This window comes from Mixophyes fleayi, chromosome 5 (genome assembly GCF_038048845.1).
Source record: "Mixophyes fleayi isolate aMixFle1 chromosome 5, aMixFle1.hap1, whole genome shotgun sequence".
Lineage (NCBI taxonomy): Eukaryota > Metazoa > Chordata > Amphibia > Anura > Limnodynastidae > Mixophyes > Mixophyes fleayi.
The window spans coordinates 266186349-266258437 of NC_134406.1; the positions used below are offsets into that span (position 1 = coordinate 266186349).

A 72089-nucleotide genomic window follows, 5' to 3' on the forward strand; every position below is an offset into this window, starting at 1 on the left:
TTCTCAATCACATTTTTTAAATAATAGGAATATGGGAGGGGGAGGGATTAGTACGGTGGGCCGAGGTGGGGGGGGGGCAAGGGAGTGAAGCTCAGCTTGGAGTAAGTTTTAGCTGTGTTAGAGATACCATAAGCAATATAATATTCACTATAGAACCCTTTTTTTTTTTTTCTTTTCCACAAGAAACAAATGAATGGGAGAAGTGTAATTTAAGCCTTAATACCATCTTTTACCCTCCAATTATTGTATTCCAATATTCACGTGATATAAAATTTTGTTCTCTGAGTTTGTCATCTTATACAAGTAAATATCTTGCTAAAGTCTACGTAATAAAGACCATGCAGTTGACTCAAAAATCTTCATAATTGTGTCTTGTATATTTTGAGGTAGGGATTCTATATAGAGTCCCCATTTGTGGTAAAAACGTGACACTCCCCTCTCAATATCTGGGATTGTTGCCCTTCTATCAAAATAAAGAGTTTCTAGTATTTTTGCCTTCACCTGAGCAACTGAGGGGGAGGAGGTCTTTATCCAATGTCTCAATATCACTTTTTTCGCTATTGTCACCAATACAATTAGAGTTGGTTTTATGTCAGTTTCTGGGAGACTGGGTATCCAGTTATGGAAATCTGCAAACATTAATGCATTAAAGTCTCTCTGCAGTTTAATGCGGAAACTGGTGTTTATAAACACCACAGTCTTGTTCCAGAATCTCTCTATTTTCCTACAACTCCACATATTGTGTAAGAAGGTGACATCTGCTTCTCCACATTTAGGGCAACATCCCAGTTCACCTGGTAACATGAGCCTTCTTTGATGTTGTGACACATATGCTCTATTAATTGTTTCATAATGAACCTCTTGGAGATCAGCTGAGGTAAGAGCTTTCATTATGTGATCCACATGTTTCAATAGTGGGTCAGAATCTGTTAGCTCAGGTGAGTCTTTCTGCCAAGAAGCTAAAGTTTTTGACCATAATTTAGGTATGCTGCCAGCAATGATGTCGCTATATACATATTTAATTCTATAGGTATTAGTGACTAAGAAATATATGAGAGATTCAAATTCATCAGAGATTGGAAGACAAAGTTTATGACCAGTGATATTCATGGTATAATGTCTGGCTTGTAAGTACATATAAAATTGTGTATTTGGTAGGTTATATTTCTCTCGGAGTTGTTGGAAGGTATACATTGTGCCTCCTGGGTCGAAAATGTCTTTTATGGCTGCAATTCCTTTTGCTTTCCATTTTAAAAAGTTTGTGTTGTCTATACCAGAAGGGAATTCAGGGTTACCCCAGAAAGTTATATATTTCGTATATGGTTTCTTTCGTTGATAAGTCTTTTTGATTGCTAACCATGCTTTGTAAGTATGTATGAATAATATATTATTCAGTGTATGTGGAGGAAGTTTTGCTTTAGGTAGATGGAGCAATGCTGCACTAGAATATGGCGTAAATATTTCCCTCTCTAAGTTTTTATTGGTGTATACATCACGATTAAGGAGCCAATCTAGTGCATATCGGAATAAGGCTGATCTAGAGAATGCTATCACATCAGGAAATCCAATGCCTCCATTTTTTCTATTTTGTTTAAGTTTGTTTCTAGCAATTCTCGGACGTTTGGATTGCCAAAGAAATCGCAAAAATATTTTTGTACAATTATGGGCATCTAATTTAGTAAGTCCCATTGGTAGCATCTGAAGTAAATAACTTAGTTTCGGAAATACAACACTTTTAAGAACTACATTCTGACCAAGCAGAGATAAGTGTAATTTTTCCCAGTTATTTAACATGGAAGTCAGTTGCGTTAGTATTGGGGTGAAATTTTTATTATATAAATTTTGTATACGAGGAGTAATATTTACCCCTAGATATTTAAGTTTATGATTGGCTACTGTAAATTGGGAAGTAATCAATGGGCTCGACAGGATAGATTGATTACCAGATATGGGTAAGACCTCTGATTTATTCAAATTAATTTTATATCCGGCAAATTTTCCATATTGTGTAATAGTGTCCAGTATGGCTGGTATTGAGGTCTCTGGGTTGGTTACTAATAAAAGCATATCGTCAGCAAATAATGCTAACTTACACTCTATTTTCCCCACTCTGATACCTTGATATGCTGTATTTTCTCTCAGTGCTACCGCCAGTGGTTCGAGAGCCAGAGCAAATAGTAACGGAGACAATGGACACCCTTGCCTAGTGCCTCTTTGGACTGCAAATGGGGACGAGATAAATCCATTTGTCATGACTCTCGTTAATGGGTTGGTATATAGTGCACGTAGGATTGTTATGTAATCCGAGGGAAAACCAAACTTATGCATGGATTCGAATAAGTGATCCCATATCACCATATCGAATGCTTTCTCAGCATCTAACGAAAGCACCAAATTTGGCTCTTGCGAGCCTGAGTATTCAATCTCTTGAATTACTGTTAATACCTTTCGTACATTAGTCACTGAGTGGCGGTTCCATACAAATCCTGTTTGATCACTATGTACAACAGATGGGATTACAAATTTAAGGCGTTCTGCCATGATTTTTGTAAAAAGTTTATAATCCACATCCAACAGTGAAATCGGGCGGTACGAACTGGGATTTTTGGGGTCTCTCCCTGGTTTCGGCAACACTTTTATAATAGCACTATTAAAGTGCATCGGGATAGACTGTTTTTGCAGGATGGAGTTGTAAAAATTTGTTAACGATTCCACAATTTGTGATTGTAGTAACCTGTAAAACTCCCCACTCAGTCCGTCTGGACCTGGGGCTTTAAAGGGTTTTAAATGTTTAATAGCTGAGGTTACCTCTTCTATTGTAATGGGTGCAAGTAGTGTTTCCCTTTGTTCCTCCGAAATTTGTGGTACAGTAATCTGTCCCCAAAAAGCACGTTTGGAGTTTTCGTTTATATGTGCTGATGTGTATAGTTTCTGATAGAAAGACTCCAATATACCAATAATCTTTTCCCCAGTATGTTGAAGGATACCCTGTTCGTCTGTTAGTGCCGGGATGTTAACCTTAGGCCTTTCACCTCTCAGGAGATTGGATAGAAGTTTCCCTGACTTGTTTCCATGTTTATAAAATTGAAATTTACCCCTGTTTGCATAATTGGTCCCCATTTGAGTTACTATTGTATTGAATGTCTCTTTTTTTTGGTAATATAATTGTTTGTTTTGGTTGCTAGGGTTTGCTTTCATTCTATGTAATGCAGTAGTTATCTCTTTCTGGGCTACACTGTATGTTCTGGATTGCTCTTTTTTAAATTTATTTGTAAAAGACATAATTTCGCCCCTCATTACTACTTTAGCTGTTTGCCAAAAGAGTGCGTGGTGTGATTGATGTTCTGCATTATTTTGAGCGTATGTGGCCCATGCAGCCTCTAGTCTGTTTCGAGAATTTAATAGATGTCATCAGGTAAGTGGGGAACCGCCAATGGACCTCTCATCTTTTAGGAAATTCTGCAACAACAAGTTTATTGTGTGTGCAAAGCATGGTACATGTTACAATTCACCAAGTCATGATGCACACACAATGTTTGTCCCACTATGGGAAATGAGGAATCCTGAAGAGAGTCTTAGGAGGATGAGCCATTTTACTATCACTTTCCTGAGTTCTTCTAAAAGATTAAGACCAGTATGTTCATTTGTGAAACCAATAATAGACAAAGTAGCTTGCCTGTGCCTGTGGATGACCTGGCATTGAGTGCTAGGTCTACTATGCAGAAAGAATGAGAAAGATGAGGGCAAAGCTTCAGCGCTACTGCTGATGGCGATAAACCTGCCCAGTGGGCTGTCACGGTCATATAGCCTTTATTTTAACTAGTACTGCTTGTCCACAGTAGTAGTTAAGTAGTTGAGTGGACTGTCTGTACCATAGCATTTTCTAAATACTGAACGACTTTTTGCTTAACCCCTCAGTACAGATGAGGAATTGATGTTCTGGAGAAATGGAATTGAGATGGAATTTGGTAACGTAGACACATGACCTTAGCTAATCTTCTAAAATCATGAAGTATTGATGGAGAAAATTGAACACACATTCAATGCTAGCATAGCTGTCGTGGTTTTAGGGATCTGCTGTTTCCTCTTGCAAATGCTTGCTTCACAGACAATTGTGTAAAATGCTTACCTGTCTTGCTGCCCTTCTGTATAAATTACTCCCCCTCATCATCATCAGCAGCTGTGGAATGCAAGGATGTGTTTTTTGAATCTTGGTTTGCATTAGGGGAGTTATGTGGAATTTGATAATTGGATGTTGGACTATGTACTAATAATGAGGAGGAGGATGATGAAGGTGTTGACACCGCTGAGGATTTAAAGTGTCTATTCATTCGACACAATTTGCCATGTTTGGAGACGCGAGTTGAATGAACTCACTGCAAATGTTGTAAAAGGGAGAAAGTGCCTAGATGTTCAACGTCTCTACCTCTACTCTATTTTGGCCTGACATAGTCTACAGATACCTTGAAAAATGTTGTCTGGGTTTGTATAAAATTATTTCAAAACACAAGATGTGTTGGTTTTTTTTGTCTCTTGCCAAGTCATGATAATGTTCTTATCACGGGAACCTGCTGGTTGTAACACTGGTGGCTGTCTTACTGCAACATAATCATTTTCATTCTCCTCATTATCTTGTCCATCTACAACAAATTAATTTTCAGATCCACAATAATCCTCCTCATCTTGTTGCACATTTGCAACTTCCATAGTAGCCTCCTCAATTTCTATTGGTAAATCCTCATCAACACTACTACTACCCATCCTCACATTTTCAAATGGTTGAGTACTTTTCGAAGGAGGCTGCTTTATGATTACAGAGTCTGAATCTGAAACCTCAGACTCACATATAGCACTCATGTATACCCTCCTTAGTCTCTTCTCAGGATTCTGTGTATGCCCAAGTTGTTCTTCAACCACAGTGTCATCTTCAGGCACTGATTTAGCTGTTTTGGAGGTGCCAGTAACAGTTGTACACTTTGAGCGACAGGGTGGTGCATGGGAAGTTGTGTAAGATGCATTACCGCATTCATCCCTCTGGTTTGAAATGTCCATTCCACATATATCAGTTCCAGCAGTAGCAGAACCTCTACTAACAAAAAGTGGACGTAGTCTGAGCCTTGTCTTGCCACTATGGGCGGTGTATAGTTTGCTAGCTATTTTCCTGTTTCTGGACAAATCATCACATTCATCATAAATTCCCTCTTAATCCTTCTCCTTACGCCAAGAGCTGATGTTTTCCTTGAGATTTAATTTGACCAATAGTGTTTGGATTTGAGGACGCTTTCGTCAACTTTCTTTCCGCATTACCTTTTGTGCTAGTAGATGTCGTAACTGTAGTACTACTGCCAGTACTGGTACAGGGCTGCTCCTGAGCTGTACAGTGATCTATAGTTGCCAAAAGGAGTAATACTACTTGAACAGATTGGAGCTAGTTGTAGATGCCTGCCACCACACCTGGGGAACACCCAATGAGACAGAGAAAGGAACTGATGATATCTTACAATTCTTATGACACTGCTCCACAATTTACTTCTAACAAACAACTTTTATATTTTATTGGGGGGGTTGTGCTGTTCTGAGTCAAAGACAAGAACACCCTCTGTAATATTTTGGGTTGTGTAGCTGCTGCTTACCATCACACGCAAACACCCTTTTTAAATATGGATGCCACTATATGAACCCTCAAAATTCGGCAAGTATTGAAAAATAGAAAATATTAGAACATATAGCATTTTTTTGGGGTGTGCAGCTGCGTGCTGACCCTCACACACACTATTTTTTAAATATAGATTTCACTGAATGACCCTTTGAAAACGGACAAGTATTGAAAAACAGAAAAGATTAGAACACATAGCAATTTTGGGGGGGTGCTGCTGCTCACGAACTTCACCTGCAAACACTCTTTTTTAATATGGATGAGACTTTCAAAAAATTGACAAGTATTAAAAAAAAAAATAGAAAAGATTACAATATAATAATACAGAGTATTTTTTGGGGTGTGCAGCTGCTGATGAACCTCACTGGCCAACAAGTCTTTTCAAAATTATTTCAATTGTCACTGCCCCCCCACAAGATTACTTTCGCTAGAAAAACTTTCAATTTTTAGAGAAATAAATTTATTTATTTTTTGGATTCTGCTGCCAATAGTCAGACAGCCAAAGCACACTCTTTTTCTCCAAGAAATAAAAATATACTACTACTCAGAATTTTATCTATCTAACTCAGTCTGTATGTATGGGCAGCACGAATGCTTAGTGGTTAGCAATCCCGCCTCTCAGCACTGGGGTCATGAGTTTGATTGCGTGGCTTTCCTCCGGGTGCTCTGTTTCCTCCCACACTCCAACAACATACTAGTAGTTAATTGGCTGCGATTAAAAATGACCTCAGTCTCTCTCAGACTGTGTGTGTATATCTAAGGGGATTTAGACTTTAAGCTCCAGTGAGGCAGAGACTGATGTGAGTATAGTGCTGCAGAATTTGTAGTGCTATATAAATAGCTGATGATGAGAATATACTGTCTAGTACTTTTATATATATATGCACAGCATTAACAACAACCAGTAGCCACTAGTCCATGTAAAGTGTATTTAAGATTGGAATTAAAAGCAATTGATCAGCAAACTGTTGTAGCTGACTAATCTTTACTGAACTCCTTTCCAATAATGACAGTATTCCACTTTTCTTTTGTCCCTCATTCACCCTGAATGCTATCTTCTGAGCAGAGGATTGCAGCTAACCTTCTCCCTACACACTGTCTGTTCTAAAATGGCATTTGAGAAAATGAGTGAGGACTATATATAAACAAATGATGGCGATCCAAAACTTGACAATACTACAAATTTCCCCCCCAGAAATGACGTTTCACTTTGTTTTGAGAACAGAGTTTGCCTTGAAAAAACAAGTTACAACTCAGATTCCCTCAGATCGCCAACGTTGGATTACTTCAGATATCATATGATCTGAACCATTCATCTATAGTGTTTACTTTTGTTGTTTACACCAGCCAGCCAATCATAAGTAGCAAGCACGGTAAAATGCTTCTAAGTAGCTTGATCGCTTAAATCAATTAGCTTTGCTTGTTGCTAGTGTAAATTTCCATGGGGGGGGAATTTTGTTATTTATTTTTTCATTTGGATTTGATAGGATCAAGAAAAAAGACAAAGCTGCAATTGTAAATTTAGCTCCAAGCTGCATTGGCTCCAGCCCCCAGCCCGCTGCTCCAAACATGACCTATTCTCTGTTTTGTTTTAAAGCAGAGAATAAGACTGACATGAACCCACAGACGTATACTTCAAGTGACCTCCTCTGTACAATTCAAGGAAGTCACGCAGCATACCAGAGGAAGAGGAGGGAGCGTAATGCAGTGTTTGCAGGTTCCAGCTATAAAGGTAAGCAGGGCAAGAGGCATGTGGGGTGGGGTTTGATGGGCATGTTGAAGAGGAGATCTATGCTTCATCTCCCTAATGTCCACCAGGCTCCCTTCTGTGCATCGCTATGGCATCGTTCCCTGCTATATTTATGCAGCGTATTAGCTGCCTATGTTCCCAGTCCCCTATGACATCCGAAGCTGCGTATGAATCAGCAGTGTGTCTAACCTGCGTAGGCAGACTGTATGATAGTATCGGCTGCTGTATGGATGTTCAGGTTACAAGTGCCGCATGTGTGTTTAGTACATAGTGCCTTAAGAGACAGACATATACTATATGGACAAAAGTATTTAGCCACACCTGTTAATAATTAAACTAAGATGTTTCACTCAGACCCGTTGCCAGAGGTCTATAAAACCAAGCACGTAGCCATGCAGTCTCCATTTGCAAACATTTGTGATACAAAATGGGTCATTCTGAAGAGCTCAGATACTTCCACCGTAGTACTGTGGTAGGATGCTACCTTTGAAATAAGATGGTTTGAGACTTTTCATGGCTGCTGGATATTTCACGGTCAACTGTAAAAGATATTATTAGAAAGAGAAAGCGTTTAGGAACAACAGCAACTCAGACACGAAACGGAAGACCACGTAAAAGCAAAGAGCGGGGTCAACGACTGCTAAAGTGGATGATTGTCACGATTACGTGGTATATGTAATGACTGACTTATTTTCTGTTGAATTTATGTATAACACTCTGAATATTTTATGTAACCTTTCAAAGTGTATTTTGTTAACTGAGCTGAGTCTGACCTAGGCAAGTGTCAATGGTCTTGTGAAAGTAGCCAGGTCGACATATAAACTCTGAGTAGTTTGTGTATGCAGAGGAGATAACCAGGCCGAACAACAGAGGTGAGCACTCAGGTCATGTGAAAATGACAGCTCTCGAACATCCATAATTTACTTCGAAAGCCCTGTGTCATTTTGGCCATAGATCAAACTTAGGTGAAAAATGAAATTCCTAAGGTGGGGGTGAAGAGCCAGCAAGAACGGTTTTAAAAATCCCTTGTATCAATAGTACAGTGCCCATCTATTTGAGGAGGGTCTGCCACAACTGATATGTGTCATTTTTCTCACAATGTACTCCTCACATGCCAATTACTGAACTTTTAAGTAGGGATTCTGGTTTTATTTCCTATTTTATTTTCTGAAACTCATTTGTGCAACCTATTGTATGTGTTTATTACCGTTTTGTAAATAAGCATTGGAAATATTTTTTCAGATTAAACATATTTTATCTAGCATATAACTTACAAAGCACAGGGAGGATCATGCCACATATATATGTGATTTAAGTGTGAAACAATAAGTGGTTCTGGTGAACATATCTCCAGTGAAGGGCAATCTTAATGCTTCAGCACACCAAGTCCTTTTGGACAATTTTGCCCCAGTGCACAAAGGACTACAAAGACACGGTTTGATGAGTTCAGTGTGGAAGAACTTGACTGGTCCGCACAGAGCCCTGACCTCAATCCCATGGAACACCTTTGAGATGAACTAGAACAGAAATTGCAAGCCAGATCTTGCTGTCCAACATCAGTGCCTGACTTCATAAATGTTCTACAGAATGAATGGGCACAAATTCCCACAAGAACACTCCAATATTTTTTGGAAAGCCTTCCAAGAAGAGTGGAAGTTGTTATTGCTACAAAAGAGGGACCAAATCCATCTTGAAGTATATGTATTTGAATACAATGTCATGTCATTACAATCCCTGTTGATGGAATCGTCAAGTGTCTGAATACTTTTGTTCATTTAGTGTATATCTGATATACCTGTGTTTCACAAGACTGTTGTTCACCAGCTGCAAGGCATATATCCTGCATACAATGTACTTCACTGTATCATCTGTTTCCAGTACTACAAATAAACCAAAGTTCCGGGCTAAATTTGCAAATGTGTAGCCTAACATCTTGCTCACATTACGCTAACACCTATTACAGACTTCAGCCCATAGGTTTTGGCCAATAGGTTATCCCCATAGATGTGGGTGAAGTCTGATGGCCATGTAAGTGCCTTTCTGGAGGTCTTATGTTAAGAGAGGAGATTTGATGGCATGTGTGGAGATCTGACATACATGAAAGGGGCATGTGTAGAGGTCTGATGTGATTGTAAAGGGCATGTAGGGAGAGTTCTGAGGGGCATGTGAGGGAGGGCTGAAGGACATGTGAAAAGGCATTTGTGGCATGGCTCTTTAGGCTATATATAGATATTGTTGGGTCTCTGGTTGGTCTCCCGTGTTTTAGGGTGTGCCAGCCATGGTGATAGGTATGTCCTTGTCCTCAAAGAGGTTCCATGCCCTCTGTACCTCTTTTTTTGGTTGGGGTGTTTTTCAAAGATAAATACCACATACTTTTAGATACAACAGTGGTTAACTACCTGTAAACACTAACATTAACTATTCAACCAATATTTTTTGTTTGAATTAATTGAAAAAAATTCCTATGAATTTGCCATGCAAACATCTATTGCAAATAAGACAACACAGGTATTATTCTGTTTTCCATGATAATTTGGCTAGTACTGTGAGATCGAGAAGAAACAGCCGATACCTCTGCTTTTTTAAAATGTGTGTAACAACTAATTGGCAACCTTTCAACCAGGTCTGTCCAATCTGCGGTCCTCCAGGTGTTGTGAAACTACAAGCCCCAGCATGCTTTGCCAGTAGTCAACCAGTTGATAGCTGGAAGCGCATGCTGGGACTTGTAGTTTCACAACACCTGGAGGGCCGCAGGTTGGATAGGTCTGCTTTAAAGTGTTCAGGTGCTGGCATGATAATTAGAATCAGAGAGGAAACCAGACTTGCTGCATATAACAAATAAATCATGCTACGTTCCATATTTAACATTGTGCAATATGTATGTTGTAATAACCTTATGAATTTTAGAAATTTTAAGCAAACACATTTGTGCCTACAGCAGTATGTTCTATTAATTAGAACAGTTTGCAAAATACAAAATTAGACAGATACTGCACCCGACATGATTCACAGAACACAATATATACATTATAATGTAACATACATTTTTATACAGTCTGTATAAGGTCACAGAAAAGATCTTGGGCTGCTGAGGGAGTGGCAGAAAAGGGTTTGCAACATTCAGCTTGGAGAGAAAACAAAAGCCAGTGCCCCAGTGCACCACCAATGGAAAAGTGGGCATGAAGCAAACTGGGTATGTGACTGTATAATGCGAGTTTGGTGTAATAAGGCCAAAAAAATACATGAAAATGTGTTCTATCAAAGCCATCAACAGCTACAACATCTACCATCCCTATGTGACTAGTATTGAAGCAGAGCTATTCTAGGGGGGCCTCAACCAATTTCCACTTCTTACTTTGGGTGTGAAGAGGGCAGCATTGGTGTCCTTAAGCGTATTCTAATGCCCATCATGCAATACAGAGGGCATCCTAGTGACCAATATATAATAGAGAGCATCCAAATGGTGTCATCCACTACAGAGTGCATCTTAGTCATCCCCATACAATACAGAGAGCATCATAGTGTCCCCCGTACAATACAGAGAGCATTCTAGTGACTGCAGTACACTACAAAGACGATCTTGGTAAATGCATACAATATAGAGAGCATCCTAGTGCCCATCATTAAATACATAGAGCATCGTTGGGACAACCATAGCATACAGATTACATACTATTGACCCACAGAGAACACCCTAGTGACCGCCATACAACCCAGAGAGCATCCAAGTGACTGCCATACAATACAAACAGCATTGTAATGATCCCATATAATAAAGAGAGCATTCTAGTGACCGCCATGCAATACAAAGAGCATCTTGTTGACTGCAATACAATGCAAAAAAAAAATAAAAAAATTGATGACCATCAAACAATATATATAGTATCCTAGAGAACATTATACATTACAGAGAGCATTGTAGTCACCAGTATACAATACAAAGAGCATCCTAGTGATCTCCATGAAACATAGTGATGCCCATACAGTACAGACAGCATTTTAGTGACCGCCATATAATACAGAGATAACCCTTTTGACTGCAATGCAATACAGAGATCATCTTGGTGATCTCCATACCATGCAGAGAGCAGCCTGGTGACAGCCACAATACAGAGAACATCATATAGGCCATAATGCAAGAGCATCCTAATGAGTGATAGTGACCATCCTATCATCCACCGTACAACACAGCATCCTTGTGACCATCAAACAATACAGAGAGCATCCTTGTGAAAGCTATGCAATACAGAGAGCATTTTAGTGACTCGTAATACAGAGAACATCTGATTACTGTCACTATATAAATAAGTGTTGATGATGATGATGATGAATTACAGCCAGTTACAACACAATACAGAGAAAAATTCTGTTGATCAACATACAATACAGTGAGCATTTTAGTGACTGCCATAAAATACAGAGAGCAGTCTAGTGGCCATCATGCAATACAGATAATGTTTTAGTGATTAAACAACAACACAGCAAGCATCCTAGTGTCTGTCATACAATAGAGATAGCATCACTGTTGAAGCCATAAAATACAGAGATCATCCTAGTGCCCACAATACAAAAAGAGTGCACCTTAGTGACCAATATACACTACAGGAGCATACTAAGAGACCCCCATACCTAACAGACAGCATCCTTGTGTTATTAATTCACTATAGAGAGCATCCTACTAATCTCCATTTTACCCCCATACAATACAGAAGGCATCCTAGTGGCCATCATACAATGTAGAGAGCATCCTAGTAGCTACAATAAATAACAGAGCATACTTGGGAGCACATTAAAATACAGAGACCATTGACTGCCAAACAATACAGAGAGCAATATTGTGATCTCCAAACAATACAGACAACACCCTAGCGAGCACTTATGACACAGAGAGCATCCTCGGGATTGCCATACAATACATAATATACACTAGTGACCACCATACAATACAGAAAACATCTGTGACCTCCCTTTCCATACAAAACAGAAAAGTTTCTAGTGACCCCATACAATACACAAATTGTTTCATGTGTTACCAAGATTGGGTACACACTACAGGTTTTCCAGCCAATTATCAGGCCAAAAACACCTGAAAAATGACCGTTTGGCCGTTACTGCATTAGTGTATATACTTGCACGATGAACGACAGTTGTTCCAAAGTACCAATCGTCCTTTCAATTGATTGTTCAGCAGAAATAAAAATCTTGTTCTGACCGCCTTCTGATCCTGCAGGGTGTATGCACTCACGACTGTCTACCCAGAGAAAGAGTAGCAACCAGTCACTGTGTGTGTGTTGCTAAATGTAGAGAGTGCTGTAGGTGGAATAATTTGTTCGTTCGAACTGAGACTGAATATTTAGTTTGAGTTACAGAAGCTAACAAAACGTATAATAATGACATTGTGGAAAAGTTTAAATTTATTGTGTGTGTACCCAGCCTTAATCAGTGCGATAGGAATGATCGACTACTCTGCTCTCGGACCGGATGAAGAACACAAATCTGAAGGTAAATAATGTATAGTGCGTACACATGAATTGGCAGACTGATTGTTATCAATAACCATTTTACAAATGACTGAAGTTCCAAATTGGTCAAAAGTTTCCGTAGTCTGTACCCAGCCTAAGCCTACATTTTCTATTACACAATTAATCAATTGTAATTCTTCCTATGTTGTCTACATGCTTCAATGTCACTGTCAACTCCAATATGATGCGAGAACGACGAGGACGCTGAAGGCAAGTTTTAGAGAGCTTAGGCCAAACCTACTGAAGAAACTTCATATACATTGGGCCTGTTTCAAGGTCAAATGCAACTTGGCTCTAATTTCCATAGTTAAAAATAGCATGCAACATGATTTTGTAAGAGCATGCAACATAGATCCGCCCGTATTCAAATCAAAGATATGTTGGGCCTGATTCATCAAAGCCCGTATCTGCCAATTTTGAGCGTATCGTATGCAAAATCACTCTGCGCATGCCTTAGAACTGGCAGATAACACAGCCCTTGCTACCCGTTTAAATTCGGGGAGTGACTTGGGTGGGGAAGGGCATTCTGCTGTAGTGAATGTACAGTAGGGGCATGACAAACTGAAGCACAGGCAGCCACGTCTGAATCCAGCTTTATGGCCATCAGAGTAACCCGATATTCTGCTGTATCTCTTGCAACAGCTCTCCAGCAAAATTCATCCGGGTCAGGTGGTATCCTGTTCTTTGACAAGCAATCAGCTCAATTCCTTCCCAGTGCCCTCTGGCACCCTCTTTTCATTTGATCTCACAAATAAAGATGCATTATCTACTCTCTTATCTTCCTAATCTACCTCCTGTCCTTGATCCTATTCTCTCACTAATTGGTAGATCCCTGTCTCGTGTGCTCATTCCACCTCCAACTAAAATCTATAATCTCTCGCTCTCTAGTGGTATCTTCCAGTCATTATAAAAGAACGCAGCGATTACTCCTATTCTGAAGAAGCAAAATTCTGACCCAAACTCTCTGCCAAATTACCATCCCATTTCTCAGTTCCCCTGCCCCTCCGAGCTTCTAGAGAGACTTGCCTACACTCATCTCACATGCTTCCTTTCCACAAACAAACTATTGGATCCTCTTCAGTCTGGCTTTCGTGCTCAACACTTCAAATAATTGACAACCTTAGTCAATGTATTTTTCTGTGCTCACTATTAAAACTAAAAGCCATTACTCTAATTCTCCTGGATCTCTCTGCTGCGTTTGACACAGTTGACCACTGTCTCCTCATACCAACACTACAATCTCTAGGTCTTCAAAACACTCTCCTATCCTGATTCTCATACTACCTTTCTAATTGCTCCACTTCCTTTATCAGTTGTAGTACCACAAGGCTCAGTACTAGGTCCTCTGCTGTTCTCCATCTATTCCACTTCTCTTGGAAAACTAATAAGCTCCTTTGGATTTCAGTATAATTGCTATGCAGATGATACCCAAATCTATCTATCCTCTCCTGATCTCTCGACCTCTGTTTGGACTGCATTGTTCCAGGCTGAGGATAAAACTCTAGGGCCCAAACAAGCCTCCACAAAGTGGCGCCAGCCCAATTATAGTTTGTAAGAAGCGGAGCTCATTGTAGATAATATGCACCACATTACCAAGCAGCTATTCGCAGGCGCGAAGCACTGCATCTGGGAAGAAATCAAACAATGTGTCAACAATGTGGCTCTCATTTACAAAACTGTATCCAAAATTAGAAAGGGGCGAGTAAACCAACATGCATAAAATAAATTGTATGTTCATTTGTCTACCCACAAATGTAGCCTAAGACAATGCGATTGTGACATTTTAATAGGATCTCATCCGAAATAAACAGCAATCACAAAACAACTCAAGAAGCTAAGAATATGTGTAGTTGTATAGACTGTTCTAGTTGGTTGTAAAAAGTGTATGTAAGTATGTGTAGCTGTCTCTAATTAATTTGTGAAGTTTATCAAATAAAGTCTGTGAGTGTTCACGACCTTACAATACAACCATTCCACTCTACAAGGAAACACTCCAATCTTAACGTCAACTGCCTGCTTTGGCCTCTAACCAGCAAGAAGATAAACAGTGAGAACCATGAAACCTCCTTAGAACAAAAAACAAAACAAAAACAAAAAAAAAAACTTAGTTATGTCGCAAGTGTGTACACAAAAACATAAAAGATACAAATATTGTTGAATCCTTTATTCATTAAAATTTTAAATTTTATAGTCAGGCACTTACATGTATTGCTCTCAAACAACAAGGGGGGGGCAAAGATTTTCAGATGGTTTAATACATTATAAATTGGATGATTATGTGAAGATTCCATCCCACTAATCTCACAAGGAAGTGGGCAGGATCTGGGAGAAAGGCCTGCTCTTCCGGAGGTCTGGGAGAACTGCACTAAATTCGAAAGCCTAGTCATTCCGGTAGGGTAGGCAAGTATGGGTAATGTGCATGCACATTATAACTCAGAATAGTAATCTGGGAGAGCACAGTGGATCCAGGCAGAAACGGGCAATTCCACTATTTGGCAGAGTTTGCAACTGTCAACTAGGAGGTTGTATTGTCTCCAATGTTCCAAACATCAATCAGCCCTGAATCAGCCAAATAATGGTATTGCTAGAACAAACCATGTATCCTTATCTTTTTATGGGGAGTACTCCTTTGTTATAAAAATGATGTATACATAAAAATCAATAATACCAGAAGACACCCAATAAGAAAAACATTATTTCTTGCTCCACAATGTGATGTAAAGACAATGATTGTAATCAGGGCAGTTTAGGATTTACATGCCAGGACGCAGAAGTATGTGAAGTGGACCTCAAGGTTTTCTTGAACACACTGTTCTCCTATGACGTCAGCCATCCTGTGGAAGAGAAACGACTTATCTTAACAACTCTCCTCCAATTACCAGTCAAACATATTATAGAAAATAAATACCACAGGATTTTCATGTAGAAACAATTCTGAGGTTACAATGTACAGCATTTCCTCCTTATACAACTATCTCCTTTATCACCAGGTACTGTATAATTTCTTATTTATGCTCCTCTTTATAACATCACCCTCTTTATAAGCCAATTTTAGCCAGTTTTCAGGCTGGTGATATAAAGATGGAGCATTGTAATTTGCAAACAATTTATGACCATCAGAAATCTGTCACAATCCAGTAGGAGGTGATCTGCAAATGGGAGAGGCCACCATCTACAAACATGTTTTCCCCACTATCACACTGTGGATGAAATAATAAATTGTGTCTGTGAATGAAACCTTTGTATTAGAAGTCTGTACCTAGATACCATGTAAATTTATGGCATCAAACTTAATCATGGGCATCGGATGTGAATGTCATCAACGGATGTCATGCACTACTTCACCTGTCTCAATCATTTACACTTGTTTATCTATATTACAACTGCATGTGTGGGGTAGTAGTACCTCAGCGGTAGATATATGTGTGCATGGCCCCTTTAAAGAATGTCTGTGCAAGCTCAGAAATCATAATACTCAGGAGTTTCTCTGCTCCTGCTACTCTTTGGTTCCTGCAGCCATCAGTCAAAGAGGGAAGAAAAAAAACCTTGCAAGATTTTGCTGAGAGTAAAGGAAGTGTGGTGCAAGGTGTTGTGTGAAGAAAACCGAAACAGAAAAACAGACACGCAAAAGGCTAGTTCGAGTTTACCAGCAGCTATTCTGACACATTTTCCCTGAAAGACGAGGCAGCAACAGAGACATCAGCAGCCCAGTGTGCTGGAGTGAGTCTACAAATTATACCCTATACGAATGGGACTTTGTACCGTTTGAGATATAACAGTAATGAAAAATAAGAATACAGCTCCAAGTATAAACCTTCAGACTATTTGGAACACTGGTATTATTAAATCAGAGGAACTGAGGGAGTAAGTCACAGTATGAGTCTGTGCAACAGCGTGGCACTACAAGTCACAGCCAGCTTCAGGATATAAAGGCACCTAGTAATTAAAGTTTTGGCAATACATAAGAAGGGTAACAATGACAGATCTAGAATAAAGATATCTTACTGCTAGTAGGGTGAAGGCTGCCCATCAATTAAAGGAATTGTGTATTGTGGGAGAGTATTGTACACTGGTGATGCAGGACTAGTAAATGCACCAAAATAAACATTTAAACTTTACCATTAGGCTCTGGGATTTATCTAGTTTGATCACTAGGCTGTTTATTGAAGTGACTGCTTACCTGTTATTAGAAGTGTCTATTGAATTGTCCATCACTGCTTAGATAATGGTCTATGCTAAATTCATGGTATAACCAATTTGTATCAAATGTATTATTTCCATGTTGCCTTTATCCATCTTAACCTCTTTGATCTAAAAATAAAATGTTAAAGGTTCTTGCTGTCTCTTATTGAATTGGGAGCGAGTAAGTCCTACCAGTATGCTTGCCCCTATGTCACCCATATTCATTCTCATACCAAACAAATCTAAATTGGGAGGAAGGAGGAAGAACAGCATTGAAGAGAAAGTAGTAAGTCCTTGCATTGTAGTTGGACTGCTTTCACCTACGTGACCCTGTGATGAGAGAAACTGAGCTACAGCCGACTGGTTGACCTAAGGGCTTTGCCAGGTAGGTATAATGTAGGACAAATGACTACAACAAATACATGGAAACAGGGGTTAGCTTTGCAATTAGACAGGGGAGCTTGGTAAATTGGCCAGCTTGGACGCAGAATTATTAGTGATCTTCTGTAAAAAGGTGGGTTGGACTTTCAGAATAGTAAAATCGCAGAGGTCCTAGGACGAGGACCCCACCAACACTGGTAACAATTGCTACAGTAAAAAGAAAAAGCTGGAGAAGCTTGAAAGTACATGAGCTGCATTATCTGTGGAGAATTGCAACTGGCTGGACAATGTTAAGTGCAGTCTGACTAATTTTCAAGCTACTTATACCTGCAAAAATTACAAGTGGATACCCAAACCGTGAGGTTGCCAAGTAATTTGAATTGTTACAGGGAAGAGTTTGTTAGAGGTTATTGAATAAGTTGTTTATTTGGCTGATTTGTCTAACACTTATAGTTACTTCTGTAATGAAGGCTTCAAGTCTATGGTGTCATTTTATGATGACCACTGCTGTCTCTAGCACAGGCAGTTGTGTGCGGTTTAGTAATGTGTTTTAAAATGAAAAATAAAAGGAATATTAAAGAAAACTGAACATCTAAATTCCTCCTATGATGCATTGCAGACCGCTGAATCCACATCTCTCATCCTTAAGACACTGAACAGTGCAAATCTGCACCAAAACCATAGAAAACCAGTAAGATAGTTGTTTAATTGTTAAACTTGCACTATACTGATAAATTGCTGTTTGGCTGCAGCAAGTTGCACATTTGCACCTTTCTGAATATTAATTAAATTAGACTTTCAGGTTTAATAAATCAGCAAAGCAAAAAACAAAAAGTACGATAGTTGTGACATCATTTACTTTGCCCCTGTGTATGAATCATACTTGCCTACTCTCCTGGAACATTCGGGAGACTCCCAAATTTCGGGTAGTTCTTCCGATGTCCCAGAAGAGCAGGCCAACCTTCCAAGTCCTACCCACTTTCTAGTGAAGTGAGCATGGTCCTCAGTAACAGTCACATTATACCCCCACTGCAGTTGTCACTTGACCTCCCCTCTAGTTAGAGAAGGTTGGCAAGTATGATATAAAACACCCACACACTGCATTTCTGTAGAAGAGCAAGTTTATCACTCACACTCGGCTGATTTAACTGGGGTCATTTAAAAAGAGCACAGTGCCTACAAATACGCACAGTTGCACATTTTTTGTTATGAGTGCTAAGGCTACACCAGTATCACCTGTGACACTTCTAGATTGTATCTTCTGTACTAAAATACACACCACAATTTTAGAGGTACAGAAAATGGCAAAACAAATATTTTGGGCCATTTATGCTGCCAACAGACACCTAAATACTAACCAACCTACTACTTACACACTCTGGAAAAACGCTGTACACATTAGCATGTCTACATTATAACATAATCACTCACATTTATATACATTCTCACATTATGCAAGAAAAAAAAAACCTAAAAAAACAAAACAAAAAAACACAGCGCTAAATATGGCTCAAAATATAAAGATATTACATGGCAGCAGGGTTTATTTTGTAAGCCACGCCTCTGTAGAGACTGAAGCCTTAATCCAGCGCCTTAGACTGCATGTCCATGCTACCACACAAAGAATGAAAAGTAGTAAGTTATATGAATACTGTGAGCTTACAATAAACACAGTATAATTTACTATAATATTAAAATCTATAAAAAAAAAAAATATCAGTATCAGTGGTCAGAGTTGAATGGCGGTATGGCTAATTTAAGAAAATGGAATTTGATCTCAAAACTATTGGGCTGCATGGTGGCTTGGTTTTTAATCACTTCTGCCTCACAGCACTGAGTTCAATTCCCTCCATGGCCTCATCTGTGAGGAGTTTGTATGCTCCAACAACATACTGATAGGTTAATTGGCTGCTAACAAATTGACCCTAGTCTGTGTGTGTGGGTGTTAGGGAATTTAGACTGTAAGCTCCAATGGGGTCGGGACTGATGTGAGTGAGTTCTCTGTACAGCGCTGTGGAATTAGTGGCGCTATATAATTAAATGGTGATGATGATGATGAAAGCAGTAGAAGTGGTGGTGTGGCGTACCTCTGTATATCAGTCCACTTTGGTCTCTGCACCACATCATGATCATTTAAATATATTGTCCGTCAAATGGCCATCTTGTTTTTGTAGATCTGGCTCCCAAAGTCCTGATTTTCACAGGGCTGTCAAGATATAGACCTGTAAAGGTGCAGCCAATCAATTAGTGGCCATGACCTTCAGTATATATGTGGTCTAGGGAGGAGATTAATGAATTGGGGTTGCTGCTTTATTTACAAATGTTAGGTATATCAATGCCCCTATGCTGCAGCAGTGTGGAATGATCCCATCTACCCAGGTCTGATCATCTGCACTGCTAAAATCTGTTCATCACAAAAAAGAAATACGCACATGGTCCACAAATACATGGTCCACAAATACATGGTCCACAAATACATGGTCCACAAATACATGGTCCACAAATACATGGTCCACAAATACATGGTCCACCACTGGTTCTTAAGATATCCTAAACTTTTCTTTCAAATTACTGAAAATAGGTGAGCTAAATGATTATGGACATAAGTACATAAACAGTTATTTTACTTTTCATTTCAGTAATACATACAGTAGCTTTTCCAACTGTTGGTTTTACTTACGTTCACTCATCTACCTGATTTACTTACTTTTTCTCCAAAGTTTGCAAGAAAGCAATGGCTCCATCCCTATCCTTTGTTAGAAATGTGTGGTACATAGGTAAGGCCTTAATAAAGCCCAAGAGTTCTGCCAACCTCATGTGAAACATTTCAGCGATGCCACTGATCCTGAAAGATAGAAAATACAGAAACCACCAACATAAGAGATCGGGAGATCACAGAATGTACAAGAAACTATATTATTTTATTGTATTAATGAAAAAGTAATAACAGTTGCATGAATACCAATAGCTTATCCATATGGTATACCTGACAAATTTTAGTCCAGCCAGTTGACATATTTTTAAATACATAAATCCAGGATTAAGGTAAAGAATTGCAGGGGCAACAGGCTTTAACTTCAGTCATGTTCTAATTATTTTTTCCTCACACAGACAGAAAGAACATACAGTGAATAAGATAACTGCAGATGTAAAATAGTCAACAATTCAATACATTATTATATTATGATACAGTACAGTACAGCACAGCCAATACCAAAAGATACATACATACCACTGCTATCGCATGCGCTCGCTGCGCTAACCACGGGACCCGATGGGCAGTATATCTGCTTAGAATACTGTGTCAGAGTTGACTGAGAGCCATGGGGAGTGCAGCGATGATTATATACAGTACAGTGTTACACAGTGAACAATAGAGATGACGTAGGTTGTTTCTATAGGTCCAGACGTTGGGTGGGTCCAGGGTAAACAGGTCATAGGCTGATTCAATCTAAGGAATCCAAAGGTGGGGGTCGTCTCTCCAGGGGGTCTGCTCCTTTCATAGCCAGCATCATACAAAGGGTTTATTCCCCAATATCAATAACTAAAGTATGCAATGTGCGATCTCTTCGCCGACTGCACCGGACAGCTGCTGATGAATAGGGGATCAATATGATATCAGGCATGACACCTTTCCTATAACCTAAACCTTTTAATAACACAAAAATATACATATAATCATATTATATAAGCTAATAATAAACCACATACTATCTGCTCATAAATTACAGTGTAACGGAACCAATATGAATAATATAGATAACTAAATGTTGTAATGTGAGGGTGTGCGTGCGTATTTTACCGTGCGATCGCACCACGCCACGTGTTACGTGGCGTACGGATCGCAGTCGCACGGCTAAACAATATTAAACCAATATACTTTCGTTCATCCAATTATACAACTTCGACAGTAGGAACCAGATGACTTGTATTAGCTGAATAATTTTTGTTGGAGGGCCGAGTGGTCGGCAGAATACAGCTCCATTTAAGTAAGAATTTAGCTAAGCAGCTAACGTCATGCAGAACTGCCAAGAGATGTTTTCCCACTACTTAAAAAAAAAAAAAAACAACGCAAAGAACACCATTGTCACGGTTCCTGTTGGAACCCCGGGCTCAGTGACTGGTTGATAGGAGCACTTGTAGTGCATCCATGATTGCAAACAACTGCTAGACAACAGTTGCATCCTGCAGCCTGTGACTGGTCTTTCAGAGAGGAAAGAAACAAGGAACCATCGCTGGTGGTGTGGATCAGGTTATTACAGCAAAAGCAGTAGAGAGGCAATCGAACAAAGGAGTGTAGAGGACAGGAGGGATTGAAGTGGTCAGCAGCAAATTGAGAGCTAAAAAGCCGACAGACAGGGAAGTGATTGAGGCAGCGACAAGGTAACAAGAGAACTGAGTGATATTGGGTTTTTCACATGACTGATGCTGAGAGTCATAGATAACAGTAGTGTTTACCAGGGCCGTAATTGGCGTGGTGTGGGCGGTGCCGTCGCCCAGGGCGCAAAGCCAAGTGGGCGCAGCAGCCGCCTGCTACCTGCCTCCATACCGAGAGAGAGATTAACTTACCAGAGTTTGATGATTGTCCTTAACTTCCGCCATGGAACGCATGTGTGTTCCACTGTCAGGAAGTTCGGCATTTGGAATGCAAACTTGCGTTCCAAATGCTGAACTTCCTGTCAGTGGAACGCACATGCGTTCCATGGCGGAAGTTAAGGACAATCAAACTCTGGTAAGTTAATCTCTCCCTCTCTTTCTCGCCTCCCCCTCCTTGGTTGGGGGGTGCCGGTGCTCTGTCAACCCCAGGGCACCAAAATGTATAGTTACGCCACTGGTGTTTACTCCTGCACCCTTAACAATGAGTCCTTACAGAAAAAGTGTGCAGAGGCACTATTTTAATAGTAAACTCTGTTGACAGAATTATATGTGTGGAGACATCATGGTAAAGTAGACACTGCTGAGAAAAACAGAGCAGAGACATAGAGTACAGGATATAAAGTTGGTGCAGCATTGCGACAGTGTACAAATTACCCTGCCATTTAAAGATTTAGACTGCACCGCTTCCATAGACACGTTTCACATCATCAGCTATTTATATAGTGCTACTAATTCCGCCGCGCTGTACAGAGCATTCATTCACATCAGTCCCTGCCCCATTGGAGTTTACAGTGTAAGTTTCCTAACATACACACAGTGACCCCACACACACAGTGACCCCACACACACAGTGACTCGGGTAAATTTGATAGCAGCCAATTAACTTACTAATATATTTTTGGAATGTGGGAGGAAACCACAGCACCTGGAGGAAACCCACGCAACCACGGGGAGAACATACAAACTCCACACAGATAAGGCCAAAGTCAGGAATCGAACTCATGAGCCCAGTGCTGTGAGGCCGAAGTGCTACCCATTAAGCCATCATGCTGCACCATCGTTGCTGGCAAGCCACTGCAAACCTATTTATATATTGGAACCTCAACACATCACATCAAGTAACCCAGGTTACCAACTCTACTGCACCTAAGACTGTTCAGACACTTATTTGTTGCAGTTATACATTGTCTAGAAAGGTTTATAGAGTTGTACGAGTGGGCACAGGGTGTATCCATGGTTTATTTTGTTTATGCATGTTAATTGACTGTATTCTGTGTATCATAATTAAAGCTTAACTAGTATTCCCATAAATTCTCTAGCCGTGATTCCTCCCAAATCCCTTACCCCCTCCCCTCCTTTGCCAGAAATCCCTACCTTATATTACATTGTATTAGTAGTTAGTAAATAACCCCCCCCCCCCCCCCCTCTCTTTCAAACTTGGGTAATTATGTAGTGAATATAGCGCATCTTGGAGATGCCATCCACTGTCTACAAGCTGAATCACAGTTTCAAGTTTATCACTCCCCAAATGTCTAAACATGTGTTACATGGCTACCTTATGCAAGGAGGAGATCCACCATTTTTAATGTGAGCAGAGGTGTGGAGTCTATCGAGCCTCCAGGTTTTAACCAGAAAGCCCTCTAAAAGGTGGTTTGGGCATCTCTGCTAGGAAACCACAGATTGCCTGCACAACCCTCTGGCATGAAGAGATGGTAGGAGGTGGGCACAAGATTCAAAAGGGAGAAAAGTCAAAAAAGCCAAGGGTCTGGTATATGTTCGTCCCAATGAAGTGCCACGTCAGAACTGAAGACAGTCACAATTCACACTGGGGGGGGGTTGGACGGGGACATCAGAGTCTCAAGTATCCAGAAAATCAGAAAAACCACTGTATGCAGGAACTGAATGCTAGAGACAGGAGACCTGATACTCTGGCACAAAATAGTGCTCAGATTCAGACAAAAGGGAAATAAAGAGAACAAACATCAAAATTAACCATGGCTAGATTGTTAGTATAAATGTAAAGCATAATCTGTGTCAAATGACTACGTTTTTAACTTGGGGTAGAATTTTAAAAATCTTTAATATCCCCTGGTGCATAGTCAAATCCATCATAAGGAAATGGATACAATATGGCACAACTGTTTATTTGTTTGGAACAGGCCATTCTCCAGAACAGAGTGGCCATATGAGAAGGGCACTCGTTAGGGAGAAGGTGTAGGGCAACTTTGAGAGTTACAGTAGTTTATTGCAGAGGGGGGGTGAAGTTATCTGTGGCTGGTTCTCCCCAATCCCCTCTCTACATATGCTGTGAAAATGTTTTTTCATGTTCATTTGACATGTTTTACTATCCTGGTGGTCTCGGTGATTGGGATATAGAGGTGACATTGCATTGCTGCTCCACCAGACAAAACCAAGGGCCCAGTGGTGTTTTACAGATATGCTTAGGGTTCCTGAGTTAAGGTCCAGAGGAAAGGAGCACCCAAGAACATTCCTGTAGTGCTGGATGAGTTCGGCCTCCAGTAGTGCTGCTCCCAGGATGTTCCTCCAGATCTGTCGTCATATCTCCTGGAGCCGAGATCAACACCAGGCACAAAGAAGTTAAAAGTTAGTCTGGACAGGAGGTCTAAAGATATAATATCTCAGACTGTGCAGCACCAGGATCGAGACTGGTCTGAGCCACTGTAGCTGTGACTGCTCGTGGACAGTAGGCAACACACAACCCTTATGTGAACGAGCAATAAAGTAAATTTACCCGATTTACCCTTTTGCTTTAAGTGGAACGGACTGGTGTAAAATCTATATAAAGAAGGCTAGATCACCTTGTACCTTCAAATGGTGTGTATGTAAAGGAATATTTTCAAGAGCTATTATGAGCAACAAATACTACTACGAAAAGACCCACTTGTTCCTGTGAGATGCCTGTCCCTGCTGTGCTCCTGTAACCAATAGATTCAAGATCTCACTTTAATCTGTCTCCTGGCTTTCCTGCATTGAGGCCAGCAGCTTGAAGCAATGATCTGCACGCTTCCCCGCTGTCTTGATCCAAAGTAAATAATCAGAAGGATTTAGCCACAGCAACCAGTAAAGAGGTGCTTCAGTCACTACACAATAGTCAGAAGCATTAGCTGTTCAAGGAGCATGGTGGTAGCAGACATTACCCTCCTGCAACTGACACCAAATTAGTACGCAGTTGACGCTCACAATGAGTGAGCGGCTGGTTTCGCCAAGCGATGCCAGTAGGAGCAGTCAGTGATGACAACTCGCAGAAACCCCATAATATATAATGGAAGATATGGTGACAGAATAAGTCCATGATGTCACTCCTGTAAAGGGACAGCAATCTCTTGGGCACTTCATAAATCTGCATTTATTGGATGGTAGCAAAAAAAAAAAATTGTTGATAAAAACTCACATGAAATTAAGAATGAACTTTTTAGCCTGAGTGCTAAGCAGAATGTTTGGCACAAGCCTAACATTGCCAATTATCCAAAACCAGTACAAATACTGTGAAGTTTAATGATAGGAGCATATTACTTCTCTGCTCCTGGCACTGGAAAATATAAGGGATAAAGTGAATGAGCTAAATATAGACAGATATTAGAGGAAAACCATCTGCAGTGTCACAAGCTGAGATTCAGGTGGAAACCTTCGAGGGATGCTTGACTGGACACTATCCACAAAGAGTCACAGAGTCCAACAGGGAGGGAAGTTTTCACCAATGATCCCTGCAATGCAGTATGGACCTTGCAGCTCCCAAACCACAGGTCATGGCCCTATAGTAGATGTGAAGATAGACCAGGTGGAGAGCGCAGAAGCTAAGGTGAAAGGACAGGAAGCAAATTGCAGCAAGTGTATGCAGAGGAGAGAAGCAATGGCAATCCGTTAAGTGGAATAGGCAACCAGAGGTGCAACAATCTGCAGAGAAGCGAAGTACTGGGGTCCTGTACCGCTAGGTTGCCCAGAGGCAGTGGATCTGTGAGAAGTGCAACCATCAGCAGGAATATACTGGGATCCAGGGAGTGGCAGGCTAATCAGCAGTGCGAGGATCTGCAGAGGTGGTGTAGTGCTGAGGTCCAAGGAGCTGGGAAGCTCTGATGCAGGATCTGTAGGAGGCTTGATGGGTTGCAGAGGGACTCCGAAGTCCTGGTGATATAATTGGCGAGACAGGAATACAGAGGAAAGCTTTAGTCTGCAAAAGAAGTGTAGTGCTGGGGTCCTGATGAGCTGGGAAACCCTGAAGCAGGATCTGTAGAGGATGCAACAGTCTGCAGGAGACCACAGCAACAAACAATGGGAAACCAAAAAGGGGCCAGATCCCAGAGACAAACACGTACATACACCCCCTCGCCAGGCTAATATGCAGTAAGCAAAAATGAATTTGTCTGGCTTGTTTCAATCCCTCCCCCATACAGAGTTAGAAAAATTATAAACTCAGAAGCAAGGATGGTGGAGCGGACAGGTGGGGGCTGTCGCAGTCCTCGTCTTTTCCAATTGCTTATTCAAAAGGTGACTCCATGTCTTCAGCCTGTACCATAGGAAAACTAAGATTAAAACCTTTCGAAGTCTTTCATATTTTCTTTTTACTTTGAGGAGCAAATACGCTTATATTTTAAAATATATTTCAGTTTATGCTTCACTGTTACAATCTCACCCCTCCAAAAATATTGCACCCTAGGCTTCAGCCTGGTCAGTTTATTGGAAAAATCAGGCCCTGAATGTGCACTTTTACTTTGCAGAGACATTTAATGAGAGTGGACATTAGGAGTGCACCTTGATGTACACTGAGCAGACCATCAAGGCACACCAGCGCAAAAACCAGAGTGTTTGTGATTAGCATACAGTGCACTTTGTATACAAAACTCGGTGTTTCCTTCTTTGTAAGAAAGTGGTTTCCTATTTATAGCAGTTTTTTATTGGTGGACAGTCATCCTTACACACTGCTTGGAATGTGTATTAGCCCGGCATCTTAGAGCTCTATCTTCATGACACCTGGGATGCCCAATCCAAATCAGTTGCAAGACCATCACTCACTAGAATCAGTTGGTTTCAGCCAATGAAACCACATTTCTTACAAAAAAGCAGTGTGATTCCACAATGCAATATATGTGTCAGTGATGCAGTTGCTGTATGAAAGTACAGCTGCAGTGGACAATTCTATTGAGACCATAAGAAAATGTAATGTTCATTTTATTGCTACCAATAAATATTGTCCAATGAGATTATTGTGCCTCTAACTTACAAAGAGATTTAGTAACAAAAGATAGCAATAAACAGGAAAGTATAAAAACCAAATACATTATACATACACTTCACCTGGGCCCAGGTAAAGATACAGTCATGCTGGAGGGTGAGTTAGAGGGAGAGGGATAACTGGCCCAGGAAGTTTATATGCAGTTTTAGTTAACAAAAAAAAAAAAGTCATGATGTCACAATGCACACAAAGATAAACTAAGGTCTTTCTTCATTGGTCCAGGAGTCAGGTCAGTCCAGTATAATGCAAATCATAGATCAGTTCAAAGGACTCCTACCATAAAAAGAGGGCCAGCTCACTCCAGCATCTGAGCACATGTTGTACCTAAGGGACCTGACCTAATTCAGTTTAAACCAACCTATTTGCATTCCAAACACAATATCATTTTAAGCAATAATCCATTATCTTCTGTAACTAGCGATCACAGGAAGCAATCGCTTCGCCAATAGTAGCATATTCCTGATGGTAATGCGCAGATCAAAATTACACTAAACATGATACATTTCCTATATCCTGAGCCTTAGATACATTTAGTAGAACATCATTTATGTATAAATAATCTCTAATACATTTAATAAATAAATGGATTGGAACCTTAATAAATGTGTACTATTTACAAGTGTAAGTGCGAATGTGTGTTATTAATCTGTGATATTGCATCATTACACATGATGAACTAACAATATCAATTTAGTTTACTTCATTCAATTATTTGACTTCCACAAAAAACACCACAGTATAATTTTCTAACTTGATGCCCATTAGAAAAAATTATTGCCTTATAAGTATATTGCCAACTATATGATTTCTGTTGTGTATATTTATCTACTATATAAATGCTTAGTGGCGTGTGTGGAAAAAAAAACAAGCTGCAGCGCCACCTGCTGGGCACAGTTATACACTGTCCTATATATTTCTTGAAGGAGAAGTGACAGTTGGGAGTGGTTGGTGGTTGCCGGGGGTGACAGTGGGAAGTTTTTAACACCTTAAGTAGCTTGATGAAGGATGTGGCGATGAAGATGAAGGATGAGGTGATGGAGAAAAATGAGGAGGTTGTGACATGTGGACAAAACCACGTTAAAAAAAGGGCACTTGTGACGGGAAGTAACGCTCTTCCCCTGAGGAGGCCTGGGCTAGGCCCAAATGCATGACAAGAACCTTTTTAACACCTTAAGTAGCTTGATTTGACTAGAATGCATGAGTATCATGCACGGGTTAACTTGTTGCAAATATTGATGTTATTTATACTATACTCTTACCTTTTCTTATCAGCAAATGGCAAGGCATCAAATATTTCTTGAAATTCAGACTTCATGATGTTACAGACCTCATGTTCCGATGTGTACATGCTATCCATAGCCTGTTAAAAAAAGCAACCAATATATTGGTTGTGTACAGTGTCTTTGTCCAATATAAAGTTATATATCTTTGTATGCCATCAATGTATAAATCATAGGACTCTATATTTAGAGATTTTAAAAGGCAAACTAATCAAAAAACAACAACAACACACACCATACTATAAGGTTGTGCTTGAATCAACAGATTGTGCAGCATCTATTATATTATTCATGTGTCTTCTGTAAAATACATTAAAATATAAATATAATGACTATGGACCATTTCAAGCCACAGAACACAACTAATTACATATTCACATACAATCATGACTGCACTTATCATACCGTCAACTTTCATAAAGCACTTATAATATTAAAGGGGTACATTTAGAACTGGATGTTGATCAATTTGCCGAAAGATACACACACTTATATTGCACGTGCTCACAAAAAAAAGTGTTAACATTCACCCATAAGTAGATTTTTGTGACCCTTTGCGTCTAAATGTGGATAGCTGGAAAGGAGAAATGGGGAAGGGCAAGTTTAGACCGAGTACACTGAGGACATATTCATATAACTGAAATAATTAGACATGAACACAACTATTCTCTTGATTACATTATTAGATTGTGACCATAGCATTTACTAGTAACACTACCAAGTCACATTTCTATGCTATCCTTAGGCATAAGCACATATACTTGTATGCCTGATCTACGTCTAGAGTGAATACTACGGTTTTTGAGATGGACACATCTTGAGATTCTGCCAACTCACCCCATATAGGCAAGAATGCTTTATGGACCCTCCCTCCCCCCCTCTACTTTATTTTTGTTCACAAATGCATCCAATTGTAAAAGACCTCCTTAATGTTTTACACTTCTTACCTACCATAACCCCAATTAGCTGTGTCCAGTTGGATCCTAACATATGAAGTTGCTCTTTGTACATTTTTGTTTGCCATATGTGCTCTCAGACCCTGCATACAGTTTGTGGCGTCACATAATCTTATTGATACAGACAGAATATACTCACCTCAGTATAAATATTTGTTAGTGTCTCTGAAAAATTCTTATATTGTATGCTAAACTTTGGAATATAAGAATGCAATGCCACACAGCCTCTATTCTTAAGAACTCGAGCTACTTCTTGCACAAATTTGTCTACGGGGAACCATTGCGCAGCAATATCTGAACTAATTAGATCCACAGAGGCATCTTCCAAAGGCATCTTCTCAACTAAGGCAACCCTGTAACGAGAAGGAGAAGGTGGTCAATCTGTGTACACACATTACTACAGACATAGGCTCTGTGTGTGCTTGAACATCCCCAAATATTTGTGCTGTCAAAGTCACTATGTCATGAACATAGGTAACACAGTTATGTAAATATGTTATATCAAATGAATCCATTCATAAGTTCAGCTACGGAAGTTTAAAATGTTACGACAGAAAGTCTGATGTAAATGTATTTGATGGCTTTGCACATTCCAGTATGAGAAGATAGTAGAGTCACCTGTGGCAGCTTCAAAAACTCTTGCTGTGAGACTATTCCTGACAAGTTAGTTTTTAGACACCTGAATACACTTTGTGGGGCCGGTCACAGCTGGACATCCTTGCAGCCCAATCCAGCATTTTGAAGACCTATACAGGTAAATAGAAATATGAGCTTCAAAAGGAAAATGTCTTCATAGTTCATATTTTGGGGAATCCAGGTGCCACGCCATACTGAGAAGCAAAAACAACACCAGGGCTGTGAAGGACAGGTAATCTCCAGGAACAGCTAAAATCACATATCTTTGAAAAAGTTATGTCACATGGTCATAATTTCATCATGTTTAATATCAAAAGATGGGCAGAGTCATAGGGGATTTTATTAATAAAATTGGATTTCTGTGACGCTCCACAGAAAAGTTAAGTCACGCAATAGAATTTTTTAGTAAATCAGGCAACATGCAAATGGTGATTGAAAAAAAGTGTCACCGGCCACAACTCCCTTGGGTAGAAATAGGTGTGGAAATGTGTTTAAAAGGCTGAGACCAGGTATAGCAGATGGTCAGACTTTTTTTGGGAAATCAATGCACATGTATAAGCAGTCCATCTTCCTAGCCAATTTCCCATGGCAGATTATGCAACGCAAGAAAGGGCAATTCTGAATGTATCCCCTTTTATTTTAAACTGTTTGCTTGTTATGTAAACATAATAATTGTTTGCTAATTTTTTTATATCTGTATGCCCTGTACTTTTGTATATCAAATCTATTTAATATGTTGCATCCTTGATACTCTAACAAAGCCATTAGCCTGTTAAGAAGAATATAGCTCAGCCAAGTTAACCCTTTGAATGCCAGTGTGTGATTTGTTGATACATTTGATTAACAAGCTGTGTGCACTTGCATTTACATTTGTGTAAAAGTCTGGAGGTGTGAAGAGTTAACCCTTTGCTTACTGGTGTGGGTCTTGCTAGCCTGTGAGAAGCTAGAAGCCTTGTGCGACAGTGTGGGACAGTATATTGGGTCCTATTGCCCATATTTAATAGGTGGTGGCAAACCTGAAGTTTGTGGGGGTGTGAGCTCTGTTTGCGGGGCGATTCAGTAGGTCTAGAACCTGTGTGATAAGTAGAAAGAGACTGCAGGCTGGAATAGTGTGACCTCATACAGTAAATCACTCCAAAGTCACGGCAGTTGTGAGCGTATTCGTGACACACTAACTATGTCATGACATTTTTCAGCTATATGGGGAGGGGTAATGCGAGCACCCTCAATAATTTTTAAGAGTTGGCTCCTATGACTATATATTTTTAGGTGTGGGTTCCATGACACAGAGGTGCTGTAGAATGATATTTATGAAGTTATGGAAACACTTGCATAGATGTTCATAGTATTGCAATCAAATATTATTCAAATTTAAGACATGCAAGATTACTCACTGGTAAGTAACATTCTCCTGTGGTGTAGATCTTTTTGCTTCGATTATCTGACTCTCACTAATGTCTATTCCAATCACTTTGCTGAAAAATTCGGCCAGTGGTCGAGTCGATCTTCCTGTTCCACAGCCAGCGTCTACTACCAGTTCAAAGGGTTTCCCCTTCTAAAGAGAAAATAAAAAAATAGCCATTTATTGTAAGTCAATAAACATTAACACACTAATAGAACAGATCTTCATATGTTCTTTCTTGTTGTGATCCAGCAGGAAATACAAAGACCCCTAGGGGTAAATGTATGAAGCTCGGGGTTTTTCAACACCCGTGAGTTTGGCGTCTTCAGCGCTTAAATTTAAAGCGGCGCTGCGTTGTAAAGGGAAACTTCCCTTTACAAGGCAGTGCCGCTTTAAATGTAAGCGCTGAAGACGCCGAACTGTCTTAAAGCTAGACCTCAGAATTTAATACAGATTTGGATTTAAAATTATAACACATTATATCTTACATTTTCCCTTTTTGTGTATTATTAAACAAGAGTATTCTTAGATTGACTGTTTTCTATATGAGAAGCTTACTAAACAAAACTAGACATTTCACCCCAATAACTATTATAGCTTTATTGAGCCATATATTAACCAGATTTCTCAGCCTTCCTTCACCAATCAGTATGTTTTATTAATTTTCCTCAGGGACAGATCACATACAAGTAATATATCAAGGAGAGCAACAGTCGGTGAGAGAGTTCACCGTCCTATAGTGTTGAACATGCCCTAGGCCAGCCGAACTAAGCAAGTTAACTACTGCAAGAACTGGGCTAGGAGTAGAGATGTCCTAAACTTTCTGCAAAAAAATATTTCAGGGTTCAGAATAACCTGATAATAAAAAACAAACCACATTTTCTTTGTTCAACTAATTAGTAGTCCTCTATCATTTGGAAATTGCTGTCCATTAAAGCATGAATGAAAACTGTGGAAGCACATTGAATTGGTCGTAAAGAAATTCAGTTTAATTAAACAGTAATAAATTGTAAACCATGCTGTTATCAGAAAAGAAAGATGACTTTGATTGTAGGGGATGGACCTGCGTGCAAAAAAATAAAATAAAAAATACTTCCCCTGCCCCCATAAGGGACAAGCAGAGAGTGATGATGAAACATATGTGAAATACGCTCTTCTCTACATACATACCAATCACAATATACATGCTTGCCCCAAGACCCCACTACCCTCCACAGATTCCTACCTGCTGCTGTGCTATTCCATATGCAGAATGTTGTTGTTGCCATCAGCACTATGTACAATATCATGAAACAGCAGCACAAGCATTCTGACCCCTCCTTTGCTGGACAGAGCATAGAAAAAGCTGCTGGTATGGGCAGATTAGGATAACATGGGACATACCTCCTTACTTTCCCTGCAGTCAGGACAAAGTCCTAGTTGTGCGGAACAGTTCCTCAAAATTGTAACTGTGCCACCAGAATCAGGACAGTTGGCAGATTATGCTACTCTGATATATTCTCAAAGCTTTGACTACCTGTCTTTGTTTTCTTAAGCTCCGTTACAGTTTAGGTGCATCCTGGAATGTCGGGGTCTTGTTTAGAAAATAAGTACTTTTTACCTCCTGGAAAGCCAAGTGACAAGTGAACATTAGAGTCTTCCCACAAACTAGTTACTATATTCAACAGCAGCCACATTTAATACCCCCCCACCCACATTTCATTATTAACCACTACAATATATTAAATAGTCCATTTCTACTCCACATTACATTAAGATCCTCACACCATTACACTAGTAGAAACATTCAACCCCAACATTTTATTAGCCCAACATAACCAGAATAGTCCCACAAGCACTATATTTATAGCCCCAAATAGAATAGCCTCCAACAATCCTGATGTTGCATTAATAGCAGCACTACAGAACCCTTATACCCTTCCCCCTACTATACATTAATGCCCCTCACACAGTCTCATCAGAAGGGTTACTTCTTTTCTCGATTTCCACATCAGCCAGTAGGTTTATTACAAACAAAAAAAATATATCCGAACACTTTAATGATATTTTGGCTTTTTAAATTGATCACATTGGCAATCGTAATGACAATAAAAGGAACATTGACAGTTACGCAACGTAAATGTACTACAATCCAATACCTTAATCCCCTATTGCATTTGCTTATCATTTTTTTATACAAAGAGCATATTTGATACTTCTTTACATACCTTCTCTTCCAAGTAGCTTAAGACGGCTTTCAGAACATTTTTGGAAGCAGGGCACATATGTTCATGATATATTTTAGCGTATTCTTCACTGTTGAACAGTTCAACTTCCATTTGGACAGTTCTGAACAATAATAGATGTCAAGAAATTGAATTACACAGATTTAAGTTTACATTTTTGCAAGGAATATTTTCAGAAACATTTCCAAATAGTCTCAATGCTAAAACTAATAATTTGTTCCACCCATTCGGGAAACACCTGCATAGATGCAGGTCTTTATTACTAGATCTGAACCATACAGGTAAAATCAGTGATGAAAGCGGTGTGTCCTTGATCTCCCAAACTCCACCAAGCAATGTTGTAAACTGTATGCCTGAGCTTTGACAATCAAAACGCGTTCATTGCAGAAATTCAATTTCATAGTTGTCCCTGATGAAATTGCATGTCTACAATGAATAAGAGGAAGAAGAGTTTAATATTTTGTTTGATTGCCTGAGTATTGACATATAGTTTCTACTATCTGATTCCTATCTATACAAGATACAGGAATCATCTCGAGCCTGCAAACTTCGATAAATGGTCAAGAGTTGACAACATCGCTTGGCGGAGTTTTAGAGATAGAGGACATAAGGCTTCCATCGCCGATTTTCCTGTAAGGTATGGCTCCGGTAACACATACCTGCACCTACAGGTGGAACGTAGAATTGTTTGCCACCTAGGGAAAATTCCCCCCAACCCCCATCATACATGCTGGAATTGTTAATAAAAAAAAACAAAAAATAAAACATGTTATGTACACACACCAAGGGACTCTGATTATTGATGGAGTTACAGCTTAATTCAACATATGCAAATCATGTGAACAAAGCTTTTTAATGGGATCTTGCCATCTGTGAGTATTATCCACAGAAATGTATCTTGCACACTGACTGTGTCCAAAGGAGTCTGAATTTATTATCAGATTTTGCATTATAATTACTGTATCAGCAATATATGAAAGATCTCAATGACAAGCACAGAATCATTTATGCTTAGTAGACATTTCCTTTTGCCTACATTCATTTGGTGGCTGCAGTTATCATGTTTTGTGAGATGTAATTATACACAGACTGATCTCATTTAAATGGAGTTTTAAAACCTTAACAGCACAAGGATTTATGTGTATTGAAAGAATGTTCACGTTTCACAAGTTGCATGCGTGAAGTTATTTTATTGTAGCAATATTCTCCACATTGAGCTCAGCTGTGGCAGTTGTTTTAATAGTGATGTATTTATATTTTATTAAATTGTGTTTAGTTTAGCCACAATTTTTATTGTGTTTTATAAGACAGCTATTGAGCACTGTTGTGTTTACATTATTTTGTTTAACTATTCAGTCTAAACTCTGACACCTGATTGATCAGTAGCATACAATTCTAGCAGACTGATCTCTACATAAACAAACAGCAATAAAATTACAACTTGGTTACCATCTATTCCTTATTTCACTTTGTCTAACCCTTTCTTATATGGTTAGGTTATTATTGTCAACCTAAAGATACTGTCTACATCCAAATTATTGACCCAATATAGTCAATGCCATTATTGTTGACTTTCCAAACCTGTCTATATTATGGTGTTGACCATATAAATGACGATCATGTAACTGTCAAAAATATGTACCACGCCCTTACCAAATGGTTCTGAAATATTGTATAGAACCTATAATTGTCAGAATCTGAAGTGTCAGACTCACATATAGCACTCAGGGACACCTTTATACTCTGCTCACAATTCTGTGAACGCCCAATTTGTGCTTCAGTGCATGAAAAGAGTATTGAGGCTGTTTGAGTTGACAGACCTACACTCTGAGAAGGCGGTAGATACATGGCTTATTGGGCAGTACTTTTCTAGTATGTATAACAAGACCACTACCAGCCAGAAAACAGGCATGGTCTGAGTAATTTCTTGGCACTGCATGAAATGTATGGTATGTTAGCCATTTTCTTAGGTTTAAAAACAAGCAAAAAAAACAAAAAACATTCAATCCATGATGGACAACCGAAGTAGAGTTACTTGTAGCTGCCACCACACCACGTGAATGTCGAATGAGATAGGAAAAGGAGGTAATGTTACCTTGCAATGTAGACACACTGCTCAGCAATATCATTCAAATTAAAACAATTTGTTTATTAAAAAAATGTTTTGTATTATTTGGGTTGTGCTGTCAACATCAAACACAATCTATGTGTCTCTGGCTTCCCAAACCAGCATAGTGGGGGTCAATCTGTTGGAGTACTCAGTTATGTCATATCAAAGTGTCTCATCCTGCTAAGGCTCTCCCCATGCGTCCTGATTTCTGATAGTGGAGCAAACATAGTGTGTGCATTATAACTAGGTGAATTCCCTACATGTACCAGGCTTTGTACATAAAACTTGTTTGTTCAGAATTTGGCCAAAACCCAAAACAAAAAAAAATGGTTTTAGAAACAAAATATGGGGGTCTGTGCACATCACTAGCAAACACAATAATGTACTATACGTAAAGAGAAGAAGCTTGCATATATATTCTTCATAATATTATTATTTCAAAAAGAAAATATTTAAATAATCAGCTATGTATATAGAAATAATGTCTACTTTGATCATAAAGTAAGACCTGCTAACATTCTGAGACTAGTGTGATTTTAGAAGTAATTAAACTGTAAATGAAATACTTATTTATAAACAAATACAGTGAATGATGAGTTAGTAAAACAATGCGGATAGTACAGACCTGCTACCTGTCTTCCTGCTGCTCCTGTTGTGGCTTCTGTGACAGATGTGTGAATTTATATGTGATCAGTGGGGTCACACAAGTCAATGAGATTGGCACATATTCAGATACATGTCTGTATATGGACTCAGAGACAAGTTGTGATTTGTGATAATAGTGCTTTGACTATGCAAACTCAGCCTTTTTGCATCTTGCCAGAACATGATCTTTATGATTCATGATTCTTTTTTAGCCATTGCTGTATCACACTCCAATATATCACCCCTATATTATCATCCCTTCCAAATCATTAAGCTTTTCCATTTTTCCTCCTAAAAAACTGCTCTCTTTAGCTTTCCTTCTGCTTTAAATAAGTCATGAGTGTGAGGTTAAATTACAACATTTTATAATTACCTTTGTGTGTGTGACCTGTAGTGCACTTCTCCACTGAATGACAACATGGAGAGACAAAAGATCCAACTGATTTGGCCAATAACAGAATGATCTCTATCTGACCATTGCAGGGATCTTAATTTCACAGGGCTGGTAAAGTCAAGTAAAAATAGCAAATACTTAAGGGCAGTAAGCCCCAATCGCGAATCCTCAACCTGCCAGGTCTTGTTTCCTCCATAACAGAGGAATCAGAAGCATGGGATCCCCCTTCTATAGTACAAACTAGCCTCAGACAAGTCAGTGAAGCAATGGTGTCTCGCTATGGTGAGGGGGTCACAAAACACAGCATGCTCCCCCTTCCAGAGGCCACCTGACCAGGGTAATGCACAAGATTGCTTTGCCACTCTATGGTACCAGTATAGTGGATAGGGGCGCACTCAGATGCATCAGGATGGCTGAGGAGCAAAGAACATGCAGTGTTCATTCTCCTTATCCCTGAATCCCTTTGAGTAGAAGTGCCATCAGATGAGTCATTAACATTATGCTAGCATAGCATCTTATTGTTAGTGACAATTTTTTTTTCTAGGGGGGGGGAAGGAGGTTGGAGTCATAGCTGGATACAATAAGAAATGATCACAGTATGTCACATTACAGGTTGTATAAAAGAGGATGCATAATTCTCTAGAATTTAGAGCTATATACCTCCCCCCATGGCATCTTTCGGGCAATAGTTGGAATTTCTCATGCTGTTTAATGGCTTACTCAACCTTTTTTGCCACGCTATTTTGTATACGCTTGCCAAGCTTAATGTTTTAAATCAAATTGCTTCAGAATCTGACAATGAACGCTGAGAACATTTTACGTGACCCTTATTGTGTTATTTCTCTGTACTTTGCTTCTCCATTAAACGCCTCAAATATATTGCCACCTCCCCTGTCCAGACAAAGTACTGTCTCCATATATCATTTAACTCTCAAGATAATACACATGCAGTGTTACATCTATCACTTGTCACACCTAATCATGTCTTATAATAGTCTGAGGACTAAACTCTCAGAATCATCATCATCATTTATATTGCATATGGGCAATAGGACCCAAAGATACTGTCACACAAATGTACCTGGCGGCACACAATATTCTCTTTGTTACATACAAGTTAGCAATGCACACACCAGCAGTCAAAGGGTTGATATGGTTAAGCAGTATTCCTCAGAAAAGGCTAATGGGTTTATTAAAGTATTAAAGGACCAAATGTATCAAGTCTTAGATTTAATATACAAAAGGTATAAAGCATTTGAAAATAGTAAAAAAAGAACATAGTAAATGGGATATAATTACAGAGAATAAACACTTACAGATCATAATAGTTGGTTTGCCTGGGACAAGGCAAAATTAAATGGACAATCCTTAAATTAGAAGAAATCCCAAGAGCTGACAATTTTCCCTCTCAGATACATTCTATTTAAGAAGGGTTCACTGGGAGAGCATACAGAGGACAGTGTGTATGACAATCTGGGGGGAGGAAACATCACATGGGTGTCAGTTATAGGTGGTCTAAAAATAGTTCTAAATCATAAAGTTATATAAGTTTTATCAGACATATCACAGAGACAGAACTCCCACTTCAATAAACTGGGCATAACCTCCGCACATTTACATATCAAATATGATGTAATTACAACATTACCAAATATCATTCCAAAATATGTGACTATTGTAATTTGTACAGTGGCTATCTATACTTAGCACAGCTTGGTCTGTCTGATGAGCTTAACCTAATTACCTCCCCCCTGGGATGACAGGTTAAATTGTTTTAAACATTTCTGTCTCAAGGAAATTCATATACATTCCTAGCTATTAATATATTTTATTTCAACAGCCATCCTGAGATTAGATGTAAATATATACACATACACAATCCAAGATGCATATACACTCTTTAAGCACTAAAACCATATTTATACATACTTAGAGACATATATATACGTTAAACTCTGCAGTAAAAAACTCAATAATAGAACAACTAAAATAAACATGAGACTCTTCACACATTTGTATATAGCAATTTACACTATGAGCCTTACCTGATTTAGGTGCCTTTAAATTACAAGGAGTATTGGTAGGAACCAGACTACTCTGATTAAATACACCTATAAATAGATGGGTGGGGTTCTGGGCCAGAAAGAAGGCAGTCACAACCTTCAAAATATATCCATATGTGTTTTTAATTAGTGCAGTTCTTACCAATACTCCCTGTAGTTTAATTATGTATAAATATGGTCTTAGTGCTTAAAGAATGCACCTGCTTATTGGATTGTGTATTGCACATTCAATCACAGCAGTGTAGCATGTTTAATATATTTGGAAAATAGGGTGTGCAGGCTATCCCCTTTGAATTGGCAATAATCTGTACAGATAAGCAGTTCTTTTTATTATTTCTTTGGTGCGCATATTCAGTAAATAGGTGGTTTGGTATAACACAACTCACTGTTCTTCTGACGGTAACACACTATTTTGGTTTTTCTTTTCTCATTTCTATGGTACACATGACTGAAGAAAATACATACAGTTCACGTTGAACAAACCAGATTCCTTGTGATTGATGAGCCTTTTCTGAACATGCATCTGGTATGCTTTTAATATACACCTATTTCGCTTTGGGACTATCCCCCCGAAAATATTACACTATTAGGAGCCCCTTTGTTCCTCTTTTTAATTATATATATATATATATATATATATATATATATATATATATATATATGTTTATATATATATATATATATATATATATATATATATATATATATATATATATATATACAAGTTAACCCGTGCATGATACTCATGCATTCTAGTCAAATCAAGCTACTTAAGGTGTTAAAAAGGTTCTTGTCATGCATTTGGGCCTAGCCCAGGACTCCTCAGGGGAAGAGCGTTACTTCCCGACGCAAGCGCCCTTTTTTAACGTGGTTTTGTCCACATGTCACCACCTCATCATTTTTCTCCATCACCTCATACTTCATCTTCATCGCCACATCCTTCATCAAGCTACTTAAGGTGTTAAAAACTCCCCACTGTCACCCCCGGCAACCACCAACCACTTCCAACTGTCACTTCTCCTTCAAGAAATATATAGGTCAGTGTATAACTCTGCCCAGCAGGTGGCGCAGCAGCTTGGTGTTTTTTTTTTCCACACACGCCACTAGGCATTTATATGTATACTAGGCATTTATATAGTAGATATATGTATTAACATATTAATATGTTACTGTATATATAATTTTAGAGAGAGACCCCGTTGTGTTTGATTCTGATTTTGGGCAAAAATCCTCATGGGTGTTGGTTTTGATTAAAAATTGTGAAAAATAGGTAAATCGTGTGATTTTTAGCTGTTATTTTTTCTAGATTACTACTTATAGCATTAACATTCATTTATCTTCTGATGATCTAGTATTTTAATTAGCTGCTATCAAATTGATCCTACTCTGTCTGTGTGTGTATGTTAGGGAATTTAGACTGTTAACTCTACTGGGGCAGGGACTGATGTGAGTGTGTATATGTCTATATAAATAATTCAATTATGATGATGATGATCTCATCACAAGTGTCCAAATTTTCATCAATTTTGGAAAAAGGCTGCAGTAAGCTGATTGGCCAAAATTAGTAACATAGCAGCGGCACAATTACATGGCAGTATAATAAAAGATAAAGTCCCTATGAGACATAACCAAGTTTTGTGCAGAAAACATGCTACAATCCCTATGAAACATTGGGTCTGATTTATCAAGGAACGTATCTGCTAATTTTGAGTGTATTGTACACAAAACCACTCTGCACATGCCCAAAACCAGATCAAACGCCAGTAAACACATCCATGTCTGCTCCTTCTTTGTACTTAAAAAATCACCTACTACAGTCTACGATATTGGGGAGGAAATGGGACGGGAATGTTGCGTCAATTTACAGTAAGGGCGAGCCAAATTCAGTCACGAGCAGCTACATCCACTTTGAACATCTCAAAGTTACTTGTTTTTCTGCCGTGTCTCTTGCTTCAGCTACAGAGCTAGGGGTAAATGTATGAAAGAGCGATTTATGGAAATCAATTAAAGGAAATCAGCGACTTTGCCTTGTAAGGTATCGCCACTTTAAATTCTCCCTGCAAAGTAGAATTTGCATAAATCGCTCTTTCATATATTTACCCCCTAGTCAGTTGTAATGATGATCTCATATGCATGCTATAATATGTGCTTGCATTCAGGAGAAACTTTAAACATGTATTTTATGTTTGTGGACACTAAGAACATCCTAATAAATGTATTTCATGGGAATAAAAAAAGGCACCCTTTATTTATTTTTGCAAATGTATAATCCACTTAGGTATTGGACGTATCCTGCAGTGTCTTGTGTAGTAGAGCAGAGTAGATCTACACCCAAATTCATCAGAGCTCATACCTTCAGATTCGTTCCTTGGTGAATTTGGGAGGGCACAGAGCCAAATTAGAAATGCAGGTTGCACTCAGAATGTGTGCCTTGATGAATCAGGCCCATGGTGGCAGAGCACTGGCTGATTTGATAATCATTTTAGATAAGTAGATAGTCGAAGGTGAGCTGCACTCAGAAGAAAAAATTGTAGAAGACTACGCATAATTTATTTTTAACGTTAGCATACCTCATGGAAAGTGAAGAGGCAGTGTTAGGAACAGCAGGTAACTGCTGTTCTCTTTTTGGCTGCTGCAGTGTTGTTTTCAGCCTGAGTGTGATAGCCTGAACTCCTCTATCTGACACCTGCCCTGATTGGCTACTACTGTTTTATATACCTGTCAGCTTCACACTGCTTTTGCCGGTTAAAGCGTTCACACGCTTGCTTCTCCGTGCTCCTGGTTCTGTGATTTGTCTGCCAGTTTCCTGATTGATACCCGTTGTGACCTGACCTCTGCCTGGATACGGACCTTGCTTGTTTGCTCGTGACCTTGACCTCTGCCTGAATACTGACCTTGCTTGTTTGCTCATGGCCCTGACTTCCACTTGGATTCAGACTCTGCCTTTTCATATGAGAGATCTCCTCCCATCCGCAGGATCGGGATGCCAGCTATCCGCTCCATCAGACTCACCTGTTTCTGCAATGTTTCACAGTACAGATTTACTGATCCATCTTGCTCCGGCATTTTCCCTGACACTGTGCTGCTCTCTAGCTCTATCTCACTCAGGCCACAGCTGGTACTACACCATCCTCTACTCCACACTGCCAATCTGTAATACTGGTGGAGGTTGGTACTGCATACTGTTACTACTCAGTGTTCCTTCTTAATCTTGTCCAGGAGTATCTCTGCTCAGCATCAGACTGTCAAGTCCTCTGTGGTGCCTACCTACCGGAGTTGAGTTATCACTACTCGAGAAAAAGTCCTGGGGACAACCGAGTACTTCCGGTGCGGAACAGCAGCGAGTGGGTATTGTAATATCACTGTTGCAAGGAGATCCACAAACCTGGGCATTTGGAGTGGCCCCTGACAGTCTGGAACTGTTTTCTGTAGATTCCTTTTTCCAAGCCTTGGGTTTCCTGTATGACGATCCTGATAAAAATCATTACTGCAAAATCTAAACTTAGTTCAGTGAAACATGGACGTCGTTCTGCTGAAGAATATTGCACTGAATTTCGCAGGTGAGCCTCAGATTGTGAATGGAATAATCCAGCCCTCTGCAGTCAGTTTCGTTTGGGCCTTTTAGAACTAATAAAGGACATATTGGTGCAACATCCAGCTCCTGATTCTCTGGAGTCCTTTATGTGTTTGGCAATTCGCATTGATCTGCGAATAAATGAGAGAAGACTGGAAAATAAATTTCCCTATCGCTAACTCAGTTAAAGAGGAGATACTAGGAAAGTTCAGCTAGGCATTTACCTTTTTCAGAATAAAAATTCCCTCCAGTTACCTGCCCATATTTCCCTAGTCTCTGGGAGTGTTGATGTCCTAGCTTTCGTGGACAGTGGAGCAGCTGGAAATTTTCTAGATATATCTCTGGCACGGCGGTTTACTTTTCCTACCCAGCCACTAAAAGTTCCAGTATCTGTTTGTGGTTTGGATGAGCACCTAATTAAGGGCAGAAGCGTGCTAGAGAGTACCAGCTCTCTTACCCTGACAGTGGGAGCACTCCATCAGGAAATGCTGTTGTTCTATCTTATCCATTCGCCCACATACCCTATGGTTTACCCTTATCAAGCACAATCCAGTCCTTGATTGGTCCACAGGAGAACTGGTGACATGGGGGAAAGAATACCAGTTGACATGCCTAGCAACACCTGTTAAGGTTGTTACTGCTTCGGTCAAACCAGGTCTCACACTCCCGCTGCAATATCAATATTTTTCTGATGTTTTCTCCAAGCAAGCTGCAGATACGTTACCACCACATCGCACGTATGACTGCACTATTAATATTTAGCCCAGAAGTAAATTTCCTAAGACTCGTTTATATTCTCTTTCCATGGAAGAGACCAAAGCCCTTGAGTACTATATTTCTGAGGACCTGAAAAAAGGGTTCATTAGACCTTCTCGTTCACCCCTTGGTGCCAGATTTTTCTTTGTCAAAAAGAAAGATGGTGATTTACGACCTTGCATTAAATACAGAAGTCTGAATCAGATCACCAATAAAAACAAATATCCTCTGCCACTGATTTCTCAGTTGCTCGACCAGTTAAGAGGTGCTTCATTATTTTCTAAGATTGATTTGGAGCAAATAATTTGATACGCATACGGAAGGGCGATGAATGGAACACCGCTTTCAACACTCATTCTGGACATTACGAGTATTGTGTTATGCCCTTTGGTCTTTCTAATGCGCCAGCCAAATTCCAGGATTTGATCAATGATGTACTACGTGATTATCTGAGTAAATTTGTCATTGTGTATCTGGATCACATCTTGATCTACTCCACATCTTTGCCCCAACACCGTAAACAAGTCCGTTTGGTACTACAGAAACTTAGAGAGAACCATCTATTTGGAGAAATGTGAGTTTGAAGTCTCCACTGTGGCATTCTTGAAATATTTAATTTCTGCCAACGGATTTACGATGGATCCATCCAAAGTCTGAGCCATCACTGATTGGAGCCTTCCCAGTAACCTAAAAGCCTTCCAAAGGTTCCTCAGGTTTGCCAATTACTACAGGAGATTCATTCGCAATTTTTTAATAATTTGGGCACCTATCACTCAATTAACTAAGAAAGGAGCTTATCCAGTGGTATGGCCAGCAGAAGCTGTTAAAGAATTTGAGACTCTTAAAAAGGCCTTTGTTTCTGCTCCTATCCTTAAACATTCTGATACAGAGCTACCTTTTATTGTTGAAGTGGATGCTTCTGAGGTTGAGGTGGGGGCAGTTGTGTCAAAAGAGTCCAGTTTTGATGAGAAGTTACACCCATGTGCATTCTTCTCTAAGAAATTCTCAGCAGCAGAGATAAATTATGATGTGGGAAATCGTGAGTTGCTGGCCATTAAATTGGCATTCGAAGAATGGAGACATTGGTTGGAGGGCGCTGAGCATACCATCATGGTGTACACGGATCACAAAAATCTCCAATACATTGAAACTGCCAAGAGGTTGAATCCCAGACAGGCACGCTGGGTTCTTTTCTACTTTCGCTTTAGTTTTGTGATCATATATCGCCCTGGTTCTAAGAATTTGAAGCCTTATCCAGAAGTTTTCTACAGAAACAGGAGGATCCCTTTTATATCATACCTTTTCAAACCATTGTTTTAGGGCTAACGCAGGATTTGGCAACCCAGTTACAGGCAGTTTGCGATCAGGCACCAGCCTCCATGCCTCCCAATTTGTTGTTAGTGCCAGTTGGTCTGATACAGTCTGTCTTGTCTGAGGTCCATGACAGCAAAATATCTGGACATCCAGGTATCACCAAGACTATTTAATTACTCTCTCGTTCTGTTTGGTGGCACTCTATGAAGAAAGACGTTAGAGACTTTTGTGAGAGTATAAAACAATTAATAGTTAATAAAGGAACAAATATATGTGTGAAATACCTTAAAAACTACAGATATGAGAACTATGCCCTTGAAGAAAAATAAGTGTTTCCTATGGAACAGACAATAGTAGGATGCAAGACTGAAAACAAACGGCCTGGAAGAAACTACGTAGTACTGGATAAATAATATTGTCTTCTATGTATTTATTGTTGCAAAGAAATATTTGCTGAGCTAAAGAGATTTCCTTATATGTACTTACTCTGGCAAAGAAAGATTTGTTCTTATATGTACATGTTGTTAGCCAGTTAATGCTCGAGCTTAGGTATAAATACAGTCATACGTGCGATGTGGTGGCAACAGCTAAAAACACTGCCAAGAAACTGATAAATGAAGTAATTTGCAGGTATGGAATACCTGAAACAATAGAATCAGACTGAGGATCGCACTTCATGGGGAAAGTAATGCAAAATATAATAAAGGATATGGGGATACAGCAAGCCTTTCATACCCCGTATAGGCCTCAGGCAAGTGGAAAAGTGGAAAGATTGAATGGCACATTAAAGTTAAAAATTCAGAAAATGATTGCAGAAACAGGAAAAACCTGGGTAGATTGTCTACCTTTAGCTCTATATTCAGTTACAACACCGGGAAAGAAGCATTAGTTGTCCCTTTATGAAATATTGTTTGGGGGGCCCCCAAGACGGTGTTATTTTCCTCAGCAATTGCAACATAATCATGCAGATCTAACTGATTATTTAAAACAGCTTACAAAGATAATGACTAATGTGCACTCTCAAGTTTTCTCCTCCATTCCAGATCCAAATAACGATACTGGAACCTATGCCTTGCAACCAGGAAATTGGGTCTACCTAAAAAGGAGAGGAAAACTTTGGAACCCAGATTTGATGGTCCATATCCAGTGGTATTTACTACTCCCACTTCTGTTAAGTTAGGAGGAAGAGACACCTGGGTCCACACATCTCACTGCAAAAAACTGACGGTGAAAATTGAAGCACCATGATGAATCCTTTTTTTTTTTTACAATGTGCATAGCACTAGTAACAGTACAGAAAATGTATATACAGATGTATATGCCAGGAAATAAAGTCCAGAAGGTAGACTTAATCATATGTGCAGGTATGATATGGAATAAATCAAGTAATCAAGAAGAATGTGTGAAGGTAAATGTAGGGACAGGAAGAAGCAGAAGAAAGATTCCATATCCCTGTTGTAGGTTAATCTTTATATTTACTGGTGGCCATGGGTTTGTAGAAAGAGCAGGGAGGAATGAACCCCATTATTTTTGGGCACCAGGGGAAAATGATACTATGATCATGACTAATAGTACTCCCATCATATGCTGCACTGAACCGCTTATCAAATTAAAAGGGTATAACCAAGCCTGGATAGAAGCCCTCAAGTCTCTAAATGGCTCCAATAATAATACCAATAGTATACCAATAATAATACCAATAGTATTATTACAGTACCAATAGGAAGGGCATGGAAGGGAATAGGGGATTTGATGATGATGTGTACTAACAGTACTGAGATACCAGGGGAGTATGTACTCATGGAAAAACTATACGTATTAGACCCCAAGCCAAGAGTCATTAATGATACTCTAATCAAGGTGCCCTCTACTTGCAGAAATATAGGTACTAGTAAATTTGCAACCCAGCACACTTTTAATATCACATTACCTCTTGATCCAAAATGTCAAAATAGGAAGAAAAGGGAGTGGTATGATACATTATTGGGGGCGACAGGTACTGGAATGGGGGTACTTAGCAGTATAGACATAGAGACATTGAGTAATAAGATGAGTGCAGCAGGAGAAGATATAAACAAGGTAATCACCATGCAGGCACAGTGGATGCCTACAGTTTTCACACCTTTGAAGAAACTAAAATTATGGGACAAAGAATATATACAGATATTTAATGCAACGTTTTTCAATTCTTTAGGAATAGATGTAAATATTTCCCTGATGTTTAACTGGACTGAATGCTCAATTAAGACACTGTATCAGAAAATACAAAAGAGTAATGCTAAACTCAACTAATGACTAACAATGAACTGGTATATAACAATGAACTGGTATATAAAAATATGTTTGATGTAGCTACACAGTTATGGATTCAAACCGATGGAATGGGTGTGAAGTGTACAGAAAACTGGTGCACAGGAAGTTTTCAGACATACAGTATACAGAGGACCGAGATAATGTGTAAATTCCTCATATTACCTGTCCCACTTTAAGCCCAGGTCGGTGGAACACAATTATGGACCCCACATATAAAAGGGTATATAGATGATAAAAACAACACATATAACTTAAGATTGTGTTCAAATACAGACAATGGAATAGTGTGCTCTCAAAACACTCAAGTTTATGAACCTTGTAAGTTAGAACATCTGAAGTGGGAGCTCCATGACAGGAGAAATGATATGTTTATAGAAATAGCACCACAAATAGTGTGCTTAGTAACCCATGATAAACAAACAATAGAACACCCAGAGCCTGGCAGAGTATTTGGCACAGGCAAACTATTCAGCTAATCATGCACAAATGCAGACGATAATAGAAGCACAGGAATTAAAATAAGTAGCTCATCAATTAAAAGATAATCTGCAACACCATTGGTAGGATGTGTTCACAGGTAATTCCCCCACTGAAACAGGTATTTTTAAGGTAATGCACCATCCAATACTGGTAATAATAGTGGTTTTGATCCTGTTGATTGTGTGGAATTGTTATTTGTCCTTTAAGTTTAGAAAAATGGTTAATCAGGCTATGACTCCAGTACTAACATATTTTAATCAAACTCAAAAATGATGTACCTCATGTAAACTGAATAACCCCTATCAAGCAAAAATGGCATGTGTATACTGCAGTGAAATACTGCTAGGGAAAGAATAAATGATGCAAGGATACCTTCTCTGATGAATGATTAATTCTCTATCCACATGGAGACTTTAGGTCAAAATCTGGATAAATGAAGCTGGAGAAATAGAAAGGTAGCCCTGTATCACGACATGAAAGGAAGGGTCAGAAAACACATGTATATTTGTTTAGTTGAATAAAAAGAGGGGATTGTGAGAGTATAAAACAATTTAATAGTTATTATGTGTGAAATACCTTAAAAAACTATAACTACAGATATGAGAACTACGCCCTTGAAGAAAAACAAGAGTTTCCTTTGGAACAGACAATAGCATGCAGGATGCAAGACTGAAAACAAACGGCCTGGAGGAAACTATGTAGTACTGGATAAATAATATTGCCTTATATGTATTTATTTTTGCAAATAAATATTTGCTGAGCTAAAGAGATTTCCTTATATGTACTTACTGTTGCAAAGAAAGATTTGTCATTATATGTACTTGTTTTTAACCAGTTAATGCTCGAGCTTAGGTATAAATAAAGGAGCAGTCTGAAAAGACCCTAAAAGCTGATTTTGACACTGCAACAACTTGTTTGTGTTTCACTTCCTCCTTTTCTGACAACAAAAATTATGCTAATAGGAAATCAGGTTATCAGAGATCGATAATTGGAGCACCAAGCCTCGGTACCCCGACACTTTGTACAGTCCTGTGAAATTTGTTCCAGGGTGAAAACACCCAGAGATTTACCCATGAGACAGATAATGCCTCTACCCGTGCCCAGTGTCCTATGGACCCACATTTCCATGGATTTTATCACGGATTTGCCTTTGTCTAAAGGGTGTAATTGCATTTGGGTGATAGTCGATCGCTTTAGTAAGATAGCTCATTTTGTTCCTTTACCAAAGCTACCATCTGCTAAGTCTTTGGCTCCTCTGTTCATTCAAAATGTTTTTAGATTACATGGAATACCTAATAATGTATCAGATAGAGGAATTCAATTTGTGGCCCAGTTCTGGAAATCATTTTGTGCCTTGCTTGACATTCAACATTCAAGTTTTTCATCAGCCTATCACCCGCAAGCTAATGGACAGATGGAAAGGGTAAACCAGTCTTTGGAACAATATTTAAGATGCTACATCTCTGAATTACATGACAACTGGGTAGAATACCTGCCATGGGCGGAATTTGCCTACAATAATTCACCACACTCTTCCTCTGGTTATGCCCCATTTTTCTGCATTTATGGGAGACAACTCCAAGTCTGTTTCAATTTCTGACATCATCCCACCCACCCTGAGATCAGACACATTGCTCATTCTCTGAAGAGAATATGGGAAAAGATAAACTTCTCATTGAAGCAAGTTGCGTCTCGAGCCAAGCTATCTAAGGATCACTTCAGACGTCCTTGTAAGATCAAGGAAGAGGACAGAGTATGGCTCTCCACTAAGAACATGAAGCTCCACCAGACTTCCTTTAAGTTCGGACCAAGATACATTGGTCCATTTAAGATCATCAGGAAGATTAATCCTGATGTTTTTTTCCTTGAGGATACTCTGTACGTTCCATGAATCCTTATTGAAGCCAGCTCTTACATTCCGGAGGTTTCCCAGGCAACAGCCATGCAAACCAGCCCCAGTGATAGTGGATGGTCACACGGAATATGTGATCGAAAAGATTCTTGATTCCAAATGGGTACAACGCCAACTCCACTATTTGGTTCACTGAAAGGGGTATGGCCCTGAAGAAAGATAATGGATACCTGCCAGGAACTTGCATGCCAAATGACTTAAGAAGAGCTTTTCATCAGAAGTTTCCAGATAAGCCTAGATTAAGAGGTTCCTTAACCCCTCGTCAGGGGGGGGGGGGGTAATATTAGGAACAACAGGTAACTGCTGTTCTTTTTTTGGCTGCTGCACTGTTGTTTTCAGCCTGAGTATGATCACCTGAACTCCTCTCACCTGCAGCTCTATCTGACACCTGCCCTGATTGGCTACTACTTGTTTAAATACCTGTCAGCCTAACTCTGCCTTTTCCAGTTATAGCGTTCACACGCTTGCTTTTCCTTGCTCCTGGTTCTGTGATTTGTCTGCCAGTTTCCTGATTGATATCCGTTCGGACTCTGCCTTTTCATCTGAGAGATCGCCTCCCATCTACAGGATCGTGGTGCCAGCTATCCACTCCATCAGACTCACCTGTGTCTGCAATGTTTCACAGTACAGATTTTTACTACTCCATCCGGCATTTTCCCTGGCAATGTGCTGCTCTCTAGCTCCATCTCACTCAGGCCACAGCTGGTACTAAACCATCCTCTACTCCACATTGCCAATCTGTAATACTGGTGGAGGTTGGTACTGCATTATGTTACTACTCAGTGTTGCTGCTTAAACTGGTCCACCAGTTTCTCAAAGCAGCATCCAACTGTCAAGTCCTCTGTGGTGCCTACCTATCGGAGTTTTCACTACTTGAGAATAAGTCCTGGGGACAACTGATTACCGGCGAACATATCTGGTTCTATGGGAAAGGGGGTTGTTGTAGGTGAAGCTCTCATCTTTCTGATAACTCAACTCATAGGGTGATTCGTGACAGGTAGTAATCAGAGTTCATTAGATAGACAGTGGTGACATCAGTAAACATTTGATGAAAGATGAAAGATAAAGGCCATAATGTTAAATAGTGCAAGGTGTAATTTTCTTTGAGCCCAGCCTGCTACCCATTTGTTAAAAATGGGTGAGAGGGTAACGTCGTTTAATAAACCAGGCATGTCAGAAACAGGGACTACCACTTTGTGGCTGAAGTGCTTGATTCGTGGGCAGCACTGTGGCTTAATGGTTAGCACTTCTGCCTCATAGCACTGGAGTCATCAGTTCGATTCCCGACCATGGCCTTATCTGTGTTTGTATGTTCTCCCCGTGTTTGCGTGGGTTTCCTCCGGGCGCTTCGGTTTCCTCCCACGCTCCAAAAACATACTAGAAGGGTAATTGGCTGCTATCAAATTGACCCTAGTCTGTCTGTAGGTGTGTGTCTGAGTTAGGGAATTTAGACTGTAAGCTCCAATGGGGCAGGCACTGATGTGAGTGAGTTCTCTGTACAGCACTGCGGAATTTGTGGCGCTATATAAATAAATGATCATGACGATTTGTTTGGGCCACCACAATGCAAACCTTTTGGCTGGTGGTTGTTGAACTGGATAATAGATAGGGATTTTAACAATTTACTAATGGCCATTTGGTCACTGCTCCACATTTGGGACAAGAATGAATGGGGCTGCAGAAGTGATACAAGCTCCTCTTTCTGATTCAATGTGGGCTGCGGCCTGTCCACTCCACATTTTACAGCAGTTGTGTTCCTAGATAGGTCTGTTAGCGCCCCAACCGAGACAGCCCCTAGTCCTTCAACAGCCGCAAGGCCACCATCTCCGTGGCTTCAGCCAGGGGGTGCTATGAGTTTGCCCCCAAGCAACAGGTGAATAGAAAACAATGCTATGGTATTTCCACCTGGAATTTGAATTGGTAAACCTGCCAACCCAGTTACATTTGATCACAGAGAAGCTGAAAAATTGGCCACTCAGGGAAAACTTAACCTGCTTAGTTTCACTGCTCCACATCTGAGGCAAACATGAATGGGGGTGGGGGGGGGCTGCAGAAGTGTTCCAGACTGCTCTTTCTGTTTCATTGTGGGCTGTGGCTGGTCAACTCTACACTTAAGAGCAGCTGAGTTTCTTCGTAGAAGGGTTTTTTGGTCCCCCGCACCGCAGCCAAGTCAGTCCCTGTTTTGTAAAGATGTACACCTATTCCTTCAACAGCCACATGGCCACCATCTCCTTGGCTCAGGCTAATGGGTATAAGATTGTGCCCAGGCAGCCAGATAGCCAGTGAATGGAAAATAATGCTTTGGTATCCCCAGGAACTTGATTTGGTAAACCGGCTGATTCAGTTTCATTCGGTCACAGAGGAGCTGAAGAGTTGGCCACTCAGAGAAAACTTAACCTGTTTGGTCTCACTGCTCCATATTTGAGGCAAGAATAAATGGGTAATGGGTAGCTGCATAAGTGTTCCAGACTGATCTTTCTGTTTCATTGTGGGTTGCAGCCAATCCACTCCACACTTAATGGACATACAGCAGCTATGTTCATTCACAGAAGGCTATTTTGGCCATGGTGGCTGCACTGTGGGAGCTGTACTTGATTATGGCTACATTTTTCAGACCTGATGTAGTGCTTTCATACAGATAGACCATGTCCACACCAGCGGTCAGTACACACAGGATGCTTATAAGAATCTCTTTATCCAAAAATACTCGGGAGTTCCTCCAATGCCAGTTCACATTTCTCAATGCTCCTGCATACCACTACCTTGAAGCCACGTTGTATCTAATAGTCAATAAGCTTGGAATTTGCTGGCTCTGCAAGTGATCTGGTGGGGTAGTGTACTATTAAAGTAATTCTATCGTTTTAAAATAAGCATTGCCCAATCAATTGAATGTGTGTCCAAAGCACAAAGTGATTTATTTTAGCAGATGTAAATAGTCAACAATTTCAATACATTATTATATTATGATAAAGTACAGTACAGCACAGCCAATACCAAAAGATAAGTACATACCAATGCAATCGCTTGCACATGCTGCGTACCCACGGGACCCGATGGACAATATTCTGTATAGAATATTGTGTCAGAGTTGACTGAGGCCCCAGTGAGATGCAGCTAATATATATACAGTCAGTGTTTCATTGTGAACAATAGAGATGACGTAGATTGTTTCTATAGGTCCAGACGTTGGGTGGGTCAAGGCCAGACAGGTAATAGGTTGATTCAATCTAAGGAATCCAAAGGTGGGGGTCTTCTCTCCAGGGGGTCTGCTCCTTTTCATAGCCAGTATCATACAAAGGTTTACACTCTAATATCAATAACTAAAGTATGCAATGTGCGATCTCTTCGCTGACTGCACCGGACAGCTGCTGATGATTAGGGCTTCAATATGATATCAGGCATGATACCTTTCCTATTACCTAAACCTTTAATAACACTACAATGTACATATAATCACTATATATATATATATATATATATATATATAGACTAATAATAAACCGAATACTATCTGCTCCTGAATTACAGTGTAACAGAACCAATATGAAATTATATAAATAACTAACTGTTGTAATGCGAGTGTGTGCGTGCGTATTTTACCGTGCGAACGCACCACGTCACGTAACATGTGGCGTACGCTTCGCAATACGCACGGCAAACCGATATTAAATCAATATACTTTCGTTCATCCAATTATACGACTTTGACAGTACATAGGCAAAGTTACATTCTTGTCACTGAAGTTCATAATTAATGTAAATTCATACAGCTTGTCAACAGACTGAAACAGTGGGATGAGTTTTTCCTCGTATATCTCTTGAGGCAGATTGACAATGAAAATACTATGTCAGAATCACTAGGTGGAATTGATGATACCTGCCAGCAGTTGGCGATACTGAGTACTGAGGCGCGGAGTCTAACACGCCCCTGGTTTTCACCAGGAACCCCCGCAAGGAGGTATGGACTTCGCTGCAAGGGACGTGCAGGTCGCGGCCCTCAGTATCAGTCAGCTGGCGAGGTAACAATTGAGGCAGCGGTGATAGCCCACCAGGATGCAGGATGGAAGAGTAGTCAGCAAGCCGGGTCAAAACCAGAGGAACGGATATAGCCAAATCAGAAGCAGGAGAATGGTCAGGAAGCCGGGTCAATACCAAATATCACTCTAAGCCAGAATCAGGGACCAAAGGAGAAGTCAGGAACAAGCCGGGGTCAGAATCCAAATAACAGCAACACAGGATCAAACGCTGGAGCAAGGCTGAAGACCAAATACTCTGGCACTAGAAATGTGTCAGAGGCTGCCTTATATACCCTAAGGTGCCTCCTGATAGGGTTAGGGAGATTTTGGCGGTAAGACATGCTGGCTGCAGACAGGTGAGCAGAGATAGCGTCCCGTTGCTAGGCAACAGGACGTGGTTACTTGGAAGGTGCAGGCGTCCGTCTCCTGTACCAAGTGTCATTGCGGAGACGGCACCTGACACACTAGAACCGTGGTATTTCCCCAGAACAATTTCCTCTGTCCATTGACTTGTACAATGTCAATGTCGATATTGTACTTTTTCAACCACTGCAAAAGTGCAAATTTATTGTTCTTTTATTTACGGAATTGAGCCAAACCTTGTTGTTTCTGTTCATGGTGTTCCATATGTTTTCTTTCCATCACAGTAACATTCCACACTCTGGGCCTGATTCATTAAGAATTTAAGTACGTTTTCTTACTTAAGTTTTCTGGACAAAACCATGTTGCAATGCAAGGGGTGTAAATTAGTTTATTATTTTGTACATAAGTTAAATACTGGCTGTTTTTATCATGTAGCACACAAATACTTGATAGCTTATTTATACACTGAAATTTTAAGTTGATCTAGGAAAAAAAAGCCAGTATTTAACTTTTGTGCAAAATAACAAACATTTACACCCCATGCATTGCAACATGGTTTTGTCCAGGAGAAAACTTAAGTAAAAAAAATGAGCACTCTCCTTAATGAGTCAGGCCCTATATTTTTTATGCTAGACAGCATGCATCATGGAAAGGTACTGTCACAATTATATCTGAAGTGCTTGATTTGTTTGGGCCCCCACAAAAGCGCCCAAATTGCTTGTTGAACTGGAGAATAGATATTGATTTTAACTAATTACTGATGGGCATTTGGCTAACAGTAGTCATCTTTATGTTGACAATGTCATCACCCTCATCATCCTTATCACAGATGTCTAGATCAATTTTCATTTTACAAAAGAAGATACAAGAAGTAGACAACCCTTGGGCAGCATGTGCGACACAATGGAGAGGGACAGCAGCGGCAGTATCAGAGCTCATTAGATGGTCAGGGTAGCATCAGTAGACATTTAACGGATGATGATAATATACCAAGACCATGATGTAAAGTGGTGGAATATAGTTTTGGCCTTGGGCCCTCCAACGGGGTGTGAAACATATGTTCGACAGTTACATGATTAACATTTGTATGGTGGGCAGCTTAATACAGACATGGATGTAGAGTCAACATATAATGACATTGGGCCTGATTCATTAAGGAAAGTTATGTAAAAAAATTGAGTAACTAGTCTCCTAAACAAAACCATGTTACAATGTAAGGGGTGCAAATTAGTTTTCTAATTTGCACATAAGTTAAATACTGACTGTTTTTCATGTAGCACACAAATATCAACTTTAAATTTCAGTGTAGAATTAAGCTATCAAGTATTTCTGTGCTACATGGAAAAACAGACAGTATTTCACTTATGTGCAAAATAGAAAACTACTTTAAAAAGGAAGAAATATATTTGTTTTTACCAAATATTTCAGATTTGACACTCAGTGATACTGCCCCTAACAAAATTGCTGTCAGCATTAAACACTTTGGATCTTAATAATATCACCATAATGTGAACCATCACATAATGTTTCTTCAACCCCATCCCCTTTTTAGCACCTTTATTTGAAGCTAACTATAACCCTACTAAAAATGCACATTTTTAAATGATAGTTATTAAAAATTAAACACAAAAAGATATAAATTGTTCCTGTATCATGATGTCCAAGGATAGTAGTCACCACATATGTAACTATTTTTTACCTCACCTGTGTTATCTGTGTCTAAAAGTCAATGGGTAGTTTTTTTACCCAACGGTCCATTAGATTTAGTTATTTGGACTTTTTTGTCAGATACTGATATTCGATGCACGAGAGTGTGTTCACTTTCACTTTCTGTCAGAGGCTGAGCAGCTGCAGAAGCGGAGTGCAGCGCTACAGCACGATTCTGCCCAAATCACACAGTCTGGTACTTAGAATAAAGGTAAGGACGAGGCAGAGACATGGAGAGAAGGGAGTTCAGGGTGCAATGGAGAGAAATGTAGCTGAAATGTATATATGGTTTCTGACTAGTATGTTATTTTGCCTTGAATGATCAAGCAATAGAGTTATTATATTTATATTATATTATTTTCGCTATTTGTTTCTTTGTATTGCAGATAATGAGGCATCCAAGAGCTTTGACAGTGGCCAGAATAATGGTAATCCTCTCTTCTTCTGATGAAGAAGATGGTGTGAACAAATCGGATGAAGTAAATGTGGTGTATCTGCCTCCAGAAGTTAATGAGGTCAGTGATTATGAAAATATGGATGATGAGGTTATTGATGATAATGCACCACTTACAATGGATATTGCTAGCACTGTGCAAATTGAATATTCAGGGGAAGATGATGCAAACAATGATCCAGTAGATTCAAATATTGATGAGCCTGAGACACCTGCCAAACATTTTTAATCTTTAGCCAAATATGGATTTTCTGCATGGTGAAAGCATGCCTTTGAATATGCTAAAGAGCCAGACAATAATGAAGGAACCCACATTGAAAATATTTCAGAGCAATTGGGTATGTTGAGTGTACCACAAACCTGTAGGCTAACATAATAAGTACATGATCATAATGTAACTAATCATATTGTTCTACTGCAGGCTGGAAATCACCATTTCAGCTGTTTTCCCATTTCCTCAATTACGACTTTGTTGAAATGATGACTGAGTACAGAAACCAATATGCCAATCAAGATAATGCTCAACTGAACTCAAACCGTACGAACTCAAGAGGTTATTTGGGTATTCTCTTTCTCAGTGGTTACCACAAACTTCCTCAATGGAAACTATAAGGTCATCTAAAGCTACATTAGGGATTGCAATTGTAAAGCAGATTTTTCCGAGATCAAGATTTGAGTCAAACGATTTATTAATTTATCAGGTAACAACAATTTGCAAAAATTTGATAAATTTGCTAACATTAGACCGTTCGTTGATGCAGCAAATAAGCAGTTAATGCAATTTGGTGTATATTCTCACAATTTGTTGATAGATTAGCAAATGATTCCCTATTTCAGTCGTCACTTATATAAAATTTTCATTAGCGGGAAGCCTATCAGAATCGGATTCTAAGTCCGGTGTCTGTGTTCTGCAAATGGTTATTTGTACCAAATTTTATTGTATGGTGATGCTTCTACACCACACGACAAAACCATTGGGCCTGGAGCTGATGTTCTCACTGTGCTTCAAAATGTAGAATCACCATCATGTCACCATGTTTATTTCGATATTTTCTTCACATCTTCTCATCTAATGTGTGTTGACTGAAAAATGTTTCTTCGCTACAGGTAAAATATATCAGTCAATAAAATTATAAATATATCACAGTCAAAAAACACAGCTAATGAAATCACACTTATATTTATTATTTTAGGCATTGCTCATGCAAATCGAGTTGGTGGTGAGTTACCTGAGAAAATGGTGATTACGTTGCATTGCACGACAATGTAAAGGAGCTTGTTTTGGTTAGATGAAAAGATAACGCAAATGTAACGGTGTTGACAAATCATTCAACTGTCGAACCACTGGCCACAGCCAAACTTTATGATCGTGGGCAAAAATCATGCCAACATCAATGTTCCAATGCTGATCAAGGATTATAATAGAAACATGGGAGGCGTTGACCTTCATGATAACACTTTAGGCAATTACCAAATTGGTATTCACACAAACATTTTGGTGAATGCTTGGAAAATACATGTTTTGGTAGCACAAAAAGAAATAACCCAGCTTATATCACAGTTGGAATTCAGTGATAAAGTCACTCATGCACATTTATTGACAGATCAACCAATTGATAGTGACGATGAAAAAGGAGAAACACATTTGCCAAGTACAAGTCTCCAACATTTTGTTGGTAGAATTCCTGTATAATAAGCCTAAACATTGTAAAGTTTGCTATAGCAAGACTCCTTTTATTTGTAAAAAGTAGGGATGTGCACCGGCGACTTTTGAGGTCTCGTGTTTTGTGTTTTGGATCCGGATTTTCGTTATTTTTGAGGTTCGGATTTGTCTCGCAAAACACTTGACGAAAGGTCTCGGTTCGGATTTAAGGTTTTGGATTCGGATTTTTTTGCAAAAAAACATAAAAAGTTTAAAAATCAAGTTTTTGGGCTTATTTTCACTCCTAGGCTATTATTAACCTCAATAACATTCAATAACAAGCATTTCCACTAATTTACAGTGTATTCTGAACACCTCACAATATAGTTATTAGTCCAAAACGTTGCAACAAGGTATCTTTCTGGACTGCGTAGAGGAGTGGGTCACCACAATATATATTAAAAATGCTGAACTTTTATGAATCGCACCAATAAATGTACCTGGACTGCGTAGAGGAGTGGGTCACCACAATATCTTAAAAACCCTGAACTTTTATGAATCGCACCAATAAATGTACCTGGACTGCGTAGAGGAGTGGGTCACCACAATATATATTAAAAACCCTGAACTTTTATGATTCGCACCAATAAATGTACCTGGACTGCGTAGAGGAGTGGGTCACCACAGTATCTTAAAAACCCTGAACTTTTATGAATCGCACCAATAAATGTACCTGGACTGCGTAGAGGAGTGGGTCACCACAATATATATTAAAAACACTGAACTTTTATGATTCGCACCAATAAATGTACCTGGACTGCGTAGAGGAGTGGGTCACCACAATATCTTAAAAACCCAGAACTTTTATGAATCGCACCAATAAATGTACCTGGACTGCGTAGAGGAGTGGGTCACCACAATATATTATAAAAACCCTGAACTTTTATGAATCGCACCAATAAATGTACCTGGACTGCGTAGAGGAGTGGGTCACCACAATATATTAAAAACCCTGAACTTTTATGAATCGCACCAATAAATGTACCTGGACTGCGTAGAGGAGTGGGTCACCACAATATCTTAAAAACCCTGAACTTTTATGAATCGCACCAATAAATGTACCTGGACTGCGTAGAGGAGTGGGCACTGGGCACCACAATAAAATATATAAAAAACCTTTAACAGGTCTGCATTACACTACACATACGGCTGCTCCTCCATCCTCTCCATCATATACATGTTGGAGTTTTAGCGTGTGACAACCTCTTGTTTTTGATAATGTCAGTGCATTTTGAATATTTTTCAATTTGCCCCACACCACTGAATGTACTTTATCTATGATACGCATCTATCTATCTTGACTGCGTAGTGTGGTGGCCCCGGTACACAATTTGGTACCGAGGCCACAATATAATTAAAAAACCCTCCACGTGTCAGAATTCCACCAAACAAGTATCTGGACTGCATAGTGGGGTGGCCCCGGTACCCAATTTGATACCGGGGCCACAATACCTCCTCCAAACATGGTACAGACAATTCGTCATTGAGATCCCAGACAGACAGGGTCAAAGTGTTATTGTTTGACTTTGTAAACCCAAAAAACTGTCCCTGTTGCACATAGTCGTGCAATGAAGACTGACTTTTTCATTTAAAGGCACGATCTTTCAAGTGTAGTGTTTGTAAGTCTAAGTCATATTATACTTTTGGTAAAATTGGTTTATTTTGTTCCTCTTTATGGTAATTAGAAATAGAATTAAAGTATGAAATAGAATTAAAGTATTAAATAGAATTAAAGTATGAAATAGAATTAAAGTATGAAATAGAATTAAAGTATGAAATAGAGTGGTATATAGAGTTGTAGTGTGGTATAGATAGAGTGGTCCACACAATATAATAATAATAAAACCCTCAACTGGTCTGAATTCCACCAAACAAGTATCTGGACTGCATAGTGGGGTGGCCCCGGTACCCAATTTGATACCGGGGCCACAATACCTCCTCCAAACATGGTACAGACAATTCGTCATTGAGATCCCAGACAGACAGGGTCGAAGTGTTATTGTTTGACTTTGTAAACCCAAAAAACTGTCCCTGTTGCACATAGTCGTGCAATGAAGACTGACTTTTTCATTTAAAGGCACGATCTTTCAAGTGTAGTGTTTGTAAGTCTAAGTCATATTATACTTTTGGTAAAATTGGTTTATTTTGTTCCTCTTTATGGTAATTAGTAATAGAATTAAAGTACGAAATAGAATTAAAGTATGAAATAGAATTAAAGTATTAAATAGAATTAAAGTATGAAATAGAATTAAAGTATGAAATAGAGTGGTATATAGAGTTGTAGTGTGGTATAGATAGAGTGGTCCACACAATATAATAATAATAAAACCCTCAACTGGTCTGAATTCCACTAAACAAGTATCTGGACTGCGTAGTGTGGTGGCCCCGGTACACAATTTGGTACCGAGGCCACAATATAATAAAAAAATTGGGCATCAACTGTCACCGTTGTTTAATATCTGATACACCTAAATATGGACTGCACAGTGGAGTGGCCCCGGTAGTAAATTTGGTGCCGGGGCCACAATACCTCCTCCAACTTCCAAGTGTAGTGCTTATAAAGACAGACAGCGTCGAAGTGTTATTAGTTGACTTTCTTAACCCTAAAATTGTCCCTGTTGCAAATATTCGTGCAATGGACAGTTACTTTTTTATTGAAAGACTCAAGCTTTCAAGTGTAGTGTTTATAAAATATAAACAACAATACAGTAGTTTTAGAGCACGTCAATACCTCTTGTTTTAAATTATGACACGGCATTTTACTTTTGGTTTAATTTCTTGTATTTTTTTAAATTTGGTTTTACTTTTTGAACATGGCAAACGACTGTTGATTGGTCATATAATGCAAAAAAAAAAGGTCCAAGATGGAATTGTCCTTGGGCCCTCACACCCACCCTTATGTTGTTTAAATAGGACATGCACACTTTAACAAACCAATCATTTCAGCGACAGGGCCTACCAAACAACTTTGGCTGAAATGATTGGTTTGTTTGGGCCCCCACACCAAAAAAGCTATTCATCTCTCCCTGTACAGACTAAACAGGCTCTACTGAGGCAAGATGTCGTCCTCATCCTCAACCTCTGATTCCTCTCCCCCTACAGTGTGTACTTCCTCCTCATCACACATTATCAATTCGTCCCCGCTGGACTCCACAACCACAGGTCCCTCTGTAGTATCTGGAGGGCAGTGCTGTACTTCATTGAGGAATTGATTATTCATTTTTATAAACATCATTTTTTCAACGTTGTGAGGAAGCAACCTCCTTCGCCGCTCACTGACCAGGTTCCCCGCTGCACTAAAAACTCTTTCCGAGTACACACTGGAGGGGGGACAACTCAGGTAAAATAGAGCCAGTTTGTACAGGGGCTTCCAAACTGCCTTTTTTTCCTGCCAGTAACAATATGGACTGTCTGACATGTCTACTTGGATGGTGTCAGCAAAGTAATCATCCACAATTTTTTCTATTGTGACAGCATCCAATGCAGCGAGAGTAGACATGTCTGCAATGGTTGGCAGGTCCTTCAGTCCGGACCAGATGTTATCAGCATCCCCGCCAGTGCCTCTTTTGGGAAAACTGAGCTTTTTCCTCGCAGCCATAGATGTGGAAGAAAATGAGGGTGGAGCTGTTGGCATGTCACGGTCCTCTTCAGAGGACAATCTCCTGACCAGCAGGTCTTTGCACCGCTGTAGACTTGTGTCCGCCGGAAACAGAGACACAACATACGCTTTAAACCGAGGATCGAGCACGGTGGCCAGAATGTATTCCTCTGACTTTAAAAGAGTGACCACCCTCGGATCCTGGCAAAGCGTACGAAGGGCTACATCCACAAGAGCTACATGCTTGGTGTAATTGCAATGGCTTACCAGCTCCTCCCTCACTTTCTCCAGCTGCTTCTGCAACAGCCTGATCAGGGGAATGACCTGACTCAAGCTGGCAGTGTCGGAACTGACTTCTCGTGTGGCAAGTTCAAATGGCTGCAGAACCTTGCACAACACGGAAATCAGTCTCCACTGCGCTTGACTGAGGCGCATCCCCACTCCTTTGCCTATGTCGTAGGTGGCTGTGTAGGCCTGAATGGCCTTTTGCTGCTCCTCCATCCTCTGCAGCATATAGAGGGTGGAGTTCCAGCGCGTCACAACCTCTTGTTTGAGGTGATGGCAGGGCAGGTTCATGCTTTTTTGATGTGCCTCTAGTCTGCGGTAGGCACTGGCTGAATGCCGAAAGTGTCCAGCAATTTTGCGCGCCACCGCAAGCATCTCCTGCACACCCCTGTCACTCTTGAGGTAATGCTGCACCACCAAATTAATGGTGTGGGCAAAACATGGGACGTGCTGGAAATTGCCCATATTTAATGCCCGCACAATGTTACTGGCATTGTCTGACACCACAAATCCCCATGAGAGTCTAAGTGGGGTAAGCCACTGGGAGATAATTTCCCTCATTTTCTCTAATATGTTGTCAGCGTTGTGCCTCTTATTAAAGCCTGTAATACACAATGTTGCCTGCCTTTGCATGAGCAGCCATTTTGTAGATGCTGCTACTGATGCAGCTGTTGCTGTTGCTGCGGAAGGGGATGCATCTACCCAGTGGGCTGTCACAGTCATATAGTCCTTCGTTTGCCCAGAACCACTTGTACACATGTCCGTGGTTAAGTGGACAGTGGGTACAACCGCATTTTTAAGAGCACTGAGGACACTTGATCGTACTTCTCTGTACATTTTTGGTATCGCCTGCCTAGTGAAGTGGAATCTCGAGGGGATTTGGTACCGGGGACACAATACCTCCATCAACCCTCTAAATCCCACTCCACTGATGGCGGACACCGGGCGCACGTCTAACACCAACATTGCAGTTACAGCCGCAGTTATACGCTTTGCAATAGGGTGACTACTATCGTATTTTGTGGTCATGGCAAACGACTGTTGGACGGTCAATTGTTTTGTGAAAGACTTAGCGGTCTTACGACTTCCCCTCTGGGAAGATGACCGACTAACAGCAGCAACAGCAGCAGTGGCAGTAGTAGGCGTACCGCTGCAGGATTCCTCGGATGAATCCCGTATTGAGGAGGACTCAGTCTGGCTGCTGACTTGGGCTGCAGGACTGAATCTGATGGAGATTGTGGAGGAAGTTGACGAGGAGGGTGTTGCTGGTGTGTATCCAACTGGACCACGGGATTTAGGTGTCCCTGTACCGATGAGGGTCCTAGCCCCAGTTCCTGAACTAACCACTGAACTATGAAGGTTATTCAGGTGACGTATAAGGGAGGATGTTCCTAGGTGGGCAAGATCCTTACCCCTGCTTATTTGAGCTTTACATAAGCTACATATGGCCATACATTGGTTGTCTGGATTTGGATAAAAATAACTCCAGACCGAAGAGGTGCATTTTTTGGTCTTCTGACCAGGCATGACGATGGGCTTTTTCATCCCATGGACACCAGCTGTTTCCCCCCCTGGTGCCTCATTTACAATAACCACATCACCATCCTCATCATCAAGTTCGTCCACAGCGCCAGCTACATCATCAATAGCCTCCTCCCGAGCCACCTCTTCCCGTACAGTGATGGGAAGGTCAGGCTTGACAACCACCAACATCCTTGGACTCGCCTTGTGGATTTGTGATAATTTCTCTTTAGAAGGCAGAGTTGTTTGCTGTTTTGTTGCTGACAGCATAACTCTCTTCAATTTTTTGTAGGGGGGGGGGAGGAGGAGGAGGGCTAAGATCCGTGGGTGAAGCTGAACCACTAGTCATGAACACGGGCCAGGGCCTAAGCCGTTCCTTGCCACTCCGTGTCGTAAATGGCATATTGGCAACTTTACGTTTCTCCTCAGATGATTTTAAGTTTCTCTTTTTGCTACTTTTTCTTAACTTGGGCTTTTTGGATTTTACATGCCCGGTACTACGAGATTGGGCATCGGGCTTGGAAGACGACGTTGATGGCATTTCATCGTCTATGTCATGACTAGTGGCAGCAGCTTCAGCATTAGGAGGAAGTGGGTCTTGATCTTTCCCTACTTTATCCTCCAAATTTTTGGTCTCCATTATATGTAGCACAAGATACTGCAGAATGTGTGAACTTGGTAATATTGCAGTACCAATGGACTTATACTGCTGGATTGGTTTTGCAAATTTGGTTATAATTATTATATATTTTTTTTTTTTTTACTTTTTTTTTATTTTTAAAAAACTTGGGAATAGTGGGGAAATAACTATGCCCTTAGAAGCACAGAGCACAGGACACAGCACCACTGGACTGAACAGGACACGGCACAGGACCCAGCAGCACTACGGAACTCAGCAGGACAGAGCACAGGACACAGCACCACTGGACTGATACTGCAGAATGTGTGAACTTGGTAATATTGCAGTACCAATGGACTTATACTGCAGGATTGGTTGTGCAAATTTTGTGGTAATTAAAAAAAATTAAAGTAGTTTTTGGTATTTTTTAAAAAAACTTTTTTTTATTTTTTTAAACACAGGGGAATATTGGGGAAATAACTATGCCCTTAGAAGCACAGAGCACAGGACACAGCACCACTGGACTGAACAGGACACAGCACAGGACCCAGCAGCACCACTGACCTCAGAAGGACAGAGCACAGCACACAGCACCACTGGACTGATACTGCAGAACACAGCACAGCACAGCACAGCACAGCACAGCACAGCACAGCACAGCACTAAACAGCACTAAACAGCACTAAACAGCACAGAGGACCACCTAACACACCCTTCCTCTACCCTGATCAATGCCCGAGTGAAGATGGCGGCGACTAGCGGGGAATTTATAGGATCCGAGTATCGCGAGATCCGACAACGGGATTATGAGTCAGAGCCTCAGTTTCACATTTGAATTTGGCGCCAATACCCGGATCTGTCTCGGATCCGACTCGGATCCGCAACGTTCGGGTGGGCTCGGATTTCATAAATCCGAGTGCGCTCATCCCTAGTAAAAAGTGCGACGTGAATTTGAATCCAAAATGTTTGGAATAATATGCAGCCCATAAAACTTACCTTACATTTACTACTGATTACTACTGATAACATACTGTTAATACTCAATACTAATCTATATTGATGTTATATTTAGGAGTTTATTTAAATAAATTCATGTTTTGGGACAAAATTAGCCATCCTTCAAGAAATCTCCCAAAAATTTCAACCAATTCTGGTATCGGGCCAAAACAGGTTAATGATGCAATCTTGGAACATGCATTTAAAAATGTGACTGAGGTGAATGGTGTAGCAAAAGCCGCACAGAAAGTATATCTCATTTTGTTATTAAAAATAATTTTCTGGAAAAGATAGACCAGTTAATGGTTCCTCAGGTTCATGTAACTTTAGTGCTAAAAGCTGCACATAGACTATGGGGAACACCTGAGGGAATATAAAGCATGAAACGAGTTCTGCTCAGGTTTTACTGGCCCGGTGTACATATGATGGTGAAAAGGTCTTGCCAGTCATATCCCATTTGTCAGAGAACCTGTCCCAAACCCATGCATAGGGCACCCCTCATACCAATACCAATAGTTCAAGTCCCCTTTGAATATACAGCTATGGACTTTGTGGGTCCACTGGAGAAAGTCACTTGTGGGCAACAATATATATAAGTGATGTTACACTATGCAGCCCGATCTCCATAGACAGTTTCCCTGTGGAATATAAAGTCCAGCACCATAGCTAAAGAGCTTATATTGATTTTTATATGTTCGGATTTTCCCAAGGAAATTCTCACTAACCAGGGCATCCCATGCATGTCAAAATTGATGAAGGACATGTGTGAGCTGTTAGGTGTGATGGCTCTTCACATCTCTGTGTACCATCCACAAATGGATGGCTTGGTGGTAACGCTGTACTTGCACATTAAAGCACATGATGAGGAAAGTCGTGGTACAGGAGAAAAAAGATTTAAACACTTTTTTTCCACATTTTTCATTTGCCACCTGTGAGATACCTCGAGCCTCAACAGGGTTTAGTCCTCTTGAGATATTGTTCAAGAGACAGCCAAGGGGTATTTTGGATATGTTGAAGGAAGGGTGTGAGCAGCAAGGCTCCAAAAAGCCAGACCTGGTGCAATTTGTGGCCCAAATGTATGAGAGTTTGGTAAAGATAGAGTCCTTTGTACAACAACATGAAAAATGTGGTTCAGGAACGGAAAAAGAGAAGTTATGATAAAACTGCTGTAGTTCTAACTTTCAACCCTTGGGACACGGTCCTAGTTCTGGTCACAACCAAGGAAAGCAAACTTTTCGTCCTTCTGGCAAGGTCTGTATGAAATCCTAGAGGCTGTCAGTCCTGCCAATTACAGGGGCCGTCAATTGGGGAGGAGAAGGAAGGATCAAATATATCACATCAATTTCCTTGAACCCTGGTATTATGAGAACCCTTCTGCTCAGATTGGTTGTTAAAATCATTGAAAAGTCTGAAGACCCCATAGAGCCAGCTTTATCTGTTAAGCAAAAACAACAGACTAAATAAATGGTAAGCCAGAATAGGGATGTCTTCTCTCCCAAACCTGGTCGCACTACTTTAATTGAACACAACAGTGGGTATAATTTCTGAACACCAAAAAATTATGTATTAGTTTAAGGAATGCAATTACACAGCTCAGATATATACATATGGGCTGATGCTGAGTTGGATGTATACCAGTCTGCAAAATTGTTTCTCCACATGACCAGAAAGCCATCTGGATGAATATGCTCCTGTACAGATTTACATAAATCTAACAATTGCAATCTCTTGCAACCGGAGAGGTGGGGCAGGGAGGGAAGAGGTGTTCTACCATAGGACATGTTTGCATAATGGTAAAGAGATGCGTATATATACCTGCCAGAGTCTCATCAACTATGGGCGACTGAGAACCTGTGCAAATACACACTGATGATGACAATTGTTGCCAGCACTAGCTAAAAGCTTTTGATTGGATTATTGTCAGTTCACAGTTAAAGTTGATAGGTGTTTTTTCATTGACCACACAGAAATAATTGTACCTGCTGTATTCAAGAGGAATTTTAATTATATTCATACCAGTAATCTGACCAGTCTTGCTGCATATAACAAATAAATCACACTATGGAACATATTTAACATTGTGTAATATGCATGTTGTAACAACCTAGTGAAGTTTAAAAATTTCAAGCAAATCCATTTGTGCCTAGAACAGAATGTTATATTATCAAAACAGCTTGCAAAATACAATTTAGACAGATACCACACCCAATATAATTCACAGAACACAATGTAGCACAGATCGCGCAATATATATTTTCACAATCCAATTTTCACACGAGTCTGTGTATGACAAAAGGTCAATAGAAAAAAAACACCTGGTCTGAACTTTCCCTGTCTATGCCACACACTAACCTTTTCTAAGGAAAACAAACTATATCACACCAGGAGTATCCAACATATTCTGGAAGACGGCCTCATCCAAATATATTGGTATAATCCATTTTTATAAAGCCAACAAACCAGAATTGGTGCACCCACACAAGGTACTAAATATGCAAATTTGTGGAGAGCAAGAAATGTGTTACTAAGACACTCGAAGGATAACGAAACAATATAAAACTTACTCAAAATTTATTAATATGCATTCAAATTAATGTCATAATATATAGTCACATATAGAATAGTGAAATATTAAAAGGTGTAAATGAACAAATTGACCTAAACAAATGTAAACTGATAAAACTAGAAGTAGAAACGGCTAGAATGCGCCGTCCCTCCTATATAATATAGTATAACAAATCGTTAGGGCGCTTAATGATATGATGTTATAATACCCTACATAAGTTGTATATATAGAGAAATAATTCTCTTGTATTCAGTTTATTGAAAATCCTTATACTCTGTAGGTTAAGTAATGCCGCAGTTTGTCTTGATAGGGTGATCAAGACTGTTAAACTGGATTCATATATAGACTTAAATACCAGGTCTATCAGAAAAGGAACTCCTTAAATGACCTTGTGTCATATAACATTGACTGTATAAAGATTGTATATATACTTATTTATTGATCGTATCCAATCAATGTAAATATGAGAACCTGAATAGATTTTTTCACATTCATTCATTTATATACCATATCGTCTGGTTCCCACAGATCTAATATGTATAAATGGCAAATGAATGTGACAAAATCTATTAATATTAATATTTTAATAACACAGAGACCTCAACTTATTAAATATAATTTAATTAGTAGAATAAATCAATATGTATTAAAATAATTCAGAAAAAAAAGAAATATTAAAATATTATACAATAGTTTCTTGTAAAATAAAACAAATTTAATAGCAGAAAATGTTAACTTACAAATGGTAAGTTTCTGTCCTTCTGGGAGAGCATGAAATAAAGGTACACTTCACAATACGATATGAACAACTTTGTTACAGGTACAGGACATTTTAGAAAATTTGACATTTTCCTGTGCCCTTGTTTCCCTTCATTTACACTTTCCTTAATTGTTAGCCAAATGCCCATTGTTAAATTGCTACAACCAACAACCAAAATATCTGCTTTTGCGAAGGTCCAATCACTGCCTTCAAATCTTTAGATGCTCTCTGTCTGAAAACTCATCTCTTTTAGAGGTTACATTTTCCCTGATAATACGATTCACACTAATGCACCCTCACAACTATCCCAATCTCCACTCATTTGCTCTTTCTGTTTCTGCTGTGCCCTCTTCCACTTAGAATGTAAGCTCTCTATTGATCAGTGTCTTCCATACCCTTTGCTTTCATTGTTGCATTTATTTTGTCTACCTTGCGTATCCCTTTTTTATGTTTTCCCTACTGTACTGCGCTGCAGAGCACTGTGGTGCTTTTCAAATCTTCGATAATAATTATAATAATAATATAGTGTTTGTTGACTTTCTATCACCATTTTTCTTCTGGCTGCAGCCCACCTTCGTCTATCAACTTGTCTAAATGTCTACTGATGCTGCTGTCCATAGTTGAGGTCATGTGCCCATTCTACCAAATTCCTTCTCAATTCAATTCCTCATGAACAGAAATTCCTCAACTGTAACAGGTGGTAAAACAAAAAGTCATACAGTCCCTAGACAATACCATTGTGCCGACTGTCCACTTAACTATGAATATGTGAACAAGCTGTACTGGTCAAACAAAAGACTACATGAACTTGACAGCTCACTGGGTCGTTGTATCGCCATCAGCAGCAGTAGCACCAGTAGCTTCATTCTCCTCCTCCTCCTCATCCTTTCAGCATATTAGTGCTAGCACACAATGCCAGGTCATTCACAGGCAAGCTATAGTTTGTATCACCATTTTCACAAAGAAACATATTGGTGTCAATCTGTCAGAGAAACTCAGAAATGTTATAGCAAAATAACGCACCACGCTGAGACTCTCCCCAGGACTTCTCATGACCGATAACAGAGCAAATATTGTATGTGCATTACAGCTGTGTGACTTACAACACGTACCATGCTTTGCACGCACAATAAACTTGGTGGTGCAGAATTTCCTAGAAAAAAGGGGATTTCGGTGCATGAAATGCTGTCTGTGCCCATAAAAGTTCTGGGCATTTTCGACAATCAGCAACCACATGTAAATCATTGAAGCAGCTTTCAAAACAATGACCTGCCATGCCACCAACTGAAGCAAGAGGTAGTAATTAGGTGAGATTCCACACTTTATGCACACTGCTGTGCCACTATGTTTCATAGAGATTGTATCTTTTATTAAACTGCTATGTATTTCTGCCACTTCTCTGTCAGTAATAAACCAGTTACCTGCAGCCGTTAGTGAAAATTGATTAAAATTTTGACAGTTGTGAAGAGATCATTAGAAAATAGACTGTAAATGACTGTAAATGACGGTAAATGAATGTTAATGCTATACACAGTAATGTAGGAACAAAAACAGTTCAAAAGCACACGATTGTATCTATTTTTCACAGTTTGTAATTAAGTTAAGGTCCAAAACCAAAACCCATGAGAGCTTTTGCCCCAAACCAAACCAAAACCCGAAGACGGCTTTAGAACCAAAACCAAAACACTGGTGCAGTCATAGATATGCATAATTATTTATTGGCAAAAGGTTACACAATAATTAAAGCCATAAACATGCTTTAATGAATTAAAGAGGTACTAATTTACTTTTGGACTTGTTTTGTGATTGATTGTTATTACTTAGGAAGAGATCCCATGAAAATCACATGCCTAAGCCAACATTTGTATTTAGAAAAAAATATAGAAAGAAGTCACAGATTTCTGTATGGGAACAACAGCATTGACCGGCTTGGTCATATCTTCCCAGATGTGTAATTAAGCACCTGTTGTGGATAGCTGCGGGATAGTGTGGTGCATCTTATTCAGTGTTGGATGGGGACATGAAGTGCTCTCCAGGGGAATGTAATCATAGGGGCCCATGAAATAGTGTGTTTTTCTGCGCTCCACAGAAAGAGCCTGGCGAGCCACTAGAGAGGACAGAATAAGCTCATAGAATAAAATGTACTTTTCTCGTTTGGTACTTGTTAATTATGGTGAGAGGGATATAGTATTATTACCTATTAATACATTTTATACCTAATTTACTGAGAAGGGACATTAGATGAAGACTTAGTAGACACCCATGGAATCCTGCTTTCCTGCAGTATGCCCAAATTTATCATGCTGTAAATGCAAAACTCAAAAGTAAAATTTTCGTAATTTTCATTTTAGGATATATATACCATATGCCCAGACAAACCTCAATGCTTACAGCTGTGTATATCTAGTTAATAAGTGGTATACAGGAGATTTTCTCCAAAAGTAGGACTCAATAGGAAGAAAATCTGGACCAGCTGAATGAATAGTGGGAATAATTTCTGAAAGCCCCAAATAATTATGTATTAGTTTAAGGAATGCAATAACACAGCTCAAATATATACATAGGGGCTAAAGTTGAATTGGATGTATGCCAGTCTGCGAAATTGGTTCTGTACATGCTCAGAAAACAGTCTGGATGCAAATTCCCCTATACTTTACTTAAATCTGACAATTGCAACCGCTTGGGACTGGAGAGACACGATGAGGAGGGAAGAGGTGTTCTACCATAGGAAGTGTTTGAGTAACGGTGAACAGATGCAGACCAGCACAGAGATGTATACATGCCCGTCAGAGCCGTATCAATTGCGAGTACCTGAGAAGTGGTCCGGTTGTATACTGCTAAAAATAGAACAATTAAAAAAAAACGTGGGGTGTCCCACCTGTAAACACTATTAATCCTGGTGCTGCCAGCCTACTGCTTGTTTCCGTTTTTGACAGCTACAGGACCTTTGGGAATATTATAGTATGTTTTGGGTATGGTTATAAGCATTATTGGATTGAAAGTTTTGAAGATTGGATACTATACAGACGAAGACATTCCGGGCTGGCTGGGACTTGTAGTTCCACAAACTAAATTGGTGTTTTTTACTTTTACACACATTCCACACATTGCATTACCCTACACTCACCTCCCCAGGGGTGTAGGAAGAGTCCTAGTGCTTTTAGCACGGGGCTGGTACTTCCTAGATAGGACCCATGCAATTTTTTTGCGCACCCCATTCCCTAGGGATTCCATCCCCATGCTGAAAAGCCTGTGATTTGTTGTCATAACGGCAGGGGGACCCCTGCCTCGTGTTCCCCCTGCTGTAGTGCCTCCCACCCCGACTGGTTTATCTTATAATTTTTATTACACTGCTCCACAATATACTTCTAACAAACAACTTTTATATTTTATTGAGGGGTTGTGTCTGTTCTGAATCAAAGACAAGAACACCCTCTGTAATTTTTGGGTTCTGTAGCGGCTGCTTACCACACATAAACACCCTTTTTTAATATGGATGTCACTGAATGACTTTTCCAAAATTGACAAATATTAAAAAAAAAGAAAAGATTAAAATATAATAATACATGGTGTTTTTTTGGGGTGTGCAGCTGCTGATGAACCTCACTTTTCAAAATAATTTCAGTTGTCACTGCCCCCAAACAAGATTACTTTTACTAAAAAAAAACTTTAAATTTTTAGATAGATAAATCTATTTGTTTTTTGGATTCTGCCGCTAATAGTCAGACATCAAAAGCACACTCTTTTTCTCCAAGAAATTAAAATATACTACTTATTTCAGAATGATATCTTTCGAACTCAGTCTGTATGTAAGGGCAGCACGATGGCTTAGTGGTTAGCAATCCTGCCTCTCAACACTGGAATCATGAGTTTGATTACGTGGTTTTCCTCCAGGTGCTCCGTTTCCTCCCACACTCCAACAACATACTAGTAGATTAATTGGCTGCTATTAAAAATGACCTTAGTCTCTCTCAGACTGTGTGTGTATGTTAGGGAATTTAGACTGTAAGTTCCAGTGAGACAGTGATAGTGCTGCGGAATTAGTGGTGCTATATAAATAGTTGATGATGATAAGGATATACTGTCTAGTACTTTTATATATATATATGCAAAGCATTAACAACAGCCAGTAGCTATTAGTCCATGTAAAGTGTATTTAAGATTGGAATTAAAAGCAATTGATCAGCAACCTATTATAGCTGACTAATCTTTACTGAACTGCTTTCCAATAATGACAGTATTCTACTGCTTTCTTTTGTCCCTCATTCACTCTGAATGCTATCTTCTGAGCAGGCCCGGCGCTCCCATTAGGCAAGGTTAGGCA

The 72089-nt window shown here is 39.7% G+C and overlaps 1 protein-coding gene across 1 annotated transcript; it reads right to left on the minus strand.

Annotated features, from left to right (window-relative positions):
- Positions 1-15609: 15609 nt before the first annotated feature.
- Positions 15610-41896, minus strand: LOC142159540 (putative methyltransferase DDB_G0268948). Its single transcript, XM_075214433.1, has 7 exons — positions 41751-41896; positions 33601-33721; positions 31386-31546; positions 29495-29708; positions 28379-28479; positions 20199-20336; positions 15610-15762 (listed from the first exon to the last, which is right to left on the minus strand). The coding sequence occupies exons 1-7, from the start codon at positions 41894-41896 to the stop codon at positions 15675-15677; spliced, it is 969 nt and encodes a 322-aa protein (XP_075070534.1). The 3' UTR covers positions 15610-15674.
- Positions 41897-72089: the final 30193 nt, after the last annotated feature.

Coding starts and splice junctions, on each gene's coding strand:
- LOC142159540 (XM_075214433.1), bottom strand. CDS start 41,896: ATGCCGGAGCAAGATGGATCAGTAAATCTGTACTGTGAAACATTGCAG. Junction 33,722..41,750: donor GAGTCTGAATCCAAGTGGAA/GTCAGGGCCATG, acceptor ATTATTGTTCAG/AACTGTCCAAATGGAAGTTG. Junction 31,547..33,600: donor TAAGCTACTTGGAAGAGAAG/GTATGTAAAGAA, acceptor TTTTCTCTTTAG/AAGGGGAAACCCTTTGAACT.